Source organism: Drosophila hydei, unplaced genomic scaffold (assembly GCF_003285905.1).
Source record: "Drosophila hydei strain 15085-1641.00,03,60 unplaced genomic scaffold, DhydRS2 tig00000001-arrow-pilon, whole genome shotgun sequence".
Lineage (NCBI taxonomy): Eukaryota > Metazoa > Arthropoda > Insecta > Diptera > Drosophilidae > Drosophila > Drosophila hydei.
The window spans coordinates 1,010,709-1,065,464 of record NW_022045643.1 but is presented as its reverse complement, the minus strand read 5'-3'; the positions used below and the strand labels follow the sequence as shown (position 1 = coordinate 1,065,464).

The 54,756-nt window shown below is 40.1% G+C and overlaps 20 protein-coding genes across 30 annotated transcripts; 12 read left to right on the top strand and 8 right to left on the bottom strand.

The window, feature by feature from the left end:
• Nucleotides 1–5,508: 5,508 nt before the first annotated feature.
• On the top strand, nucleotides 5,509–7,067 carry LOC111595115 (peritrophin-44). Of its 2 annotated transcripts, XM_023308684.2 has the most exons (3): nucleotides 5,509–5,631; nucleotides 5,692–6,756; nucleotides 6,817–7,067. In XM_023308684.2, the coding sequence occupies exons 2-3, from the start codon at nucleotides 6,202–6,204 to the stop codon at nucleotides 7,018–7,020; spliced, it is 759 nt and encodes a 252-aa protein (XP_023164452.1). In that variant the 5' UTR covers nucleotides 5,509–5,631; nucleotides 5,692–6,201; the 3' UTR covers nucleotides 7,021–7,067. The 2 variants fall into 2 exon arrangements, with proteins under 2 accessions (XP_023164452.1, XP_023164451.1); XM_023308683.1 differs by lacking the exon at nucleotides 5,509–5,631 and having other exon boundaries at nucleotides 5,681–6,756.
• A 645-nt stretch (nucleotides 7,068–7,712) lies between these two features.
• LOC111595120 lies at nucleotides 7,713–8,609 on the top strand. Its single transcript, XM_023308690.2, has one exon. It carries the CDS (start codon nucleotides 7,963–7,965, stop codon nucleotides 8,512–8,514), a length of 552 nt encoding a protein of 183 aa, XP_023164458.1. The 5' UTR covers nucleotides 7,713–7,962; the 3' UTR covers nucleotides 8,515–8,609.
• On the top strand, nucleotides 8,603–9,222 carry LOC111595036 (probable serine/threonine-protein kinase roco5). The gene has a single exon (XM_023308562.2). The coding sequence runs from the start codon at nucleotides 8,674–8,676 to the stop codon at nucleotides 9,220–9,222; it is 549 nt and encodes a 182-aa protein (XP_023164330.2). The 5' UTR covers nucleotides 8,603–8,673.
• Nucleotides 9,223–9,394: 172 nt separating this feature from the next.
• Nucleotides 9,395–10,322, top strand: LOC111595037. The gene is made up of 2 exons (XM_023308563.2): nucleotides 9,395–10,012; nucleotides 10,079–10,322. The coding sequence occupies exons 1-2, from the start codon at nucleotides 9,395–9,397 to the stop codon at nucleotides 10,286–10,288; spliced, it is 828 nt and encodes a 275-aa protein (XP_023164331.2). The 3' UTR covers nucleotides 10,289–10,322.
• A 1,523-nt stretch (nucleotides 10,323–11,845) lies between these two features.
• LOC111595038 (probable chitinase 10) lies at nucleotides 11,846–12,722 on the top strand. The gene is made up of 2 exons (XM_023308564.2): nucleotides 11,846–11,852; nucleotides 11,938–12,722. Exons 1-2 carry the CDS (start codon nucleotides 11,846–11,848, stop codon nucleotides 12,720–12,722), a joined length of 792 nt encoding a protein of 263 aa, XP_023164332.2.
• A 107-nt stretch (nucleotides 12,723–12,829) lies between these two features.
• LOC111595122 (BAG family molecular chaperone regulator 2) lies at nucleotides 12,830–15,440 on the top strand. Of its 4 annotated transcripts, none has more exons than XM_023308693.2 (5): nucleotides 12,830–13,171; nucleotides 13,593–14,219; nucleotides 14,671–14,691; nucleotides 14,754–14,896; nucleotides 14,959–15,436. In XM_023308693.2, exons 2-5 carry the CDS (start codon nucleotides 13,969–13,971, stop codon nucleotides 15,333–15,335), a joined length of 792 nt encoding a protein of 263 aa, XP_023164461.1. In that variant the 5' UTR covers nucleotides 12,830–13,171; nucleotides 13,593–13,968; the 3' UTR covers nucleotides 15,336–15,436. The 4 variants fall into 4 exon arrangements, with proteins under 4 accessions (XP_023164461.1, XP_023164460.1, XP_023164462.1 ...); XM_023308692.2 differs by having other exon boundaries at nucleotides 13,590–14,219; XM_023308694.2 differs by lacking the exons at nucleotides 12,830–13,171; nucleotides 13,593–14,219 and adding an exon at nucleotides 13,302–13,541 and having other exon boundaries at nucleotides 14,959–15,440.
• A 32-nt stretch (nucleotides 15,441–15,472) lies between these two features.
• On the bottom strand, nucleotides 15,473–17,225 carry LOC111595121 (major royal jelly protein 2). The gene has a single exon (XM_023308691.2). It carries the CDS (start codon nucleotides 16,656–16,658, stop codon nucleotides 15,615–15,617), a length of 1,044 nt encoding a protein of 347 aa, XP_023164459.2. The 5' UTR covers nucleotides 16,659–17,225; the 3' UTR covers nucleotides 15,473–15,614.
• Nucleotides 17,226–18,027: 802 nt separating this feature from the next.
• LOC111595105 lies at nucleotides 18,028–18,711 on the top strand. The gene is made up of 2 exons (XM_023308670.2): nucleotides 18,028–18,231; nucleotides 18,290–18,711. Exons 1-2 carry the CDS (start codon nucleotides 18,161–18,163, stop codon nucleotides 18,543–18,545), a joined length of 327 nt encoding a protein of 108 aa, XP_023164438.2. The 5' UTR covers nucleotides 18,028–18,160; the 3' UTR covers nucleotides 18,546–18,711.
• Nucleotides 18,712–18,775: 64 nt separating this feature from the next.
• On the top strand, nucleotides 18,776–20,047 carry LOC111595106 (protein midgut expression 1). Its single transcript, XM_023308671.2, has 2 exons — nucleotides 18,776–18,891; nucleotides 19,775–20,047. The coding sequence occupies exons 1-2, from the start codon at nucleotides 18,839–18,841 to the stop codon at nucleotides 19,971–19,973; spliced, it is 252 nt and encodes an 83-aa protein (XP_023164439.2). The 5' UTR covers nucleotides 18,776–18,838; the 3' UTR covers nucleotides 19,974–20,047.
• Nucleotides 20,048–20,914: 867 nt separating this feature from the next.
• LOC111595039 lies at nucleotides 20,915–21,253 on the top strand. The gene has a single exon (XM_023308565.2). It carries the CDS (start codon nucleotides 20,915–20,917, stop codon nucleotides 21,251–21,253), a length of 339 nt encoding a protein of 112 aa, XP_023164333.1.
• A 2,823-nt stretch (nucleotides 21,254–24,076) lies between these two features.
• On the bottom strand, nucleotides 24,077–26,044 carry LOC111595088 (peptide methionine sulfoxide reductase). Of its 5 annotated transcripts, none has more exons than XM_023308644.2 (4): nucleotides 25,936–26,044; nucleotides 24,944–25,137; nucleotides 24,548–24,808; nucleotides 24,077–24,464 (listed from the first exon to the last, which is right to left on the bottom strand). In XM_023308644.2, exons 1-4 carry the CDS (start codon nucleotides 25,984–25,986, stop codon nucleotides 24,230–24,232), a joined length of 741 nt encoding a protein of 246 aa, XP_023164412.1. In that variant the 5' UTR covers nucleotides 25,987–26,044; the 3' UTR covers nucleotides 24,077–24,229. The 5 variants fall into 5 exon arrangements, with proteins under 5 accessions (XP_023164412.1, XP_023164414.1, XP_023164416.1 ...); XM_023308646.2 differs by having other exon boundaries at nucleotides 24,956–25,137; XM_023308648.2 differs by lacking the exon at nucleotides 25,936–26,044 and adding an exon at nucleotides 25,681–25,761 and having other exon boundaries at nucleotides 24,956–25,137.
• A 263-nt stretch (nucleotides 26,045–26,307) lies between these two features.
• Nucleotides 26,308–27,324, bottom strand: LOC111595111 (gonadal protein gdl). 2 transcript variants are annotated; one of them, XM_023308678.2, is made up of 4 exons: nucleotides 27,072–27,320; nucleotides 26,979–27,015; nucleotides 26,633–26,927; nucleotides 26,308–26,570 (listed from the first exon to the last, which is right to left on the bottom strand). In XM_023308678.2, the coding sequence occupies exons 1-4, from the start codon at nucleotides 27,190–27,192 to the stop codon at nucleotides 26,427–26,429; spliced, it is 597 nt and encodes a 198-aa protein (XP_023164446.2). In that variant the 5' UTR covers nucleotides 27,193–27,320; the 3' UTR covers nucleotides 26,308–26,426. The 2 variants fall into 2 exon arrangements, with proteins under 2 accessions (XP_023164446.2, XP_023164447.2); XM_023308679.2 differs by lacking the exon at nucleotides 26,308–26,570 and having other exon boundaries at nucleotides 26,851–26,917; nucleotides 27,072–27,324.
• Nucleotides 27,325–27,522: 198 nt separating this feature from the next.
• On the bottom strand, nucleotides 27,523–28,116 carry LOC111595071 (protein Z600). Its single transcript, XM_023308627.2, has one exon. The coding sequence runs from the start codon at nucleotides 27,822–27,824 to the stop codon at nucleotides 27,558–27,560; it is 267 nt and encodes an 88-aa protein (XP_023164395.1). The 5' UTR covers nucleotides 27,825–28,116; the 3' UTR covers nucleotides 27,523–27,557.
• A 145-nt stretch (nucleotides 28,117–28,261) lies between these two features.
• LOC111595069 lies at nucleotides 28,262–30,211 on the top strand. The gene is made up of 4 exons (XM_023308626.2): nucleotides 28,262–28,747; nucleotides 28,992–29,097; nucleotides 29,538–29,656; nucleotides 29,726–30,211. The coding sequence occupies exons 1-4, from the start codon at nucleotides 28,696–28,698 to the stop codon at nucleotides 29,989–29,991; spliced, it is 543 nt and encodes a 180-aa protein (XP_023164394.1). The 5' UTR covers nucleotides 28,262–28,695; the 3' UTR covers nucleotides 29,992–30,211.
• A 673-nt stretch (nucleotides 30,212–30,884) lies between these two features.
• On the top strand, nucleotides 30,885–31,952 carry LOC111595107 (deubiquitinase OTUD6B). Its single transcript, XM_023308672.2, has one exon. The coding sequence runs from the start codon at nucleotides 30,979–30,981 to the stop codon at nucleotides 31,909–31,911; it is 933 nt and encodes a 310-aa protein (XP_023164440.2). The 5' UTR covers nucleotides 30,885–30,978; the 3' UTR covers nucleotides 31,912–31,952.
• Nucleotides 31,953–32,338: 386 nt separating this feature from the next.
• LOC111595065 (sugar transporter SWEET1) lies at nucleotides 32,339–34,721 on the bottom strand. Its single transcript, XM_023308621.2, has 3 exons — nucleotides 34,363–34,721; nucleotides 32,688–33,093; nucleotides 32,339–32,621 (listed from the first exon to the last, which is right to left on the bottom strand). The coding sequence occupies exons 1-3, from the start codon at nucleotides 34,530–34,532 to the stop codon at nucleotides 32,505–32,507; spliced, it is 693 nt and encodes a 230-aa protein (XP_023164389.1). The 5' UTR covers nucleotides 34,533–34,721; the 3' UTR covers nucleotides 32,339–32,504.
• Nucleotides 34,722–34,854: 133 nt separating this feature from the next.
• Nucleotides 34,855–36,437, bottom strand: LOC111595063 (DDB1- and CUL4-associated factor 13). The gene is made up of 3 exons (XM_023308618.2): nucleotides 36,238–36,437; nucleotides 35,474–36,188; nucleotides 34,855–35,422 (listed from the first exon to the last, which is right to left on the bottom strand). The coding sequence occupies exons 1-3, from the start codon at nucleotides 36,305–36,307 to the stop codon at nucleotides 34,870–34,872; spliced, it is 1,338 nt and encodes a 445-aa protein (XP_023164386.1). The 5' UTR covers nucleotides 36,308–36,437; the 3' UTR covers nucleotides 34,855–34,869.
• Nucleotides 36,438–36,501: 64 nt separating this feature from the next.
• On the bottom strand, nucleotides 36,502–37,349 carry LOC111595067 (tctex1 domain-containing protein 2). Its single transcript, XM_023308624.2, has 2 exons — nucleotides 36,908–37,349; nucleotides 36,502–36,844 (listed from the first exon to the last, which is right to left on the bottom strand). Exons 1-2 carry the CDS (start codon nucleotides 37,218–37,220, stop codon nucleotides 36,585–36,587), a joined length of 573 nt encoding a protein of 190 aa, XP_023164392.2. The 5' UTR covers nucleotides 37,221–37,349; the 3' UTR covers nucleotides 36,502–36,584.
• Nucleotides 37,350–37,568: 219 nt separating this feature from the next.
• LOC111595064 (protein Hook homolog 2) lies at nucleotides 37,569–39,112 on the bottom strand. The gene is made up of 2 exons (XM_023308620.2): nucleotides 38,250–39,112; nucleotides 37,569–38,109 (listed from the first exon to the last, which is right to left on the bottom strand). The coding sequence occupies exons 1-2, from the start codon at nucleotides 38,750–38,752 to the stop codon at nucleotides 37,584–37,586; spliced, it is 1,029 nt and encodes a 342-aa protein (XP_023164388.2). The 5' UTR covers nucleotides 38,753–39,112; the 3' UTR covers nucleotides 37,569–37,583.
• A 1,017-nt stretch (nucleotides 39,113–40,129) lies between these two features.
• On the top strand, nucleotides 40,130–41,830 carry LOC111595066 (mpv17-like protein). 2 transcript variants are annotated; one of them, XM_023308623.2, is made up of 4 exons: nucleotides 40,130–40,384; nucleotides 40,475–40,563; nucleotides 41,201–41,313; nucleotides 41,383–41,830. In XM_023308623.2, exons 1-4 carry the CDS (start codon nucleotides 40,253–40,255, stop codon nucleotides 41,637–41,639), a joined length of 591 nt encoding a protein of 196 aa, XP_023164391.1. In that variant the 5' UTR covers nucleotides 40,130–40,252; the 3' UTR covers nucleotides 41,640–41,830. The 2 variants fall into 2 exon arrangements, with proteins under 2 accessions (XP_023164391.1, XP_023164390.1); XM_023308622.2 differs by having other exon boundaries at nucleotides 40,131–40,384; nucleotides 40,472–40,563.
• Nucleotides 41,831–54,756: the final 12,926 nt, after the last annotated feature.

Below are 54,756 nucleotides of genomic sequence, written 5' to 3'. Positions count from 1 at the left end.
TAACACTTTGCGCTATGGCTGCTGCGACTACGAAGACGACGTCGACTGCAGCGGCGGCTGCGGCTGCGACTGCTGCTGCTGATCTTGTCAACTTGACCAAGTTATTTGAACTATGCGCATGTGCAGCCGATGTCTAGCTGGCCAAGCCAGCCAGTTAGCCAAGCCAAGCCATAGTGAGTTGGCTAGCTTTTGTCATTTGAAGGCTGTTTGCCTGGGCCCGGCTGCAGCGACGTCAGCGTTAGCAGCAGCAGCAGCAGCAGCAGCAACAGCAACAGCAGCAGCAGTGGCATAAAGTGAATGTACTTTCAAACCAAAGATCCGGTTTAAAGCCAGGCACAGATACAGCGATGATGACGACGACGATGGCGACGACGTTTTCACAAATGCTTGTGTAATACATATGGAGAGGCAGAGCCTCAATACACATATGCACACACACACACACACACACACACATGTTTACATATGTACATGTGCACATACATACTTACATATTGAGAGCTTTGGCTACAAATTTCAGATGTATTTGAACAAAGCTAAACCCCATATGTATATCGAATTGTTGGCCAGGCTTACAGGCTAAAACCGGTCGCCTGTTCGTGATTATCGCACGAGAAAATAAAAAAAAAAAAAAAAAAAAAAAAACAAAAATTAAAAAGTCCCCCTGTCCCGGGTACGGGAAAGTCTCAAATAGTGCCTGGTGCCTAGGCAGGCGCAGCGCACAAACCGAGCGTCGTCGTTAGCCCAGATCAATGAGCTTTGATAGCTCGGGCAAGACGCCAGCCGCCCCAGAGATCTTTTAATATTTAATGTACACACACACATGCTCACACAGCTAAGTACATGCAGACGCGAATCATTGAGAATGTGCATTGTTTGCGTGTGTATGTATAATTTCATTTGTGGCTGCAAATACGTGTAGGTATGTGTGTGTGTGTGTGTAATAATTCGTCATGCTGGCCGCATTTGAACCCGCATAGCTGCCAGGCCGAACCGAACCCGAACCCGGCCAGGGGCCCAACACCGCCCCTAAAAAAGCAAATCGAAAACCAAAAACAACAGCAAAAACACATCAAATGGTTTTTGCGCTCTTTGCGTTCCATTCGCTCGCCCTCTCTCTCACTCTAGCAATCTAACTCTCTTTGTGCGCTCGGGCGCGCGCTCTCTTCTCAATTTGCTGATCGTGCGCTGGCGCTTCAAGTGGATTTTACAGTTACATAGTATATATAGCCATGCATAAAAAGAGAGGGCGTGTGGCTGTGTGTGTGCGTGCGAGAGACACACTCTTTGGTTGGCACAAATATTTTTCGCGCAGCGCCCAAGTCTTTTTATTATTATTTTATATTATTTGATTTGTGAATCACAACAAAAAGCCGCAGATATATGGGTGTGTATAAAAGTGTGTGCGTGTGTATTTGTGTATGTTTGTGTCTTTGGGTTTCACTGGAAAACAAGATACATTACGTACGTATAGTATTTGTTGCTGCTGCCGTTGGCTTTGTTGTTGCTGTTGTTATTGTAATTTAGGTGTTGCTGTCGGTGTCTGTTGGTCTGCTACTTACTGCGATTCGCCTGTTGTTTATCTGCAGCAACATTTTAATCTGTACTTCACTTATTTAGCAAAAAACCAAATAAAAACAAAACTTAAATAAATAAAATATAATTTAGATTAGATTTTAGTGCCAAAAAAATAAAGTGATAATTTAATGACTTCCTTGATGATAGTTAGGAAAAAAAAAGAAACAATTTTTTGATCTATAAGAAATTGCTTTTCTTCAATTGTTTGTGCTCAGCTGATATGATTTAGTTCTTAATTATAATTATGATATGAATTTCATATCTGGCGGGCGAACTGCAGCTAATGAGGCCCAAGGAAGGTTCGCAGGACAGAATCGTAAATCAGTTACTTTCGCTTCCTTCCGTCATTAGCTAAACACAGCGGGTCGCAAATGGTTTTCCCAGGAAAAACCTCATTAGCTGGCAAAACATATTGAGGAAGCCATAGATCAAGCCGGCGCGCACAGATAATGCGCCTAGCGCCCACTTAGCTGATAAACCTATCTAGTTTTCATACTTCTTGAGACTTTGTTGCGAGCTCTGAAATTGAAATTGAAATTGAATTTCGTTTCAACAATGCCTTTTGTTGTTTAATGCCTATAATTAGTTGCATTGAAAAACAGCTGTGTTTGCAGCTTTTTCTTTTCTTTCTTTCTTTCCTTTTTTTTTTTTTTTTTGTAATATTTGATGATATTAAAGAATAAAAAGAAAAAACATATGTCAGCCAGCTATAAATATGTTTGTATCTACACATGTTTATCTTCGCTTAGCTACACCTACGATCACGATCGCAAAGGAAAAACTTACCAAACAAAAACAATAATAAAAGACATTGCTTTGGCCTACTAAGCAGAGAGCTTCATAAAGATTCGAGACTTTATCTCAATTTGACACAAAAGAAATTCATAAACAACATTTGAATCTTAGAAATTTGACATAGTTTCGTCATTATCACATTGTGTGCAGTGAGTCTAAAGCCTGTTATTCGCACTAATACCAACACATAATATAATATTAAAAATTGGCATAATATAATATTCAAAATTCTACCCTACTCTTAGGAAACTCTGCCATATACATCTCCTTACCTTGACCTAAACTTATATCGCGCTTCATCTGACCAACTGACATGCTTCCAAAGGGTCTTCGAGCAACCCTGGATGGGGCTAAAATGCGGGTCATGAGTTTGTACGGGCATCATTTATAGATAAAACTCATTATATCATAGAGTAATCAGCTCTCTTCTTCTTCTTCTCTCCATGCCTGGTTTACCATCCGCAGAGCGTGTTTGATCCTCCTTTTTTAACTGTTTACTTTGTGATCTTTTTTTGTTTAACTTTATATAATAATAGACTCAATTACATTTTGAATTTCTTCTTTTTCTTTGTTTATCTAATCTTAACCGATAATCCTATGACAACAATTTTACTAGCAATTTATTAGAGCATTCATCAACTTAGATCTTAGATCTTCAATATTTAAATTATCTGTGGTTAAAAAAAAAATAAAATTTATTATTTAAATATTATTAATTTTTTAACATTTATTCAAATTTAAATATTCTACATTTTACTCCATATATGTCTGTTTGCTAACTATATTTTTTATATAAAAATGCGTATGCATATAGAGTCTATTTAAGCTATTTATCATCTAGATAGTTGGGCATTCCATCTTAGTCCGATATAAACCCGCTTACATTCTGTATATAGGTATATGAGCTTCTTCTATTTATTTGTTATTTCACATCTATCTAGCCATTATTTAAATAGCATTTGCATATACCCTATCTATCATTTAGATAGCGCGGGTTTCGATCTACATCCATTTAACATAGCGATCAGCTCTTGCCGATCTTTTGCCAAAGAAATTCCAGTTAATTTCAAATTCTTCTCTTTGCACGTATTTGTGATATGAAAAGTCAATTCAGCTATTAGATAATAGGGTATTTAATCTTCGTCTACTCTTGCTTATTTATCCGAATTCATTTGATGTTTAGAGTGTAGCTGTTTAGAGTGTATTTAATCTTCGTCTATTTGCCGGACGATTCGTTCTGCTTCCCGATCTTTTGTTAATAAATTCAATAATAAGAAATGACTTCACTATGAACACAATGACATTTTGTATTCGGCTCCCTCAGGACTCGCTCTAAAGTCATAGTCATTGTCAACAGCCAGGTAATCTATATATATAGATATATATATATATGGATATATGATACACACGCACACACACACACACACTCGCACACTTGTTTTCAGTCTTAATATAAATGTCTTGTCCAAGCTGTACAATGAAATTAACACATGCTTGTAAATAAATGTACATGTGTATTGTAAATTAAACATGCAGTTCACTGATCGAGCCATCTATGGCACACAGACACGCCTGGTACCTGTGTGTGTGCGTGTAAACAGATCTCGGTAGACATTTTGCCGACTTCGACTTCGTCGACTTTTACAACTGAGTCCACAAAGCGCATGCATTGATCAGCCTTTTGTGTTGGCTCGATCGTGTCTTTTGTCCGATCTGTCAATGCATTTTATAAAAAGTAAACACACACACAGATATATAGTTATATATATTCATATATCGTTGATCTATTAACAAAATTGGTTGCGTTCGCACTTGTTTCAACAAATATCTCTACACGTGCAATACACACACAAAAGGCCTTACCCCACCCCCCTCATTTTTAATTTCTGTTTGCCTTACAGGTGCACAAAGGTGATAAAGTCAGCCAGAGCCAGCGATCAACTAGTGCCTGGCAGGCAGACACTCTTGTCTTATCGTATTGGCCAAATGCTTGACAATAAATTAGATTTTGTGCAAAATTTAGAATGAAATCAAAAATAAAATAAAGAGAAATGCACCGAGTGGGATGAGCGCGACTAAGCCATACCCTGACCAGCTCCAATAGATCGTATGCTTAAGATCTTGGCAGAGCGCATTCCATTTGTAGATGTGAAAGCTCTTCCATTTAATTCAAGTCTTAGACTTTGTTTACGACAAACTCAGCAAGATTCTCAGCCAGCCTTTCGTACGCTCTGTGCTCATTTACATAACGCTCATATACCTCTTATGCGGCCCACTTGCAGGGTATTGAAAGCCAGCCAGCCACTCGAATGGTATTTGGCCTGCTCCCATGATGGTGCAAAAAAAAGCTATTCACATAATTGTGTGATTTATATCACAGCGAATAGCGGGAACAGCAGGAAAGATCGATCCCAGCTGACCGAATTCCAGATGCTCTTTGGCAGGAGGAAATCGATGTGAACCAATTTATAAAACAATGTGAAGTGAAACTTGAATTTAGCTTTAAAGGTACTAAATATACCTGAACCGGTTCACAGTTTTCTAGGCTCAAGTGCAGTGTGAACCGGTTTAAATCAAGCTGAAGCCTAGCTTAAGGCAGACGAAACTGAAACTTGAACCGTTTCACAGTTTTCTTTAGCAGTTCATGTTCTGCTAAGCTCTAGCTCTAGCAATCGAATTCTATTGAAACACTGAGTAAACCGGTTCGAGCTCAAAATTTTATTTTATTTAAATATAAACCAAGTTAGAAACTTAATGCTTAAAGCTACTTGTTTCCGAATGGCAGCTAAGATTATTTGGCTTAGCTCTGAATATTCTCGAAAATATGGTACAAAATCCCAATTGAACCGGTTCAAAATAGAAATTCAAATTTATAAAAAAAATCTATAAAAACTGAAAGCTTACGTAAAATTAACTTAGACTTGAATCAGTTGAGCTCTTGATATTGTTTAGCTAGCGAAGCTTTCTTGGAGCTTTCAAACCGGTTTGAGCTAGGAGCTTAATTTTACAAATTTATTTTATTTTATTTTACAAATTTATTAACAGCATTTCCCAAAGAGCTGAGACGATTGAGCGCTGAATATTTGTGAAACGCCTGAAGTCTAGGCTGAACCGGTTCAAGTCAGGCTTAAACTAATCAAACCCAATCAAGCGAAATTAATATGAAGACAGAAATCTTTTGCTGTCTTAGAAAAGTGCTGCAAACCATAAACCGAACCGCTGTTAACTATCTTAAGGGCTTAAAGCGCTCACAGAAACGTAATAGCCCTCGAGGCACCTGCACCGAGGTATATTTCATCATATATTGTTTGTCTTTAGATATGTACATATATAAGTTGGGGCACGTTTTGGTCTTCGGGCTACCGACATAAGCAAAATACGGCCAAAACGCTGCGCTGTGTTGAGGTCAATGATTTCTTGGTTTTCACGCTTTTGGCTTTGGCCAGCGAAGACGAAAGCGAAGCAGAGGACAAAAACACTTGCTGGGCATATATTGAATATTAATTAAAAAGAAGAAGAGGAAGAAGAAGCTTGGACTTATGTAAACAACGGAGAGTGTTTCGACTGGAAGAGTCTGTGTGGACCCATCCACCCTCCTCCCTGGCAGATGACATAATATGATATAGATAGCGATTGATTCATGCAATATGATTTCTGATTTCTGATTTGGTGATTTTTGAGGCCATGCTGATAGCAGAGCATTCAATTAGACTAAAACGAAATGCATGTTCGGGCCAAAGTGTGTTTTGGGCATAAAATCGGGGCAATTGCTGCAGGCGCAGTTCAGTTAGTCGAACAGAGTTGAGATCGATCGATCAATCAGAGAAGATGCATAGAACGTGGCTGTATAGCATCGTCGTAGTCTGCAGTTGCCTTGGCTGTGCGTGGGGCGATGTGTTCGAGGAGTGCTCCGAGTCGGAGCCGGAGAGCTTTGTCGCCAGCTGGGAGAGCTGTCAGTCGTATGTCTATTGCGATGGCGACGATTCCATCTTGGGCGATTGTGAGGCGGGACAGTATTTTGATCCGGAGTCGGGCGCTTGTGATGATGCGGCGAATGTCAAGTGCTTTCTGGACGAAGTCGATGAGCCCGACGCCGAGGAGGAGCCCGATGAGCCGGAAACACCGCCCGCCGAACTAGATCCCACGCCGCCCACCATGGAAACGCCCATAGAGGTGGACATTGTGCAGGCGGCGCCCGTTGTCAAACCGAGCTGCCCCAACACCGACGATCCCAGCCAGGTGATCTTCATGGCCAACAACGACTCCTGCACGGACTACTACTTGTGCTACCACGGACACGCCATGCAGATGCAGTGCACCAATGAGCTGCACTTCAATGCCAAGACGGGGCAGTGCGATCTGCCCGAGAATGCCCACTGCGCCGTAAGTCTCGAGCAGCTTTGGCTGCCTCCCGGCGACCGACTAATCGAGTCTCTATTGCAGCTGGATCAGTTTGCCAGCCACAAGTGCCTGCCACACATGACGGACTTCTTTCCGCATCCGGACAAGTGCAGCTACTTCTACTACTGCATCAAGGGCTTCCTGACGCTGCAGCAGTGTCCCTTCTACTACGGCTGGGACATCGAGCGACGCAGCTGCGTCCACCTGAACGTGGCCAAGTGCTACGGCAATGCGCGGCGTGCGTAGCGCCCTAGGCATCTTAGGCAACATAGATACTGAGAACTTTATCTTAAAATGACAAACAATTACACTGTTCCACAGAGATAAACTTGCTGGCACGAACAAGTTTTATGAATGTTCAAGGATTTTCGAAACTTTAACAAATTTTCCAGGTTTTTCAAATTTTTCAACTTTTTGATATATTAGAAATTTTTTGAAATATTCAAAATTTTCAAAATTTGTCCATTTTTTTTTCAAATTTTTCCAATTTTTTTCAAATTTTTAAAATTTAAAAAAAAATTTCAAAAATTTTCCAGATCTAAAAATTTTCGAAATTTTTTCCAAATTTTCGAAATTATCAAAAATTTTTCCAAATTTTCGAAATTATCAAAAAATTTTTTAAATTTTCGAATTATTCAAAAATTTTGAAATTTTTTGTAATTTTTGAAAATTTTTTTGTATATTTTGAAATTTTTTGAAATTGTTGAAATTTTTTTTGCATTTTTGTCCAAAATTTCGAAGTTTTAAACTCAAATGACTGTAGACTTTAGCGAATGCTTTTCGATAAATTGAAAATGTTCTCTTCAAAATTTTTAAATTTTCAAAACTTTCTTCAAAAACTTTTATCAAAACTCGAAAACTCTATGAAAAATCTTTAAGCAACTACTCGAACTAGGCTAGCTGCTGGCTGCATCAGCTTAAAGTTTTGACTTCTATTTTTAGCTTTTTTTTAAATTGACAGCGAAAATCCTCTCAGCATCTTAAAACCTGTTGCGCAGTGTAAGAGACCAAGACGTACATACACATATAGGCTTACATACCGAAACTTTTTAGTTGATAAGCGTTCAGAATTCCATTGATAAGTTGTTGAAACATGACTCGTCTAATTAAATACAACTAATTTAGCCGACAATCGTTGATGGGCCAATATATAAAGGGCTGAGCTGAGCGGTGGAGTTGTCGCACACAATGAGAAAATCTTTAGGCATTGACATCCGTTTGCTGATCGTCGCTGCCGTTGCCCTATGGCTGAGCGGCGACAGCATTTGCCGCATCGCCGCAACGGACGAGTTTCCGGAATGCGACGGCATCGCCAGCGGCAGCTACATTAACAACACTCGCGCCAACTGCAACTACAGCTTGATCTACTGCGATGAGGACAGCTCACAGTTTTGCGACAGGGAGAATTCGTGTGACCTGGAGTACAGCTGTGGCGGGCAGAACTCGAGCACGCTGAACCCGTCGACACCACCAGCAGCGGCGGAAACAACAACGGCCACGGAGAGCAGCAACAGCAGCTCGAGCGGCAGCACTGCAGCGCCAGGGACTGATGTGCGTGGCCTGTGCCGGCGAGGCGTCACTAAGAAATACCTGTATCCAGGTAATTGCAATTACTACTACTACTGCGTGGACGGCTTTCTGATTGTCGAACAGTGTCCCATTGGCTACGCCTTCAACGAGCAGCTCGGCACGTGCAGTGGACGCATTGCAGATCAGCTGCCGCGAACATGTACCAATTAAGACTTTCATTTCTTGCCAGCAATAATTGTCATTTTTTAATTAACAATTACCAATAATAACAATAAAACTGTGAGCTAATCACCTTATCTAAGTACTTGCGCCTATAAAGCAGACGCTGCCAGCTCGGCTGGCTCACAGTTTCGAAACGAATTGATTTTCATGTTGCAGCTTCTATTGGCATTGAGCTGCCTGTTGCCCATGGAGCTGGGGCAGGCGGCGTTTCTCATGGAGTGCGAGGGCGTCATCATAAACCGCATACCCAATCCCAACTTGGAGTGCAGCGAGTATGTCTACTGCAATGGCGACGATTCCTACTACTGCAACGATGACTGCAGCGAGCCAGTGAATTGCTATGGCCAAGAGCAGGAGGAGCAGCAGGAGGAGACGACGACGACGACGACGACGACAACGAAGGCAACGACTGCGACGGAGCTAACGACTCCGTCAGAAGAGCAGCCTACAGCCAGCAGCAGCAACTCGTCCACGGACAGCACCACCACTAGCACCACCACTAGCAGCACCACTGCTGGCAACCTGCAGGCGATCTGCAAGAGCAGCGGTCGCAATGGCGTCTATCCTTATCCAGCCAACGATAACTATTATTATCAGTGCTTGGCCGGCTATCTGCTGCTGCAGCAGTGCCCGCAGCACTTCCATTTCAACGAGGCCCAGGGCCAATGCATTAGCTCAAAGTCTTATCAATTGTAAGAGTAATAAAAACATTCAGTTTTTTGCATGACAAGCGCGCAGCGTAAATGAGTTTCTGATAAGCCTCGCTTTTCTGTTTGGGTTTCACTTTAAAATCGCTTCCCATGGCAACGGCTGCGTTTAGTCTACCCTTGGCTAGCTCTCAGTGCAGAGCGGCATCTTCAGCATCATCATGCCACATCGGTTGCACCTTCTGCTGCTGGCTGCAGTTGCCCTGCCCCGGCTTGCCTCTGCGGACATCTTTGAGGAGTGCAACGACAGCAACAACAACAATTTCATTGCCTCCAACAAGAGCTGCACGCACTTCATCTACTGCAGCGGCGAGGACTCGTTCGAGGGCGAGTGCCCCGAGGAGAATGATTACTTCAACGGCCAGCTGGCCATGTGTGAGCCCATGCTGGACGTGGACTGTCGCACGGGCTTGCCGCTGCAGACGAACGAGGTGCTGCAGATCGCAGTCACCGAATTGCCAGTCACGGACGTGACAGTCACGCAAACAGTGACTGCAGCCTCGACAGCCAGCCAGGTGAGCACGGAAACAGTGACAGACGCCGCGCTGCAGCCCACAACTGCGATCAGTGTGAACAGCCAAAAGGTCGTCACCTTGCTGGCCAGCGAATGCCCAGCTGCCGATAACACCCATCAGATTGTGCTGCTGGCCCACGACAAGTCCTGCACGGAGTACTTCATTTGCTATCACGGCAAGCCTTTGCCCATGACCTGTGCTGCCATGCTGCACTTCAATGTGGCGACGGCCAAGTGCGACAAGGCAGAGGTGGTCAATTGCATGGTGAGTGTGGCAAGACTCCAGCACTGTAGCTACTATAACTACTTCTTCTTCTTCTTCCTCTGTTAGCGCTCCACGATCAACGTGCGCGAGCAGTGCAAGCAGCACACGGTGGACATCTATCCGCACCCGGACAACTGCAATTACTTCTACTATTGCCGCAACGGCTTCCTGATGCTGCAGCAGTGCCCCTTCTTCTACGGCTGGGACTATCAGAAGCGCTCCTGCGTGGCGATGGCCCAGGCCAAATGCTTTGGACGCCAACGTCTCTTGGTCTAATTTTTAAGCTAAACTCATTTAATTTTAATAAACAATTTTTACAACAAATTTCGAGTTAATAATTTCGAGGACAAAGCATTCCAGTTTTGCTTAACTTGGCTGAAAATCTCTTCAGCTCTTATTTTCAATTGAAAGATCATTTGTTCTTTTTAAGCTGATATTTCACATATATATCTATATATATAAGATCTCGATCTTTTTTACGATCAATGTTAGATTTGACATAAAAGATCCAATTTCTTTCCTATATTTCGTGCTCTCATGATACCTATGGAATATCACTTCTCTGCCTATTGAAAGTTCTCGAAATGTACTTCAAATACCCTTACGATAAGATAATTCATAGCTTCCATTAATAAAGATCACTTCCGTTCCTTAGGTAATATCTTTTTATAGAATGATCACTTGTTTTTCTACTCCTTCATGTAAAAAACAAGATAAGGTATTCACAATGAATTTAAGAGAACTTTCGAATACCTTATTTATATAGCATATATATGTACAGCTATTGTTTATGCTTGCCAAGAAGGAATCGAAAGATCACTTTGCTTCTGGAAGAAAGTTCAGCTCTTTTCTATATATATTTATAGCAGTTGCTTAAATATTTGCAATTCATTTAAACTACATTTCTCTTATAGCTATATCAAGCTTGTAGCTACTATTGCTAGGGCAAGATCAGTTCTCTGCTTTTGGTAGATCTTAACGTGAAGCTAAAGCCTTGAACAGCTATGTTCAATTAGTTGACACGAATTTCCTCAGATAAGTTCAATTAGTTCAAAGGAAATTCCCAGCTGGTTTATGTAGCATGTTATTGGGAGATCACTTCAAAGCTCTTGCTAGAAATCTTTGCTTAACTTCAGGTAAAATCACCTGGCATTTCGCCATCGCAGACGCCGTTGAGTTTATCACGGGTTCGTTCAAGGTCGCTCATCCGTATTTTTATCAACGGCAATTGAGTTGAGTCATTGCGTGTAGGAAATTCAGATATTGGAAATGGGACAGCTATCTGTATGTTCTGCTATATAAAGATAAAACCTCGATTGACCGATATGGCAGCTGTCTAACCCAAGGACAATCATGTGTTGTCTTTCTTGCAACAACAGCAACAGCAACAGCAGCAGCAGCAGCAGCAACCGCAGCAGTAACAGCAGCAGCAGCAGCAGCAGCAACACATCAACATAATTAATTGAAGTTTTACTGTAGCAAGACCCAATCGACGGCAGCTAATCTCTAGTTGATATCTGTATTGTATTGCTGTCTTCTCGGATCGACATTTGTAAAATTAATAACGTGCTGCGTCGCAGTGCTTCGCTTCTGTTGGTGCTTTGAATCGATATGTCGATCGATTGTGTGGCAAAAAATAGTGCAGAAATATTTTTGTGCCGGCAGAAAATGTTTTGGTTGAAGGCCTTATCGACACGTTGACACGATATTGAAAAATTTTAATTTTCTGATATTGATGCTATGCGCTCGCAATATATGCCAAGTTCTTGCCGCATTACGAAATTAGAATAAAATTGCGGTCTACAGAAGCCTGACACACATTAAACAAAAGCTATGGAGTGTATCAGCAAAGTATTAGGTTGATCCTGCACCTTCTACTACCACCACTCGAATACCTAAATAAACTTTCCTTACTTTGCCCATAGACAAGTTGCTGTTGCTGTTGCTTCTATCGTGTTTATCGGCAGCGCGCAGGCATTGGAGCATACGCAAGCCCACCAATTCGGTGAGCATAAGACAGAGTTCTGTGGGCATGTGCAGGAATCAGGCGAGTGGCAGCTTTGTGGAGCATCCGGATGACTGTCGAATGTTCTATCTCTGCCAGGATAATGGAGATGCGGTGCTTGCCTCGTGTCCGTCAAATATGTATTACAATAAGCAGAACAAGATTTGTGATACGGCCGACAATGCTAGATGCCAGAATAAGACAAACGAGGATATTGCTGTTAAGCCTGGAAATAATGAGCATAATCTCAATAGCATGATCACAGACGCGGCTAACTATTGTGCCACCTTAACACCGCAGGCGGGCAATGATCACATTGTCTATGTGGGCAGCTCGGCTAGTTGCAATAGCTATTATATTTGTTACTATGGACAGGCGATACTTCAAGAGTGCAGTCAGGAGTTGCATTGGAATGCCGTGACAGCCAAATGTGATCTGCCGGAGAGGGCGAGATGTACCTTGGACGAGGATATAGTGCCTTCGAGGCCACCAAGTGATATTACGAGTGAACTATTGCATTGTCCTGCTTATGGACAGCATCTGTATCCGCATATGCAGCGTTGTGAATTCTTCATATATTGTGTCAAAGGTCATGCTACGTTGCAACAGTGCCCGTTTTACTACTTTTTCGATGTGATAACTAAGACTTGTCAATGGTCACGCACGGCGCTGTGTGTGCGAGATTTGAATTTTCCGCGTCATTAGCTCATAAGTCGATATCGAACACAAAAGGGTGATCGTATTGGTACAGATTAATCGATACTAAGTATCAGACCTGTCTAGTCGATTAATATTGGTCGTGATGTCATGTCATAAAAATACCAGAACATTCGATGGCACGGTCACACTGTTTTTAACCTGGCCACTGTTTACACGAATTTTTTGTTAAAATAAAATAATGTTAAATTGTGCAGCGCATTAAAATAAGAAAAAGAAAATAAATGAGTAATAACACCAAGCAGTAACGAGTTATCTCAAATCAAAGAAACATGGCCTAAACATGTACTTACGAAAACTCAGCATACAAGATTTACGGCAAGCAACAAAGTAAACAGAATCGAAGTTATATTTATTGAAAATATCGCTACGAAGCCAAATCAATACAATAAAATTGAGTAGTTTACTTGGTAACAGTTAACAGCTAACAGCTACAGGTAAATTCTTTTAGCCATTATTCTTCGACGAATTTCAGAGCGCCCTGTCCCCGATGCTGCTGGAAAGTTCTACAAACATCTATTTAGCCATTGAATTGCGACAAACAAATTAATTCAATTCAAAGTCAGTGTTAATTTTAGTTGTTTACTTGTTTGTCTGTGTGTGCTTGTGTGTACGTAAAAATAGTAGAAATATGCTAGAGAATTTGTTAGGAATATTTCGAAAACGTCGACGCTGCGATGAACCGCAGCTGTCCACCCAGCCCAATATGAGTTATGACACCGATAATGATGAAGATGAAGACGACGAGAAATATGCCCACTCACCTGAATGGCCAGGCGCATATATTAGCAACTTGCAAATCGATAGGTAATTAAAACTTACTTAATAAACATTCCCTTTGCTCTCTTCTTGCAGCAGCTGGTGAGTGTATGTGTATGCGTGCGTGCATGTGCGTCTTGCGTGCGTGTGTGTGTGTGGCTATCGTATAAGCAATATAAGAAGCCGAAATAACATCAACAAGAACAACAGCTACAACAACCCACACACACGAAAAAAATAATAAAAAAAAGCTTAATACATTCCAAAAAATAGCCAGAAGGCCAAATTTTGCTGAAAAGGCGCGAACTCTCAAACTGTAACAGCGAGAGAGTCAAAGTGAGAGGGGGAGAGAGAGTGAAGGAAGGCTAGAATATCATCGAACAGCTTTTGAGTTGGTTCCCGGTGCAGTTCGCTCTGGCATTGTAGCCGGGCGACTAAAGCAGTTTTCAGTGGCACACTGGATCAGCCGCAGGATATGGATATTGATGCTCCCATTGCGCTTGGCATGCAGGAGCACCACAACAACGACATCGAGAATCATCACAATAACAGCAACAGCGGAGCATTATCATCGCACGTTTACCATTCGGAATCATCAATGAATTTTGATTATTTGCAAGGTTTGCATGCGGATGCGGCAGCGGCATCCACATCCTTGGGCGTTTCCAGCGGCGGCGGCAACAACTCCTATGGAGGACTGGTCGACGACAGTAGAGCGCTGGACAGGTTGTTATTCCAAACTACATAAAAAAAAAACTACTTCTAGTCAAAACAACAACAACAGCAACCCTCGATTTAAATATTTAAATTTACAAAATTTGATTTTTTATTTTTTGTCGTATTTTGTTGTTATCTACCGTAAATTTTCTCGCTGCTACCTTATGTTTAGTCAGCTTATGTAGAATGTCATAATAATTTATTATTTTTTTTATTTTTATTTGTATGCATATTTGTTAATGCCTTATAATAATATTAATATATATAAGAGTGGTGGTAGACCAAATTTGAATTCGATTGTCGCCCACACAATGACCAATAAGAGCTTTGTGTGAGTGCCTCGATAAGTATCATTAAGTTTCTCTATAAGCTGACAGTCTAGCCATTTAACAACAACTTTGCTTCTCTCTTTTCATATAACCAACAACAAAAACAAAAACATCTAATCAACATTGGGTAGACCTTTCAATGCAAACGAGCGGTAAACCATAAATATAATTATGTGTAAAATTATGTAGATATTAATATTATGTCTATTTATAGATTCGTTACAATACTAGATCAATTGGATATGCGCGTGGAGAAGTTTCGCAAAGATGCGCTGAATTTACAGGAGAAGAAAGACTATCTCCTAATGTCCATGGATCTCATCAAGAGCAACGAATTACTGCAAAACATGAGCGAGGGTAAGTACTTAATTGAGGATTGAGTGGGATCAATAATCACATAATTCATCTTGTGCTTATAGGCGAGCGTGAAGAGATCATTTTGTATATTCAGCGCGTTAGTTCGCGCCTTGCCACTGTGGAACTGAATGTGCGCACCGTGAGGGACGCGTCACAGGAAGATTCGCTTAGTCAGATTAATGCCTTAATTGATATAATGATCAAAATGGGTGATCCAGTTATTGGACGGCAACGTTGTCAGCTGTATTTAAATGCCTGTTGCAGCAGCACAATGGATCCGAATGGACGTATGGGTACGGTGCATGAAGCGGATGTGGGGCCTATCGATAAGAAATTTGAAAGTGCTCTTCTCGGCTGTACGCTTGACGATCAGAAGAACATTAAGAAACGTTTGCAGGCTTTAATGGGTTATCTAAATAAGCAAACTGTTACCAATTAACTTATTACTAGCTACGAATATGCCGCTAATATAAAATTATGTTAATAGGCAATAACGATATAAACCAAAACAAAATTTAAAACAAAATATACACAATATGCTGACACACAAATAAATCGAATCAGAAATAGTTATGCATCATTTAATATTGCTATCGATATTTATTGTCTGACAGGTCAGCAATCGATAATAATCACATTCTCGGACACTAAACAGCTGAGCAAATGCCGTTAGTTTAATTCACTTTTATGATTGATCTAATTTAAATAGAAGTTAGTTTCATATGCCTGGGTAACATATATCCTGCGGCCTTAACACACGATCACTTAGCACCCAGACAGCACCATCTATGCCAAAGAATATTTGCTGTATATTTTTGGAAGTTAAATATATAATCTCATTGCCCTCGGCGGTTAAATTTGCCAACTGTGCACAACGCACAACTGCACCGAATTTGGGCATCACATAGAACAATGCTCCAAAGTAGTCCATGATCATGCTTCGACTGGGTCCCAACAAGTTGCCCAGCCGCGTTAGTTGTATGTGCAGCGAGTTTGAGTTGGAGTTGGATGCGGGTGTGGAGCTCATCAGTTGCAGTCTTTTGCTAGAGCTGTAGAGCACACCATCTTCATCGGAGACGATCAGCTCGCCCTGCAGTCCAAAGGTAAAGTCAATTGGCTTAATGGGAAACACTTGACTCATATTTTCATATTTGTTGCTTTTTAGTTCACGTCGATGCCAGGTTTGCTCGAGTATATCATAGGCCACGATATGCGGTTGACTGTCCGATATAAAAAAGATATGACGTTCCAGTTCGCAGTTGCTTGGCTTGGGTCCCAGCTGTACGACCAGGCTCTGTGTGTCGTTGCTGTCAATGTGCTGGCCACAATCGATGCGTAGCAATTCGGCATTGTTCCTTATCAAATCGAAGACGAACAGCTTGGGTGGACACTCGCTGTTGGGCCAGCCTACGTCCATGACCCACAGACGGCTTAGGCTATCCACCTGGGACCAATGAGCTTGTTGCAAACGCGTGCAGTCCGACTCGGGCTGTCCTCTGCTAGCGTGGACTTCGCTGTTGGGATAGATGGCCGTGCGCATGGGTAAATAGGAGACGGGCCACTGTGCCTCGATCAGTGTAGGAAAATCATTGTGTTCCACGCTTATGCTGAGAAAGACGCGCGCAAAGTGTGTGGACAAGTGACGCACATTGTAGCTGGAGTCGTTGAGACCCGCCTCCGACATTGACCAGCCTGTACAGCAACCCGTTTGAAACAGCACACAGAGTATTAAGTAAAGACGGAGCCGCACTTGTGTGTCCATTGTTTAGCGAGCGGACTGCAACTGGAACTATGCTAAGCAGGCCCGCCCAGAACAACAACTGCTTACGTTGTAAATGGAAATACAAATGCAAATGGCCAAATGGAAATTGGCCAAGTCAAGGCAGTTTAAGAAATTCGTCAAATTTGTCTAGCTCAGCATTTGGCATATCGTGTGTCAGCCGGCCAATTCAATAAGTCAGTTGCGCCGGCAATTTCGACAAATTGCCAATAAAAAACGTCTGTATCCCAATATCAAATTTGTAATAGCTGTATAAATAGATCAGACTCTATATGTTCACCGAGGCAAGAGACAATTTGTAGCCAACATGATCTGATAAAGACGTTTAAGATTAAGCAACTATTTGGCAAGCGAACAACATACTCTAGTCTGATCATCAAATTTGTAGCTTGTTATTTAATTCGAATTCGAAGAAATGTGTTCTTAGTGTAGAGTATTAAGTCATCGGTGCTATGCTGATTGTTAAAACAATGTTGTTTACGTATTTTAAGATACGGAAATTTTTCATGAATTGACACTGACTCATTGCAATTGGCATTATCACTATTCACAGGGTATCTATTAAATTTTTAATTTATTGCAGATAAGCCAGCTGTATATGTATAAATAGGTTTTTATATAATTTATAATTATTTTTAAATTATAATGTCATTTACAGAGTGCAAGCCGAAAGCCTTTAGGCCAGAAGTGAGATATTTATGTATGTTTATATTTAGACTAATTTAAATATCGCTTCGCAATGTCATAAATTAATTTTGTGAGAGTTAAATATATTTTATAATTTATATATTTTCTATATATTTAATTTAACTTCAATAAAACAATAAAACAATCAAATCAAATTCTTAGCTCTATTTTAAAGCACTTAAAAACCTTTTGATTTGCCCATAGAGCAATATATATGTGTTCTTATAAAACAGCTATAAATTCTATCATGATTTGTTATATCTTTGTTATCATAACTCAGGTTGCTATCGAAAAAGCTCTTATCATGTTGCCTTAAGCTTGGAATTTTCAATTGTGCCTAGCTGAAGAACCAGCCAAACACTTTGTGGCATGAGTACTGACCTAATAGCTGTGCTTTTTTCATAGCTATTATAGACTGCACCTGATTTATATGAGCCTCGTATCTAATCGACAGCAATTTGAATTACACTTCAAAGTTTTTGACGCTCATTAGACCACTTGTGCTGCATATTTACACAATTACACAAATAATATATGTGTGTGCATAGCAATCTCTAAATAGAATATTTCAATGTTTATGTACTCATCTACCAATCTATTACGTCTTATCGGCCATGGCTGAATCGAATTAATCATCGCAATTGGTTTGTTGTATTTCCAAAAGTTTTGTCATTTTGATAAAAAGTTTTTCTATGCCACATTAATCAGACGAAATTTTCAAAAATGTAATTTACAAATTTCTGGTACTCCTCGTTTTTTGGATATTTATTTCCTAAATAGCAATTGCTATAACTGCAATGTGCCTGCGGCGTTGTATTCTGGATACATCGTTTCTGCTGGCACGAAGTTTTGGTTTTTTTTGCATTGAGTGAGCTGAACTCCATCCGGAACTCAAATATCATAATCAAACCGATTTGTATTTACAGAATTGTCGAGGGACTCGTTGTGCTGGTTTTTAGTCCAGTGATCTGGTTATTGGTTATCCTCTGTACAACTGGGAGCCTGGCCATATTCGGCCTAACAAAGTTCCTGCGTACGGCCAGTAGCCCGTCTTTCATATTCTTAGATGACGCTGCCAATTTAACGGTTCGCGAATATACCGTCCACAAAGGTTTGGGTGCAACCAACCTCACAAGTTCACGAATAACGAGTTCTACCGCATCGGGAAGCTTTTTCCATTAGGCTGGGCACTGATTAACCGATACCTGCTTATCAGCCAACTCTGTGTGTGTTTCAGTTTATTGTGCCCCGATATGATTAAAGCTTTTCACGCCTGACGCCTACAACTTGACTTGTGAGCGCTGTGCATTTCAGTTGTTATTTTGTTTTGGCTCTCAACGGATCGTTCAAATCGGTTTATATATACATCTATATTTAATATATAACCAAATACAAAATATCCATATAGATTTATATATAGATATATATATATATCGTTTGTCAGGAGAGTTACGTGAACAGAAAACTAATTGAAAATGTGCAACGCTCCCTGCGAATGCCTCAAGTGCCCTGGCAAGGTAGTTTGCTGGTAAGTTTTTCAAATAAATATAAATATTTCGCAATTGTGACTCAGGTGTCAGCTATAATAGGATAGGTGTGAAATCGGTATAGTTGCTCATGTGATAAAAATAATGTATATATGGATGTTTTATTATAAGTATTTAGATCTTTGTTCTCATGAAGCTGGAGATATTTGAAATTTCAAATATATACTCTAGGGTAGATCTTGACATTCTATATGGCAAATCGAGCCATAGAAAGTCAGCAGTAAGCTACCCAATTAGGGCTATAGCTATCAAGCTTCAAGCTGTTAGCAAATCGGTCTAAGCCTATATGGCTAGCAGCTTATTTTAGCCCTCTATATTATTTAATTAAAATTTAGCATAAAGACCTTTCCTCTAGGCATAACATAGCTTATATAGTGGTATAGGTAGAATTTTTAAATTTTGTAAGTAGTTTAATATGACAATATGACAAACCTAGATTATTAAATTATCAAGTTTTGCAGGTGAAATGCTCTAGAGATACTATATAAGATATGAAGAGTTTTGTATGTCATATAATCAAAGTTGAGTTATAGCTTGAAATAGCTAAACAGATAAATTGCTTAGATGTTGTCTATCAAGCCTTGCTAACATATTTTTAAGTAATATATTTATATAAGCATATCTCTAAGTTATATATTTTCTCTCTTTAGATTCATGGCAAATCGGAAAACAGATTCTTTCATATATTTAGCTGTCCATGAACTTTACCTGATTTAAACACATTTAACATGGTATTTTTGCATACAGTAGATCGAATAGTATATGGGATCTATAGACAGGCTTTAGTTAAAGAATTGCTGAAATGTTGCCAACTTATAAAAAGCTGAACCCAATCAATTTCAAATCTGTTTCTTTCTCCCTTAGCTGCTGCTCATGCGCTTGCAAAATGTTAATGAGCATCATTTGCTCGTTCCTCGTGCTGCTGGTGATAATTGGACTGATCGTCTACTTCACTGTCTACTACAACAAGGATAACGACAATAACAACCAACAGAAGCAGCTGGAGAGAATGTTGCCAGTTGTTAAGCGAAGCATACGGGACTTCTTCAATAAGGAATACTAATGTTAATAGTAAAGAAAATAAGCTCAAAGAATTTATAATATAAGCTAAAATAGTTAACGAATAAACAACGACAACGACAACGCCAACATCGAAAGCTTCATTTACTTCACTTATTATGGACATAATCTAATCACTCTCATATTATTGGTTTCCCGCCTTATCAGCCAGATTGCTGCGTTTGTTTGGGCCAAAATAGCTCGTATGGCCCATTTATATGGCGTTTCTTTTACTAGGGCTTTGGGCTTGGACTTGCGTTGCTATAACACGCTATATGATTCATAGGAAATGACATATTTTGTGAGGAAAAACCATTAAGCAATGCCAGCAATTTGTCAAGGCGTATTAGACCCAGGTAATACCCTAGAGAGAGATCAAAATACTGAATTCACAGCTTTAGTATGGGTAAATTTTAGGCTAATTTATGGTAAGATCCATACGAATTTTGGTATATAGCTACTCCGAATCAGCATTTATAATACTTCTAAAATTCATAGGGTTTGCTGAATTGCAAGTACTTCAAAACGCAAAAGGAATTAGGTAATGCCTGGATATGTGAGTCTATGTGAGAGAAGAGGGGATTTCTTGAGAGGAAGGGAGAAAGATGCATCATCATATTTTTGAGGGTATACCTAGAGTTAGAGAGAAGGAGGGAGAGAGCGAGAGACGACACGCTGGTATGCCCTCAGCTGTAAGCGGAAATTCCTAAAGAAAGAGAAGAAGAGGGAGATAGAAAGGGCGAGATGACCCGCTGACTTACCCTCATCTGTGAGCAGCTGTTGGGTAAACAAATTTTCCCTTTGTCTAGGCTGAGCTGGTCAGGTAGTCGAAAAGGGAAAAGAATCGAGGGTTGCAAATGAATTTTAGCTGCAACTACGTCTCGCCCCGTCGTGGAATCAATCACAGTTCAGTTTTCGCCAGCGAAGCGTCAGGTTCTTGCAGCCATGTCCAGCTCCAATGCCACGTTATATTACACTGCCATCGACGATATGTTCAAGGACTTGCTGCTGGACACCAGCACGGAGCAGCAGGTGACAGAGAATGAGGCGCCATTGACAGCGACACCGAAGCGCATGGTGCGCATACGCAAACAGAATTTGTTTGCCAAGGAAATGGAGGAGGACTTCGTCATCTGTCGCCGTCTGCCCGAGGCCAGCAATCTGTCGCCCAGCACGCAGGAGCTGCGCAAGGAGCGTCAGGGCGAGGAGCTGCTGCGTCTGCGTCGTCAGCGCTGGGAGGCCGAGCAGAAGAAACCCATGCGACGCCTCACAATGAGAATTTGAGTGATGATTCCATTGAATGACTGCTGATGTGATCGATAACAAGCAATCGATGTGCCAATCGATTGCAGTGCTTCCGTGTTTTATGCTATAGTTTTTAAGATTTAGTTAACTAAGTTCCGCTAAGTATGCAATTGGTGATTTAATACAAAAACCTTACAAAAAACTTTAAAACTGAAAGCTTGCGAAAGCTTTCGATTATAACGCAATGCACTGAGAGAAAATGGGGGCAAGAAACTGCGCTAAAAGCCGACAAATCGGAGAGCTTTGTTGCATGAAAGCGTACTGAAAGCAGAAGCATATAATGATATCTTATATAGTATAACTATATCATATTATGAGCTCTTGCATATATATATCATATCATATATTCTATGGCAAGCTCAATTGACGGCAATTTGGGGCAAGTGCTTGGAGCATTGCTCCCCGGTTTGCTGATTAACCTTAGATTCATCTAGCCTTGATAAGATTAGATGATAAGAGTTGGCAGTAAAAGAAAAAAAAGAAAAGAAGACGTTGCCTCTTGGCCTTGAAGTACGTTTACCTGAGTTCTGCACGGATCTGCGAATCTTTCTAAATCCCTTTTATGACAGGACTAAAAAGAGAGTCAAGTTTAAGCCTTCATTTAGCTGTGCCAAGTCTTCGGATTAGCTTTATTTGCGACAATCTTTATCTTTCAGTAGTTTTCAGATTAGCTTCACTTCAAATCTTGATCTTACGGCTTCTATTTTGGGCAATCCTTGAATCAGTTCACTGCACCAGCTCAAAATGAAATTTTATCAGCTGCGTGACTTTCACAATTTTTTTTTATAGATTTTATACGCGCGCTAATCTGTGAGTTAGTTCGATTTGTTTATGAGCACAAATAAAACTTATATAAAAATCATATCACGCAAATAATTAAATTTTATGCAAATCATTTCGATTGCAGCCAAGACGGAAACCCCATTGACCCCTATCAGCGGCACGATTCGGGCTGGCTGCCCCATGCACAGCCTCCCCTACCACATAACAATCTACAATCTATGCCACAACTAAGGCACACATATATATATATATATATATATATATATATATGTATATATGTAAGTCTTACCTCGTATCTCGTGTCGAGGCGGAACTCAGCGGAAAACCTTATAACACAAATTTTTGTAAAAATCCCTGGCATCGAACCGCCGCTTAGATTTGACTGAAATTTGGTATATAGCTAGTCGGAACCTGGATCCATGACATGTCCAAAATTTGTGCATCTTGCAGCATTAGAACTGCCCGAAATGGCAAAAGTTTATAGCTCGCAGCTGCCTGCACCGATTTTGTTGATTCCTTAAAAATCAGATACTTCCCGGCTAACACTATAAGTGTACCAAATTGTGGCTAAATCCATGTGGCACAACATATCGAAATCATTTAACGAAATACATTTTAAATCGTGCCATTTGTTGTAAACAAAAAACATTTCAGAGTTTCGCTGGGAATTCGCTTTTGACTTTATCATCAATGAGACACGCGGCCGGTCGAAGCGCCAGACAGATCCATATATAGAGAGCAAGAGAGTGCTCGCCGAAGGGGAGGGCGAGATGGGCAGCTAGAGTGATGTGAGTGTGTGTGTGTGTGTAACGAGAGCGTCGACTTGACACACTCATAGACATGTGTGTAAGCTCTTTCTGGCTGGGTCCGGGTCCGGGTGTCTGCGGGGCTCGCAATGCCACGGCGTGTGTCGCGACTTGTTTGATGAACTTGATCAATGGCTGATCAGACTTTTCTCTGAATGATATTGCTCGTATCTAGTATTAGTATACAAATATAGGATTTTGATAAGTGTTTCAGGCATAGATGCAGTGCATATATAAGGCTGTATATATCTTATTAAATAAATATATATATATAATATATAATATATAATAGGTTTATATATATATATATTATAGGTTTAAATTACATATAGTTGAAATATTTGCTATATCTCACATATAGCGTAATAGATATATCTCTTTTTATCAAGTTACTTATATATACAAGCCCTTATTAGAACCCTGTCAGCACTTATTAAGGTCATATTCCAATGACGAGCCTTAAAGAGATATAGTAAATCTCTAGCAAAGATATATATATCTTCTTAAAGAGAAAAGTGTCAATAAAGTTAGGTTATTAGCATCTATCTATATGAATCCAATTCTTCTTTATGGGTTTAGTGTATCAGTTTATGGAGTAGAACGTCATACATGGCTGATATTATATAGGATGTATAGCCATGCCGATAAGCCTGTAGGCATCGTTAAGAACTAGCTCGTATATCTTATATAATTTGAAAGTGCAATATTTCAGCTATGTAAAGATGCCATAAAATTAGTTACGTCTGATCTTTATAGATCTAGCAAAGATCCAGCTCTAGTCTGGCACTCTAATGGCTATCTATCTTTATATTTAGCACAACTGAAAAGTGCCCTAAAAGTTACATTTACGATTCCAGGCGTAGACCCTCTGTGCGGCTGCAATAGTGGCCTAATCTAATTACCGATGACAATTCAGATTTGTAGCTTTTGATATATATTATATATCATAAATTGCTGGTCATTTGATTCACATTTATGAACATGAATAGCAGATTCGTGAGTGGAATGTTTACTACAAATCGATGAATAAGCGTTTTTATTAGATCTAGGCTGCTGATATATAGTCAGCTACCCCTATTAAATTACAATCATTTGACTTCTTGTCTAAGACCACATGTTGCTCCAGATATCATATTACGATATTGAATTTCAGCTGGGATATCAGATCTTACGTTGAGTAATCAAAGGACGGGCATAAAATCATTTATATATTTATTATTATCAATATATTTGTCTAGGTACTAAGTAATACGCGTTTTGCTGCACACAAAACTGGAAAACAGGATATTCAAGGACATTGTTTACAGTTATTAGCATATGAACCCCCTTAAGTATACGATTTACGCTTAACATCTATGTAACCCGGTCAGCAGTAGAGACCCTGACCCTCGTTCTGCTCAATATGGTAGTTGCAATATTGTCGCTGAGTGGGCGTCAGTCCGAGGGTTTCCACCTCCGTTTTGAATTGTTCAATGCCGCCCACGCCGGCGAGATAGCCGTTCAGCTTGGTGGCCACGTAGCTGGACTGCAGCAGTTCTGGGTTTAGATTGAGCGATGCAGCCAGATCCTTGTGTCCTTGCAGTCTGTACTTTTGATGGTAGCTGTAAGCACAAATATATATATATATATATATATATTAGTATATATATATATATATGGATAGAATGTAGCTCAATAAACTTACGACTCAGCTGCATAAAAGTTCTCCTTGGGCGCAATGCTCGTGGTGATCACCTCAGGCAGGCGACGCTCCTGCTCCTCCAGCTTGGAGGCTTCCGCAATTTGCTTCTGTTCATCATCATGGTAGAGTATCAATGAGGCATACTGCCGCTTCATGGGCTTGGTTAGGCCATACTCATGATTGTTCCAGAATAGATGCAGCAGCTCCTTGAAGCTAATCACCGATGGATCATAGTCAATTTCCAGCACTTCCGTGTGATCACCCCTGCATAAAGTTGAGCGGTTAGTAAGCGATAAGCGTTATCAAGAGGCAAAGCAGAGTCATAGATAGATTGTAAAGGGGAGAGAGAGAGGGATAGATATTTGTTAGCCCAATTTATGCCTCATTTATAGTGCTTACATTTTACGGTACGTTGGCAATTCGGAGCTGCCGCCGGCATAGCCCACAGTGGTGCGCAGCACTCCACGCGTTGCTCCATACAGCGACTCGGCGCCCCAGAAGCAGCCCATGCCAAAGGTTGCAGTTGCATGACTCACATTCAGACGATGTACAGGAGAAAGATTCAGCTCCTTTTGTTCATTGCGCACAGTACTCTGTTGGAAGGAGACAAAAACAAAAAGACATTTGATGAGTTAGAGTTTCAAGGGTTCAATGCACTGCAAACAGCCAGAGCACCAGAAACAGGAAGGTGAGGCCGTAGCCAAAGCCAGGCAGACAGCGCATCATACACAAACGTCGAGAAATTGTTTCACAAACTTTCAGCACGTCGCCTTTTGAAGTTCTTTAGCACAAACTGCGCTACGTCGACAACTGAAATAACTGTGTTCACGCTCTTTTCATTTCAACTGCTCTTTGATATGTATTCGCAGCTCTCTCAGGCGCGCTGCTCAGCTGTTTGAGAGAGACCAGCAACAGAGCCGAGCGCAGCTGTTTGCTGGCTGCAGCTGTGACGTCACAGATGCGTCGCTGCAGCGCTGACTCAAGGTCAATGTTAATGTAGGCAGTGAAAATAGTTAAAGCAAATAAAATCGAAAGTTACGAGCAGCACGATTTGTAATTTGCACAATATATTCCAATTTCACAGCAACGAGCCCAAATTTAATAGTAATTATTGCCTAAAATCCCTTTATACTTGCTTTAAAATTACGAAACAGACGCGCAAACATTTTTTGGCTGTTGTTAAATCTTTGCAAGTTGTGCGGCAACTAAAGCTGGCCAAAACAAAGCAAAGCAATGTGAGAATAGAAGCTTAAAAATTGCTGTACTGGCCTTGGCAAAAGTTCAAAGCACTCGGAAATTAAATTGTATTTAAATTCAATTCATTGCGCGCCTCATCATGAAATTTTGACTTATTACACTTGAAAAACACTTTGTACATCCCGCTAGCTTACCAAATCCTTGAGTTCAGGAGTGGAAACATCTTTGGTGATGGTTAGCGACATGTTTGTTTTACAAAGAAATTTTGTAGTGCTTTGCTTAAAGAAATGCGAGCAACTGTTGTCTTACAGCGGGATGCCACTCAATTTATACGCAAACGACGAAGCGCACTTAATACTAATTTGATAACATGCTACACACATACCCAAAGAGAGGAGGAGTGAGTGTGAGTGAGAGCAGATGAGCAAGTGGTAAAAGTGTTGCTGGCAACAATCACACATGTTGTTAAGCGAGACGAGTGTGCGCTCGGTACAAAAGCTTTCACATACTTGTTGCAAAGCTTGACTAGCATGAGCTTTCAATAAAAAAAAACTTGTACAGTGTCTAATAAATATTTAGCTACACATAATTTTATTGATGTATATAAATAGTATTTTGTTATTGGTAACAAGCCAATTAATGAATTTGGCTGCAGTCTTTTAATTGATAAAGTTTAGACTGTTTGTTATTTGTTCGGCTCGAATTTCAGTAGACTCAGGCGTAATATGAAATCTAATAAAAACATTTGAATTTTGATTTCCTTGGGATTCTGTGTGTTGTAAAACCCAGGAACTCCTGCTTTTTGCAGCATAGATTGTTGGTCGTGAACCTAAATGATAATAAAATGGCATTAGCTTGTATTAAGAGAGTAAAAATATTCTTGCAACTTGCCTTCTGATCCAGTACTTCAATTATTTTCTTGTCTGTTTCCAATAGTTTTTTCGTATGTTTAATTTTCATAAGTCCAAGTATGTGCTGCAGTTCTTCTGGATCTTTGATCTTGACAAGCCAATCAGCAACCTCGATTTCATATTCATTCTCTACTTGCGCACGCATCTGTATTAAATGCTTTTCCGTTACATGTTGCAGTTCCATTAATGCTTTTACTATATCGAAAATGCTTTCATTCAAAACACAATTTGCCAGCTCGGTGAGCAGATCGTAGGATATTCGTGTCTGCAGGGTCCTGATTTAAAATTATTTAAGTCTTTAACAGTTGACATTTGAATTTACTCACTCTGGCAGCTCGGAATGCATTTCTTTAAGCTGATCCACTAATATAAGTATATAAATTAACATTTTTCATAAAATGTAAAAACAAAAAACTTACTTAGGAAGTAGATTTTGCGTTGCAAAAACTCTGGTGTATGATGCTGCTGCAGGCTTGCTGTCTCATTGAACGATTCGCTGCTGTTTGAGTTTGTTTCATTTCCCATTGGAACGTCTTCCATTATTATTTTCGCTAAAGCTTATTATTATAAATGCAGTTTAAAGAACCAATTCATCTAGCTGTATGCAATAGGAAGTCAATTATCACAGCCAAACAGATGTTCGGCCAGGGCTGCATCAGCTTGAATGTGACCATAGTCATTTGTCAATTCAACGTATGCCAAATTTAAATTCACATACATTTAGAATGAGTGTATATTTAAATTTAATGTTAAACATGGACAAAATTAACTTATCTGATCTCATATTGAAATAAAGCGCGAACAATTATAAAAAAGGAATGTATTTGTTTATGATTTAGGAAAAATATTGATTTGAAATCAAAGGTGATTAATACTAGTGATTACATCCGTACAAATTAATTATGTTAAAAATTAAGTGATTTGCGTGCTTTAACAAAATGCTTGTCCATCTCATAGCTATAGACCCGATTTAGTTTGACTTTCCGTCGCTTCTTCAATTCCGTTAAAAATCCGACGGCGCCAGAACAGGGTGTAGCAGGTACATGCGGCTTCTTAACGTCCTCCGAGTAACATTCACGTTTTCCGTTATCACGCTGCGGCTGTTTTGGAGTTTCTACAATTTTCAGGCTGTTTAGCCGCTGTAAAATTAGACTTGTTTCAATGCTGGCCATCCTTGAACGTTAGATTTTTTTGCGTAGATTCGCTGACTCTGTCTAAGCGCTGTTGACGGATGCTGCCTTGCAACTAGTTTCCCAAATACCTTATCCTGACTTTTATATACGGTAAACGTGCACGCAAATTTAATAGGGCCTGTCATAAAGTTGTGCAAATTTTCAGAGAACTATCGATGCAGCTGCCTATGATTAGTGTAGGTAACAGTAATGGACACGGCGTATTATTTTATGATTTCCGATGAAAAAATCTCAGTTTAATGAGTTTAAAAGCAAGCAGGTAACAATTTAAATCCAACATCTGCCGTGTACACACTGGCAGCAGCGCACCATATGTTTTCAAAATTCAAGTGCACGTGTGTGTGCGTGTGCGCCTCTCAGTGTTTGTGTGAGTGCGAGAGCTAGTGTGAGCAGCTATTGCATTGTGGGGGGACTCATTAGATTTCTGTTACGCGAACGGTGAGGCAGTCGGTAACCCTTCAGCATTCAATTGGCAATAGTAATAATTCAGCATTGGCCATTAATGCAAACAATTGATTTAGACAATAGTAAATCAATAGCAATAGAAATAGCGATAACAACAACAACAAAGCGCATACATCGATTGATATAAAAGTCAAAGCTAACTGTGAATATTGTGTAATTGCTTGAACGAGAAGATGAATTTGAAATGAGACAGCAGAACGAAGAAAAACAAAAACAACTGCAAAGAGAACAGCTTGTCAACAGTTGGATTTAAATAAATTTTTGAATCATATGATTTTCAAAAACAAAGAGCACATAGACGTAAAAATAAACAAAAACTGAAAGCAAAGGATATATTGGACAGTATAAAGTAACAATAATAAAAAATTATTTTCATAAAATTGACATGTACACAGTAAATAAGGGACCTAGCAAAATTGTTGCTAAAACGCGACGCGGTAAGTTACATTTAAACAAATATATGTAAATGGTGTAAAAAGTACAATAAACCTTACGCGAAAGACGACCGCCTGCAAAAGTGTTGCTGTTATGTCACAACATGCCGCAGCCGCTGCCGACAGAAGCAGCGCTGCCAAGCTCCCGCAGTGCGCTCTCTCAGGCGTTTGCTTTCGCTCTTTGTTTTGTAATTTTTGCCGGTAAACCAAATTTGCATTCAAACAATAACAAACAAAACGCCCACAGGTCTGCCACAAAACTTTGAAAAGTTCGAGAGCATTAAGGAGAGCGGCAAGAAACATGGCAGCATCAGCCAGAGTTTTGATCTCAACAGTCCCGAGAAGAACAAGAAGTAAGTGAACTACGTGTGCGTGTGTGTGTGGCTTATGCAAACGATGTTTGCTGCACTTAGGCTTATCTCAGATCATTCGTTTTATCTCAAAAGAAAAAAGAATATAAATCGTATAGGTCGACCTTTGTATATAACAGAACCATGTTAATTAAGTAACCAGAACAGCCAGTCTAGCTGACAACACGTGGGTTTGTTTCGGTTATCGCCAGCAGCGGCGCATCGACTTGTCTGCCATTTTCTGCCCGTTACGTCACAGAAAGTGCTCTGACGAAAGATTTTCCATTATTACGAGATTTATTTTCGTAGTCCACATGTGCGTGACGTATGTTTGCATAAGTACTCAATCTGAATATGTGCAGTTTGTTATTCTTACGTTAATGCAAGTGCCTGTGGATCTTATTCTTATGCTAATGTAACGTACTTCTATTTGAATCTATTAGCATACCGCGCCCGGTATTTCAACAGAGCTTCGCTTCGAAACGCATTGCTCCCACAAAGCTCATTGAGGATGAGGTGATAACGCCGCAACATGAGGAGATAATACGCTACATTAACGACTGTAAGTGACACAATTTAAATATACAGTTTGTTGTTCATTCTGAATTTCAATGTATCTTGAAACTTGCAGCGTGGAATATTTTGGTTGCGCAGAACCCGTATGATTCCAGCACTGTGAAGCACGATGGCAAGGCCGATGCCAACAATAACAGCGCATCAACTTTGGCCACACCCAGTCCTGTGGATAGCATTATAGCCAATACACCTGTGGCGGCATCGGCTGCGCCGGCTGTTTGGGTAGAGCCGCCAAGTCCAGCACTGAACGACTTTAAGCCATTCGATTTGGAGTCTTGGTGGGGACGTCGCTTGTTCCACAACATTACCAAAAGCCTATAGACTGATTGGCCGCTGGGGTACTATAATTTAGTAGTCGGTGCTTCCGTTTCTATTATTTTTACATCTACTTTCGACTGGAAATCAAATTCACATTAGCTACAAAGATTAATATAGCAGTTAAGTGATCACCTTTGCAATTCTAGACTAGCCGTTGGAAACGGCCTTTCGATAAGTCTTGCAGTTTTTTTTGTCCTTTTAAGTATACAAATATAAATTTAAAGATCGTATCTGTTGTTGGTCGTGTAAATAATTCGATACAAAAGTCATTGTATGATTCTTTCATATATAAACTAAGGTTGATTCTTTAAGTTTTTGTTTTACAACATACGTACATATATATATTCGTAAGAGATAAACATGTTAATAGTCTTCTCTGGTCACTAAGCAGCTTTCAATTTAAAAGTCTACAGCATGTTCAACGAAAAGCTTTTAGGATCTTTTTATTTTTACATTTTGAGCTCACACCTGACACTTGCCGAGCAAAATATGTTATACGTTTAGGTATATAATATGCAAACCATTTTAATGTTAAATGTATATCATTTTAGTTACTAGAAAACAATATATTCCTAGTATATTCAAATAAGGCAAATTAATATTGTGGGCATGAACTTTGATCTAAGAGTGCTTTCAAATATGGGAGTAATGAGCACAAAATACTAGTATACCTAAAATTGTTTATATTGAAATAATTTCTATAATTAAAATAGATGCATAAGCATATGCAATTTGAAAATCCGTTAAACCTTTTAGCTGTTTATTAACATGGAGAAGAACTGCTCAATTTGAAAGTTTAGTCTGCTAAGTACTTCATTTAAATGTATCCATTACGTACGTAAGTGGTAACAGTGATACTTCGATAACAGTACAGCATTGCTATACGATTGGCATTGCTGCGTTAACATTGAGCATTTTGCGCCATCGTTAACAGTACAGCTGAGCGCCATCGATCACATCTATAAGATAATTTATTAAAATTTTAACAAAATGTCGTGCGTAGAAGCCATTAATGAATTGGAGGCGCGACTTGGCGAGGCCTCTTTAGAGGATGTCGCTAGTCGTCATCGTCGCGAGCGCAAGGAGCTGCAAGCCAAATTGCAGGCAATGAAGAAAAATGCCCCAAAGAACAACAAAAACAAACGCAAAGAATTTCTCGAGGAGATGGCCCGTCTAGAAGGAGAACTGGAACAGCGTCACAAAGTTGAGCTCCAAGATGCTACTGCGGCAGAAGCTGCATCACCAGCTGCAATTGAGCCCGCAGTGGAAAAATTGTCAACAGCAGCCCCAGCTGCAGACAGTGACAATGAAGAGTCCGATGTAGTGCATCCAACGCACCAACGTGTGTCGAAGGCCCAAAAGCGCCGGAACAAAAAGGAAAAGGAGGCACGCGAACGGGAGGAGGAAATCCGGGTGGAACTGCAAAACGCCGCCAATCAGCCGTCGCCCAAGCAAATTGAACTGCAACAAATCACAGCCAAGCTGAAAGACCGCCAGCTGGCGCTCCACATGATACCCTCAGATGGCGATTGTCTCTACAATGCGATACGACATCAGCTGCAGCTGAATGCGATGCCCAGCCACAGTGTCCAGGAGCTGCGAACCGAGACGGGCAACTATGTGCGCGCCCATAAAGATGATCTCATTTGCTATATGACCCATCCGGATACAGGAGATCTACTCAATGACGAGCAATTCGAATCCTACTGCCGGGACATAGTCAAAACCCATGCCTGGGGCGGACACATCGAGCTCAAGGCGCTCTCCTCGTTACTACGCGTGCCCATTGAGGTAATCCAGGCCGAGGGCTCCTCCACGCTGCTGGGCTTGGAGGAGTTTGGCGGGGCGCCTCTCGTCGTTTGCTATCATCGTCACATTTACCAACTAGGCGCCCATTACAACTCCACAATTCCAGTGGAGTAGGAGCATAACTAGAAGCTGAGCATACAAATGAAATAAAATGTAAATGATTTGTAACTCGTTTATTGAATTAATATATTGACTATATATAGATATATATAGATATATATATACTATATATATACTAATTATAAATATGCAATTGGAAGATTTGAATTATTGTCAAAATTTGCAAATAGTTTCATATGCTTTGTACAAATGTTATTTATTTGAAAATAACAAAAAAATTAGTTAAGGCGTAATATACAAGATAATTAATAGGCATTTCAAATATCTATATATATATAGATCTGATCCAGTTATTGTTAGCTTATATTCATAATACGAACTGTATTCAGAAATTCACAATTCGCGCTTGAAATTGAATATGTACAACAATTGAATTTGTAAATAAGCTTAGCTAATTATTATTAGCTAATTATTATTATTATTAGATGGAACCCTGCCTGATTATTGTTTAGTCAAAATTGTACTAGAAGCGTTTGATCTCGAAATTGGAATAATTAGATAAGCTGAAATTTCTAGATGATGTCAGAGGTGTCAATATTTAATGTCTTTCTTAATTCGTTGAGTTAAGGTACTTGTACGTGAGTTGTTTACTTTTCCTTCTTCTTCTCGGACTTGGCAGTGGGCTTCTTGGCCGGTGTACTGGGATAGATGATAAACATGAACAGCTGGATACCGCCCAAGATCCACAGGAACAAGTTCTGATACTACAAAATGAGAAAAGATATGAAGTGAGAAGAGGACTTGACTCGATTGTAAGCCAAAGCACTTACCACCATGACATGATTGCGTATGGACACCGCATACAAGGTCCAGGCTGTTGCAACTAGCTGTCCGGCAAAAATAATGGGAAAGGGCATGCCCTCCGTGCTCTTCTTCTTGATAATGTTGGGCAAATTGAGTAGCGGCGAGCCAACCAGCCAAACGAGTATCGATGTGATTAGCATGCCCAGACGGAACTCAATTTGCTTGGGATCCTCGAAGTTCGCATAGGCTATGCAGGCCATCAGGAACAGTGCGGCGTAGCCAATCTTGATCCAGATCTTTGATTTGTTCTCACTCGAAGCGTAGTAATAAAAGCCAACCATGAAAATCGAATTGATAGCGAAGCCTATGACATTGACATTTATCATTGGCTGATCGCCCATAATTTGCCCCAGTTTCAAGCTAAGAACAGTACTATGGGAAGATTGAAGAGGGAAAATCAATAGAGATAAATGTTTGATTAGCTAAAAAAGAACCTATAAATATTTATAACTATTCTAGTCGCCCCATTAGAATTTCACAATACTAATCTATGTTTCACCTAGGTAATTGATAGCACAAGTGCATATCAAATCATAGTATATATATTCATGCTGGCTTATTGATAAGAGTTAAGTTAGAAATCTTTCAACTAACAATTTACAGTGGAAACTCCAAAAATAACAATTTAACTTAAAGCTACAATTTTTAAAAATATTAAATAAAATTACAAAAATCAATATATATAACTTAATGAAAAATTGAACATTCTTAAAAATGATGATATATCCATCAATATCCATCCAGTTTTACTCGTCAAAACACAGAATGTGTTCGGCTTAGGCAAGCTATGCTGTACTGTTTTATTAATATTATAAAAGTAGTAATATTATAAAAGTAAGTTAATTCACTAAATAAACTAATCTGACTACTTTATCATAAATTCTAAATCTTTATAGCTAACCTAAGCAAAGCTGGTTCAACACGTGAATGACCCATGTTTAGAGGGCACTTCCTACGCCCACTTATCCACTCTCTAAAAAAAACACAACACAGGCAGGAACACGCAACTGTTGCATCTAGCGGAAATTCTCGCGTGTCGTTTGGCACTTGGCCCCATTTTGCATTTGCATTTTCAATTTCATTAAGGAAAAGCAGCACGTGGTGTAGGCGAGGCGAGGTCGACAATTGCGCCTAACTGGGCTTGTCCAGCTCACTGATTAGTTAAGCTGCTGGCTATAGACAATCATAGACGACTCTCCCAAGTGGCGTCCATCGCATATTAAGAAGCGCTTATATATTACACTCATGTATATGAAGATAAGATGTACGTGCTGTAGGCTTAAAGCGATAAGAATTTAGTATGTGTCCAACTAGAACTGTTTCAAAATGTTGACAAATTCTAATTGGGTAATTAGAGGGGAGAGTTTGTTTTATGTAACCGTCAATTGTCATTGACCGATCTATCGAACTATATATGAGCAGCTTTTTGATTTAGCCTTGAACCACCCACATATCTTACTTATTTTCTAGCCCATTTGGCAGCGTCATGGCGACAATTCAAAAAATTTAATCAATTTTACAGACAGCTGCAATTGTTATTTGGTTTCCTATTTGTCTAAGTGGTATTGCGTTTGTTTGTGTTTAGTGAGGCGTAAAATTGCACTATTTGGTTTATGATTTTTTCAGATTTGTAGCACTTACAGCACTATGCCGCCCAAAAATGGTCCAATTGGATAAATATCGCTGCTTCCCTTTTTGCGAATATCATTTAAAAGTGCTATGCCGGACAGAAATTGTAGTGTAGTTACTGTGCCGGCTATTTTGCCGATGGTTTCACTATGTGGGGCCAACAAGTCGCTAAGTGCATCCATTTTGCTTAGCGCAGCTGTGTGTTTATGTTCTAAGGAAAACTTGTTTTACGCACAGGCACTGGCAGGGGCAGGTTTATAAACAAATATGCGAAATAACGAAAAAGAAATAAAAATCTAACGACCAAACAAAACGGACTGCCGCTGCCGTAACAACTGACTACAAATGACTTCGTAAATCGGAGATGACAACCTTTTATAAACAGAAACAGGCTAAATAATCGCACACTGTTATCGGCATCGCTGGCCCACAAAGTATATATCGATTAAACGTACTTTGCAATTTGAATTCCATATTTGTATATTGTACGTAATCACTAGAAACCTAAACCTAACATTATTATATATCTTCGCGGAGCACATGCTTTTGCTTTTCGTTGACAAAGGGCACCTTGCCCTTCTTGGAGTGTTTGCGCACATTGGCCTCCTTGACCAACTCCTTGTCCTTGACCATACGCATTTTCCGCTGTGCATTCATCACATGACGCGGCACCTGTCGATGACGCGCAATCCGCTTAATTTGTGGATGAGCTGCGTACTTCTCCTTGAGAGCTTCCTGATAGTTGAAGTTAGTACGTTCGCGTGGACGTATGACGCCCAGCTTCTCGGACGCATTGGCTTTCCACATGCGCACGTTCATTTCATCCGAGCCGGAGAAAATATAACGATTGTCTAGTGACCACGCAACGCAAACCACATGCTGCATGCGTTTGGTGTGATAAATGTCGCGGGAGTGACTTTGATGTGCATGATAGATGCGCATCGTCTTATCATAACTAGCCGAAACGAACTCCTTGCCCGTAGGCGCGTAGTCCACATCTGTGACAGCCGAGACGTGATCGAAGTGAACCTTAAGAGGCGTCTGCAGTTTACGTGTATCGAAACTGTAGAGACTGAAAGGCGACTGTTAGCATGAATCTTTTCTAGAAGTTGAATCTGCTTACTTGCAATCTTCGTTGGCTACTGTAAAGTTGAAGGCTTCCATGGGATTCCACGCAAGTTTGTTGCTCTTCATGGTCAGCACAACTTTGCGCAGCGGCTGCGCTTCTCGCTGATCGTACAAAATAATGCTGCGGTCACTGGCACAGCAGGCAAGCACATTTGTCTCAACTGGATTGTAGGAAATGGTGTGAAGCGTGTCTACACCCCATTTCAAAGTCTTGATGGGATCGTTGTGCTGTTCATCCCAAATTGCGCATACCTCGCCGCAGGTGGCGAAGCTGTTGTCCTTACGATTGTGTGAAATGCCATGCAAAATGTGACGACTCAATATTGTGTTAACCGGCTCCTCCTCCTCGCCTACATCAGGCGCCTCTGCGTTCCACACCTTAATCGTTTTATCATCGCCCACAGTGAAGAAACGTTGACCATTCCGAGCATAGGCAATGCCCCGCACAAAGCCATCGTGGGCTACAAAGCTGCGCAGGCTGATGCGATTTGCCAGATCCCAAATACGAACCTCACCATCGTAGGCGCCGGTGGCCAGCGTGGACAGCAGCTTGGGATGTTTGCCAAAGCAGGCGACGCCATCGCGATGACCGCTCAAGTTGCACACAAATGGTTTGGCAAACACACGATCCAGTTTGGTAGCATTCAAAGCGCGTACATATTCCCTAGGCCCCTCCATAGGATGCAGTGCCGGATCATAATTTCGTGGAACTGCAATTTTTTGCTATTTAATGTACTCAACAGTTGACAAATATCTTACCTTTATGATGTTGCAGTTTGGTTTCCCGGACATAGTTGTCCGGGTTGCGGCTTATCATTTTCACCTTCATTTTGTGATTAGCAGCAATATTATTTAAACAATTATCTTAATTTTTTAAAAAATTACTAACAAAACTAACTGAAACATGTGCGCATTTATTTTAATTAGGTATGGTCAACCATTTATCGATAGTATCGATAAGAATGGCAGCCAATTCACAGCTGTTCTGTGCTGCTGGCTTGCGCATAATATATCGATATACATTACCACAGTTGTTATTGCGCGCACTTCCAAAAGTATTTGAATAATGCAACAGGTGCTAATGTGCTATGTGCAACTAATTTAATTCAATACTGATAACAACCAAATACCACGACGATACACACAAAAGTGCCCATATCAATGGTTTTGCATATATAATCATCAGAAAGCGTATCCCAAACAGCGCGAAAGCCATGAAAAAAACCAGCACCTGTCTGCTGATATATGCTGACTTGAATTACGTGCTTGTAACGGTGTTGCAGGCAAGAGCCTTTCATTTTTAAGTTTATTCCATCGGCTACATCGCGCGCCAATTTTGCGGCAGAGTCCATTTGATATGTTTTACCTGAGTATTGAATAAAAATAAATAGATTTCATTTCAAACATATATTCCTTGCTTACTACGTACCTTTTAGTTTTTCATATAGGCACCGCTCGACCATTAATCCTATGAATTGCGTTGGGAACTTGCAACCGAAAGCGGGTCCCATATCGTATGCATTATAAACGGTCACATCGGTGGCCGGAAGTACTTCCGAATGCTTGTCATCCGAATCAGAATCGGAGTCAATTATAGGGCGCAGAGCACTTCCTCCATCGGAGCTGACAGTTTCGTTGCCTTTTTTATCTGCCGTGCGAAGGCTGATGGAAGTATGAGGTTTCTGCCCTGCTTTTTGCCGAGCAACAACACCTTTCGGGGGCTTCTTATCCAACAACGGCATTTTGCTTTAGTTTCTGTAAAAATTCCAATAAATTACTGCCCTCCTTCCTCAGTGTTGATCCATTCTGAGGAACTACACAACGATCACTGAGCTCAAATCTCAGATTGTGCATGAAAGGTTGCTCGGTTTGATAGTTTCGTTTTTTGTAGCTCAATTTTTACTGTTTCTAAAAAATATTCAAAGAATTAAAGAAGTCCATTAGAAATATTCTGTTAAAACGTTTACAATTTTTTAAATTTTTATTATTTTCCATTTTCTTGCTTAACTTAACTATTTTTTTGTAATGTTTCTATAGACTTTCCAAAAACATTTAAGTCAAAATTGAAAAGTACGAAAAAAAAAATTCGAAATTTCTAACCATTTTCAAGGCTTTTGACGCTTTCGATGGCTTCGACGCTTTTGCTTTGCCACTTCCACTTGCGATGTGCTGTTGGTGGCATTGGACTCTTGGCTACTTGGAAACTCCAGCTCCTGCTGCTGCATCTCCTCCTCCTGCTGCTGCAGCTCCAGCAATCGCCGCTGACAGCAACAGTTGCGCAGCGAATGCATAAAGAACTCAAAATTTTGATTGAAATTATGCAAGTCCTGCGGATCTATGCGACATCCTCTGGAGCAGCCATCAATGGTCTGTTGAGCATACATAATGCATTCGCTGGCAAAGCCTAAAGTCTCCTTGAGCATGAAAACCTGCTGCTTCTTCTTCTGCCGCAGGTCCAAGTAACGTGTGTAGAGATCATTCAAGCGTCGATGCTCGTTGCGATAGTCGCTACAAATGGAATCATATTTGCCACGCAACACCTCCAAATCGCACCTGAGCATCTTTATGACTTTATCCTTCTTGGCCAGCTGCCGATGGGCTTGTCGATGCGACGACTTCAGTTCATCATAGCTGCAAAGAGATTAGGGTAAAACGATCAATTTTAGGTGAAGTCTGGAGGCTTGCAATTCTCAAATGGTTACAGCTAGAGCGAAGACTAGACTGATCGAATTAGGAGAGCATTCAACGTGCTCTATAGCCAACCCTCTTACCGCTGTTGCATCAGCATTGGACTAATGGAGTCATAGAGTTCGCTCTTGGAGCCAAGTCGCATGCTTCTTAGCAGTCGCGATTCCGACTCACTTTCGCTGCAGGAATCGGTGTCGACGCCGCGCAGCAGCTGCACGAGTCGCTCATTGCGTTGCTTTTCGGTGTCCAGCGAGAAGTTGAGCTCGTGTATGCGCTCCGTTTGACGCTCCAAGGCCATGCGCAGCTTGAACTCCTGCTGCTGATCCTCATAGATCGTGTGCTCCAACTCGCTCACCTTATCGAGTATTAGCTCTACCGTTTGCCTATACGGCTCTCGTCTATCAGTGAGCTGGGCTACGGCCTGACTGAGATGCTCTCTCTGCGGTTGCTCGCTGTCGTCGCTCGCTATTGGCGTCGACACGCGTGTGTCTTCGTTCTCTGTGGGCGTATTGCTGGTCTGCTTCTTGGAGCCCAGGCTAAGTCGTAGACTGTGGCTCAGACTTCTGGCCAACGCACCAAAGTTCATTCTCGCTATGTGAAGTGTTCGAGTGTTGTTGCTGTCGTTGTTGGATGTTGTGTTGTGCTGTTAGCATTGACTGCGTTGTCGTCGCTTGCTTTTGTGTTGTAGCTGTTTGCATTTCTAACCAGCGCTATCTCTCTCACTCTCTCTCTCCCTCCTGTGTCTCCGTCTCTCGCCATATGCTTAGGCCAACTTTTTAAATTGGTTTCAGTTTTTAGCACCTCTCACCCAACAAACAGTTCCTTTTGGCACTCAATCAAAGTTTTGCTGCAGTCGCTTGTTAGTCGTGCGTGAATTGCCGTTAGCACAAGGCACAAGCAAAGGCAAAGGCAAAGGCAAATTCGTTGGCAGTAGGGGTACAGGGTCAGGGTGTACAGTTAGTAAATACACTTATTGCATTTTTATGGTTAAAAGTTTTTTTTTGTATGTGCCTCAATGTGTGTCCTTGATTGAAATGGCAAAGGCATGAGCCGACGCGCTGATTGATGAAGTTTGTAATAAAAGGAAGCGGAATTGAATGAGAGGTACGATTGGGCATAGGAAAAAATACAAAAGAGTATTTGATCTCAAATACATAGAGCTTTTTTATACATTTCAGAAAAAGCTTTATTTAACAATATTAGAATTTTTTCCTTATTTATGGTCTAAGATATTTTATAATTTCAAAGAAGAAAATCTTAAACAAAAACAAATTATACTATATTATGTTTATAATCTAACGAATTGCAAATTTTTTGACAGAATTTGACTATCTGTAATTTTCTTGTACTTCTTATTCTATTTTTGACGATCTTACGGAAAAACTTCTTAAAAAACAGTTTCTTTTTAAGCTTAGAGTAAAAAGTTATCTATAACTTGATTTCTGCTTTTAAATGTTTATCCTTAACAATCTTTAATTTTTATCTGCCTTATCTACTGTACAGGTGTTTCCATTTATACGCCTCTGTTGCCATAGCCATCACTATTTAGTTTTATAAGCAGACTTCAGAAATAAATGACAGTTTTAATGAACAAATCTTATCTGTGGAAACATATGCACAGATAGTGAAATATTTGCTTGCCTTGTAATTTGCAGTATTGCACTATTGTTTTATAGCTATCATAAAAAAGGAACTAAAAGCCAACGAATTGATTTCCACAAAACCTAATTTTCATTTATTGATCTCTATATATATTTCATTATTGCTGCAGCTGTAGCGTACCTATAGAGCTTATCAAGCATAACCGGAAAATTTAATATCCCAATTGCGCTCTCTCATGCTCACTCGCTCTCACGCCATTATGCTGATAAGCCAAGCCAGTCGTTGCGCTCTCTTCATTTGGCATAGCTTTTGTAACAGCTGAGCCGAGGCAATGAGCTTCATTCTGCTGCGAAGCTTTGACAGCGCTGGCAGCTGTCTCTCTTGCAAGGGCAAGGCGTAGAATTGTAACTGTTTATTAAATATATATAAATCATAATTTGAACTTGCTGTTGTTGTTGCGGCGCTTTCATTATTTGTCCAGACAATGTCACGCCTCATTGCCGGCGCCCGCAGCGTATTCAGACGCCATCCCTTTGTGGCCAACAGCGCCATCTATGGCAGTCTCTATGTGGCTGCCGAGTTCTCACAGCAATATGTCTCGAAGCGCTGGCTGGCGGTGAGTGGCTATGCATATGCATATGCATATGAATATATGCATTTAATTGCAGCAGGGGCTAATTTGATTTATGAATGTGTCTTGCAGCAGCCGGAGCAGCGTGAGGATATTGATTATGCAACTGTAGGACGCTATGCTGTAATGGGCACCACACTCTATGCCCCATCGTTATACGCTTGGTTCGTGTGCCCCACTCCACTAATGTATACGAAAACCGAACTAACACAAACACATGCACATACATAATAACATTAACATACCATTGTATGGGTGCTAGGCATCTCAATTGACATACACACTCGCACATTCATTCTTGCAACGGTAAATGTCGCATGTTTTTGTTTTGTCGCTTCTTTCATTTCTTTTATCAACTTGTTTACAATTTACAATTTATCCAGCACGTGTATGGCCGTCGAAGAGCACATGCACACACACTGTCACAGTTGCTCTCTCTCTGTTTTTATCATTCTCACTCTCTCTCTTAAGCAGCACCGGCAAGAGCGCAAAGCTTTTGTGCATAAAGCTCCAAGCTAGCACGCTACGCACCATCAAATGAGGCATATGTGCACGTTAATCCACAATATATGTAAGTGTCGGATAAAAGCCACACACACACACCAAGCACAAACTACAAGTACAATACAAACACAAAGCGCCGATGTTCACGTATATATATATGTATATATATGGTACAAAGTAACACTTAAACAGAGCACTCTATTAACATAATTGCTTGTCATTTCACACTGTATATATTATTCTCTGTGTTTCGCTTTTGCTTCAATAATTAGTTTTATATATATATATATATCTTAGGTACAAATGGCTGGATGGCACTTTTCCTGGTACACTGAAGACTACTATTTTGAAAAAATTGGTACTGGATCAGTTTGTATTGACGCCCTATTGTCTGACGTTGTTTTTTACGGGTAAGAATTAGCCTTTAAAACTATATGAAAACTATTTGTTAATATGTTCGTTTTCTTCTGTTATTCTAGGCATGTCTCTGATGGAGGGCGCCGAGCATCCTTTTGAGGAGCTGCGCGAGAAATTTGTGCCTACGTTTTTACGATCCTGCATCTTCTGGCTGCCGGCACAGGCTTTGAATTTTATGTTTATAGCGCCACGATTTCGCATTATCTATATGGGCATATGCGGCATGATTTGGGTAAACATTCTGTGCTACATAAAGCGACAGAGTCCGACCACAACAGCAACACTAACAACAACAGCGACGACAATCAAGCAAGAGTAACAACAGCAATGTCTAGGCGTGATTGGATTAGATAGTAGCTTAACACACATTCATAAGCACATATATGTATATGGTTATATTTTGATATATATATATGTATATTTGATATAGTGCGAAGATGCTTTGCCAAATAAATACATTCCAAATGCAATATATACACACACGCGCATACTTATGCATATACAATCGTACAAATGTATTATTTGACCTGGGCAACACAGTGCGTATGATTGATGTTGTTATAAAAGGAAACCCATCAATTACTACTTATACATATGTATGTATGCTGACTGACTGTCTGTCTGCCTGTGTGTGTGGGCTGCGTGAGCAAACGTGTTTAATTGTGTGCGTATGTGCGTAAATGTTTCATCAATATTTGGTGCACAAACAACATGAGAAGCGATGCTAACTATTCAGTGTGTTGGCATCGAGTAGAATAGGAGAATATAATATAATATAATATTAGATATGTGTAAGTAAGTTAGCCACAAAAATAATGTCCTAATGCATTTACCAGCTAGAGATGACACTTTAAAACTATCGTAGCCTGAGCTGGGGCAGAGCCAAGGGCAACCTGAAGAAATGCCGAAGGGGTGTTAAAATGAAATTGGAGAATCACAAATGTTTTATTATTAAATAAATTATTAAAACAAACAACGGTGGCTTGAAGAGCATATACAAATATGGGAAAATGAATAGAAATTATAAATATAATTGAATATAAATATAATATATATATTTTATTTAATTTTATATACATATATTTAATTATTTGCCACAGCAGCTCTTTCATGATTATTTCAGAAGTTTCGCTTCCCTTTGTTTCGCTCCTCACTCACTCTATCTTTCTCCCTCTTCCTTTATCTATCTCTCTCTATCTCTCAAGATTTTAAAGTTATATAGTGTACATATTAGCGACAGTTGCTAAACATACCTCGTGTGTATTTCTATATATGTAATGAACTTCTTATACCAAACTCTTATACTGTCAAACTGCCAAGCTCTTATACTGTTTTCGAATACCTAATTCATACCTAAGCATAGTCCTCTCTTTAATCGCGCTTCAGCCAAATGCGCAATCGATAGTTCAACTATGGTCCATCTCTAGGAGCGCTGGAGCTTCGTCTATCGCCTGAGCAGCTAAACTAATTAGACGTTGCGTGCTTTATGCCTGTCTCATATATTCCCCCAATTGCTCCCTGTGTCCATGTGCGTCTGTTTAACTTATTGCTGTCTATTTAAATTGCAATTTGTCAATAGGCATCTCTGTGTGTGTGAACACTATTTCCCCCACACTCACGCCGCACGCCTTCTCCAACCTCTCTATCTGTATCGCCCCATCTTTCTACTTGCTCGGCTTAAGGCTGGGCATACAATTAAACTTCTTGTACAGTCATTAACAGCACATAACTTGGGCCAGCCTCTCGTCGCGGACCAAAACTTGGCAGACGCGCGCGCCTAAACAGCTTCACAAAAACAATAACACCAGCAGTAGCTGTGGGAGGGGAGGGGGGACGTCGGCTGGCAGTGGGCGAGAAGGTATGTCTAAGCCATTGCGGCTGCCCGTCTACTTTGGTCTCCTTTGGGTGCGCTTCCTGCGCCCCTCGCTTTCACTTTGACGCAGAAAACGTTCGCTGGTTCGCTTTTTATTTACATCCGCTTGTTTGTTCAAAGCGGAAAATTAATTCCATCTTGGCTTGTTTCCGTTTATCTTGGAAAACGTATTCCTTCTCTCTATGTCCTCGGCAGCCCGTTGCGCTTTGTGCTTTGTTGCTTTACTTTTATTTTCGTTTTTCCTTTTTGGGCTTCGCGAACCAGCGAAAATCTGCTGACCAACTGAAATTGCCTGACACGCCCCCGCTCGCCCCTGCCCTTTCCGAATTCGTCGTCTATTTATGTACTTCATCTACTTTTAAGTCGCAGCATTAGGGTATTATATTGTCATAAGGTTTATTGGACGTAATAATAGCTAAATGGATATCTTTAAAATTTTTTTTTTTTTTGTGTTTTCTTACATTTTTCAGATTTTCAAATTAGGCTTAAGTCGAAATAATATTTTATTTTATATCTACTTAAGTGTAAGGACTATGCAGCTGCACAATTTACATTTTAAAAACTTTGCTTTTAGATATATATATATTTATATTTATATATATATATACGTATATATATTTGTTGAGGCATAAAAAAGTTTTTGAGCAAAGTTTTTGCTTGATTGTTTTAATGAAGTCCGTTAAACAATTATAATAAAAAATAAATGTTTAAGTTTACTTAGAGCTAAGTTAACTTTACTTAAGCAAGCATTTGTCTAGAAATATTTTTTTGCTATGTTTTGAATACCCTGTAAATAGAAAATGAGTTAGAAGCAAGTGCAGCATTTGCTCTCTGGCGTATAAAAGTATAGAAGACTTGCATAATATTCTAATAGGCTTTTATCTAAGCAAGTTCAACTGAAAATGCTCAGTAATTTCTTATGCTCAACAGCAGATACCCTACATACATAGCTTTATAGTTGCCTTCTAGTCAAGTTTTTGCTTAAGACTTTAAGACTTTTTTAGTCTCTTCTCTATATAAATTATTATATATATAATTCAATTCTATAATTATAAGCTGAGATTTTTGTACTGCAAATATTTAGAGAAAGCTTATGCTCAAAGGCATATACTCTACATATACCCTACACAAATAGCTAAATAGTTGACTTCTTTTGCTATAAGTCTTAAGATTGTTTTTCTATATAAAATCGATATTTCTCACCTTTTTTAAAATAATTACAGAGCATCTATGAGTCAAGCATGCCCTATAGCAATATTAATTTTTTTTTTTTTTTTTTTTTGTTATATATATAGTCAATTCCTTCACCGTGTTGCCTTTGTGTCCGCTGCTGGTAAACTAGCTCGAGTCGAGGGCCGCCCTCCGAACACGTATATTAAATTAAAAATTAATTTAGAAAAAACAAACAGAGTTATGCAATGTGTAGCGTCGGCTGGCTGCATAAGAAGCTAATACTTACTAATGCTGCTTCATTTGATTCAATTACCGGAAGCATTCACCCAGCTGCGAATCAGTTCTCGCCAGGCAGCCAGCTGCTGCCGTGGCAGATGCTGCTGCTGCTGCTGCTGCTGCTGCTGCTGCTGCTGTTGCTGCCTCTACTTCTGATGCTCTGTTTATCTTGTGCGAGGGAACTTGTTGTAATTACCAAGACCAAGACAAATAGAAAATGGCGCAAAAACGAGAAATTAATCAGCGACGCGCTCACGATGGAGGCGTTGATGGCGTTGATGGCGTGTGGGCGTGGCACACACAGATTTGATGGAACTGGACGTAATGTGAAGCGCTTGGCAAATATGTATGTATGCCGGGACTGGTCGGTGGCCAGTGTTTGCCCAGTTTGATGATGGCCATGACGGCACTTTCACACGCGCACACGCTGCCGCATTATAATTTTAAAAAATACCCAGTGGCCAGAGAGCAGCAGTCAGAGGCGCAGTCACACCAGCGCGCCCAGCAGCCCGATGGCCCGCCCGTTGCGGCACATTTGTTCGCCGGCATGTGAAAATTGATTGCTGTTGTTCATAGCTGCGGGATATGGCCAAAGTTTTTAAGTTCCTCAAGCCGTGCCGCGTCGTCTCCTCCTCCCAGTTGCCCAGTTCCGTTCTGAATTTCCCCACTTGTTGTTGTTGTTTTTGCTGCCGAAAAGCTGAAAACAATGCGCATTCCGCTTGCGGCTCTGCTGCGCCTCGAATGAACTTTTTTTCACATTTTTTTTTTATTATTAAGAAAGTTTTATATAGTATAAGTATTTTTTTTATACTCCGTGCTGGCTGGTCTTTACTTGGGGTTGGAGTATATTTACATTTGGCAGTTGGTTGCGTTAAGCGGCTTGCGTTGCCATGGAGCCCCACCCCGCCCCCGCACACGCTCTTCAGGCTGGTCAAAAAACTGCTGTGTTGACTGCTGCCGTTGAAATTCTTAATACTCTGTTACCTTGCAGACAATTTGATGGGCCAATGGGCGTAACAAGTGTGCGTGTGTGTGTGTGTGTCGGGCTGTGTATTCATAATTAAAGAAAAGACAGCGAAAACAGGAAAAAAAAAACAACAGCAAAAGAATGAAAAGCAAATAAAAGCGGATAACTGTTGGCATGACACCTATTAAAGCACCTGGCGCCAGTTGGCAACGCCAATTGGAAATGCATTCAAGTGGGCACCTTACAAATTGTTAAACAGAAAGAAAAACATAAAACATAAAACATAAATTATATAGAGTGAGAGTGGGAGCGGCAGCATTTCAAAATATATTGTATATTAACTAATTTAACGGGAATTAAATGTGTGAGAATTGTGAGAGGGAATGGGAGAGGAGACACTGCTGATGAAATGTGAGAGAAGGGAAGGCATAGAGATAGATAGAAAGGGAGAGAAAGAGATAGAGAGAGAGAGAGGGAGAGGGATAGGGAGAGAGGACTGAAAGAAAGAGTTAAAGAGAAGGGCAGAAGCGAAAGAAAGAGACAAAAGAAGATAAATAGTCTAAAAATAAGACATAAATATGTAGTATATGGATATGTTAATAGAAGAAGAAGAAAGACTGAAAAGAAAAGAAAGAGAGGGAAAGAAAGTTAGATGTTTAAATAGATAGATATAAATTTATATTGACAGAGAGAGAGAGAGAGTCAGCAAGGGTAAGGATGAGGAGATACAGAGAAATAGAGTTAGAGAGATAAATTAAGAGAGAGAGAGAAAGAGGTAGAGAGAGACACAGGGAGAGATACAGAGATAGTATAGATACAGAGTGAGAGGGCTAGCTGAATGGATAGGTATAGATATCTATCTAGACAGATATAGATATATATATATATATATAGATATAGATGTAGACAGTTAGTTAGATATATAGACAACAGATAAGTGGAAGGAATAAACTTAGATTAAAAATAAAGTTGTAAAAAGGCATGTGGATATCGATTAGAAACTGAATATTTTGGATTCTATATACACATACATATATACATAGACATCGAAAGAGACAAGAGTTTATCCTTGGCTGCGTCTGCTTCTCCATATTAAATTGCCACTAAATGTTATTAAGTTTTTCTGCAATTGAAGGCCTTGAAGATGGCATGACACGAGGTTCCTGCGTACACTATGTGCTGCAAATGAGCTGCTGAAGGGAGCCAGACTTTCGCTCGAGCAACTGATGCCAATTGGAGTAGGCCATGGCGGTGGCACGCAAGCTCGCATTATTTTTATGGCACGGCTGGGGCAGAGGCAAGGGCAGGGGCTAGCTTGGTCGGCAGTTTTTGAGCTGATCTGCAATGGCATAAAATGCCATCAAATTTGTTCACGCACACGCACAAAGCAAACACCTGCTGTCAAGCCCATCAAAAGCGCACGTAAATAAATAAAAAATAAAAATAATGATAATAAAAAAAGGTAGCCAAAGCGAACGGCTGCTGTTTGTTTGTTGTTTGCTGTTGGTCTGGCGAGGAAGTTTGTCTCCTGTTTGACTTTTGCCTTTATGTGCATGCAAACGCATAATCAGGCGTAAGCAAATGGCAGCACACGCCCACACACACCCACACACACACACGGAACAGCCAAGACACGCACATCCTTCGTATATCCTGCGCTGCTTACATTTAATTTCACCTTCAGCTCTTTTCTGGCTCCCCCTTTGCTCCTTCCCGCTCTCTTTGGCTTCTTTTTTGGCGAGTTTCCCGCCAAGACGCCGTTGTCGCCGTCGCCATCGCCTTTTGCTTTTTTGTTGTCGTCTGTGCAGTTGACAGGAAAAAATTAGTTGGCTACGAAAACTTTTGGCCTCGACCAAACGACACAACAGACGACCATTCTCCGTCTCTCTCTCCTTGTGTGTGTGTGTGTGTCTGCGTGTGTGTGTGAGCATCCTTCTTTTGGCCTGGCAGTTGTAAAATGCTGTGCCGAAAAACCATAAACAGGTGTTGCTACCTATGTATGTTATTGCTATACCCAGCAAGCAGCGTCAAGGTTAAAGGGGTATAATAAAGCTGCGTAGCAAAAACTGAGAAAGCTATGCGGATGCTGTAAAATGAATCACCGTGTTTACCCGAAGATGTTATCTGTTTAGCCTTTAAATTGCATAAGCAGTTAATAATGTAGTTTTTGCACTTAGAGAGTCAAAGTTGAACGTTATAAAGTGAGAAACACAGACAGAGAGGAAGATAGAGAGAGGCAGAGGCAATGGAGGAGAAAGAAAGGCTAAAAGAGAGAGAGAGGGAGACACATAGAGAGATAGAGAGAGAGAGAGACATAGAGAGATAGATAGAGAGAGAGAGAGAGAGAGAGAGAGAGAGAGAGAGAGAGAGAGAGAGAGAGAGAGAGAGAGAGAGAGAGAGAGAGAGAGAGAGACAGAGACAGAGACAGAGACAGAGACAGAGACAGAGACAGAGACAGAGACAGAGACAGAGACAGAGACAGAGACAGAGACAGAGACAGAGACAGAGACAGAGACAGAGACAGAGACAGAGAGAAGAAGAAATGAGCAGAGAGAGAGGACGAAAGAGATAGATTAATTGATAGAGAGAGAAAGAGCATAAGAGAAGGCAAGAGTGAGAAGACCAGAGTTAGAGGGCCAGAGAGCTAGACAGAAAGAGAAAGAGATAACGAAAGAGAATAAAATAAAGAGCCAAAGATTGAGGTTAAGGAGAAGGAAAAAAGACGTAGAAGGAGAAAGAAAGGAAGAAGAAAGGAAAATGTGAGGGAATGAAAGACAGAGTGAAAAGCGAGTTCAATCAGCTGTTCTAAAGTTCAAAGATACATAGAGAATTAAAGCATGTAGGGTACACATAAAGTTATGAGAATCTCCTAGGAAGGTCCTTCTTTAAAGTTGCTGAACAGGCAATCAGGAGATAATACATGCTTATAAGCAGTTATAAAAGAGAGGTTGTCCCTTACAAGTGCATGAGAATCGCATAGCAAGGCGATATAGAATACTTAGGCAACTCAAAGTAAGCAATGAAAAGTGTATAGTTATCATAAAAGTCATTGTAGATGGTTGACTGCAGTCTATAGCCTACAAATACTGATACTAATACAGGGTATCCTTGTAGCTGAGCATGCCACGCCCAGTTGCTTGTTATTGTTGCTGTTGTCGCTGCGTGTGGCCAGCCGCACAATATGTTGCGTTCTACTCGTAGCGTGTTCTCTTTTTTGTGGGCCCCTATGTCTGTTTTGTACATAATCCGCTGGCCAAAAGCCTTTTGCCTTCGTTTTAATATGGTCCTGGGCTGCGCTGGGCTGGGTCTATGCTGGGTCTGTAGCTATATGGTAACAGTTCGCTGGCAAGTTCGAACGAACGTTCGTTCGTTCGTTCGTTCGTTTGCACAAAAGTTATTAAACTTAATGCAGTTTAATTGACCTTTTTCGCAAAAGTTTGCGACGCCTGCCGTTGGCAGCAACAGCTGAAGCAGCAGGGGCAATTCTCGCAGGTCCTGGCTGCAGCTTGCCGGCTGCTTTCTGTTGGTTGCTCGGCATCCTGCCAGCAGGTACTGAAGTCGACCGAACATTTTCTTCGTATTGCTGTGCACATTATTACTTTTAATTACGGCTTAAACTTATTGACTGGAAATTTTAATATGTTATTTATTTACAATTAACGCCCCAAGTATCCAAGTATCCTTCGTGTACAACTGGGCGTATGATTTATGCGATTTGCCAACACACACGCACACTCTAAATACTATTTTTGCCCGGCCGTGCGCCGGGTGTGAAAAGTGCGCATTTTGCAACAGTTGCCACTACTAAATTGGCCAAGAGGGTGTTCGTTGGGGCATAACTCCAACACTCTATCAGATGGCATTTAGCTGGAAATTGAATTGCGAATGAAATTATTTATGGGGCTTTTGTTGATGCGACAGCTTTCTGGCCACTCGCTGGTTACGGACACGGGATTGACACATCCAGCGCCGGTCAGTAAACTATTATCAGCTAGCAGCTGTCGCTAAATGTTTCCAAATTACCCCAATTCTATAAAAGCTGCTAGCTATGAATTACAATTAAAGCCGTTATGACAGCCCTCTATAAACTGTAATTAAAATAAAGGTGAGTAAGAGTAAATTGGTAATTTTCATAATTATTATTTCAAATTATTTCAAAAGATATCAAATGTTGTACCAAATTAACAATTATAGACTTCAAAATCAGTTAAGTGTTTCAAATCAAGCGTTTGCTCAGTTATCGAGTGTTTATCGAACATCATTTAAGGAGTTATCGAATGATGTAGTAACTAACACTTAGCGAGTCATATAATTTTTGATATATACTAAACCATTTCAAGCATTTACGCAGTTATCGACTACTTATCGGTTATTGTTATCGAATATTGTATGAAGCAATATTTATTGATGCATTTTATGTTGGGTATATTCAACAAACAACATAAATTTATTGGTTTATCTAAGATTAATCGAATTGATATCGATTTATATAATGTATCGAGTTTAGCAAATCGAATCAGAAAGCACACGTAAACTATCCTTAATGGGATTAAAGGAGATAACAATTAATCAATCATCAATTATTCGTTCCATTTAAGTTCATTTTACGTATACGTAATATTCATGAAGATTTGCCAATCTACCGACAACTTATCGTATAGTTATCGAATGATGTGTTATATTTATCGAGTATAAAATTAAGGGCTATCTTATAGACATTCATCTGGTCTGTCTACTGCAGCACTATCGCAGCCTCATTTTCTTCACAAAAGATCACGCTGCGTATACGTAACATTTTTAATGGCAATGCCAAGCTGAAATGCTTTCAAGTTTGAGCTCCTTTATGCAAGTGCTTCGACTGGCATTTCCTTTAGTTTTTACCCTTGTCAGCGTGCTGCAGCACTGCCCGGAACAGAGCCGAGCTGAGAATATTCCTCTATCGCATACATATTTTAATTTGTTAATTACTTAAGCTGGCGCTGCAGCAGGCGGCAGTAAATTCATAAACCAAATAGCTGCAGCTGCGAAGTAATCAGCATATAGAGCCCAAGACTCAACCTAGCAGACGCAGCAGCGACGGCGACTATGAAGTAAAAATACAAAAAAAACTGTTGCCTACGTTAAGGCGCACGCAGCTCCCCCTCTGGAAGACATCAGAAACATATTAGCAGGCAAGTCGAGTTAAACAGCGAGCGGGCAGACTGAGAGAGAAAAAAAGATACGCACACACGCATCGCCGTTCAACAGGGACGTTTGCCATATGGCGAGGGGCCCTAACTCATTAATGGGGCGGGCTTTTTTCTTCCTTTTATCCCTAAATACTTATTAAGTTGGATTTTACTTAACATTAATATATTTAAAAAATTGTATTATATTTATATTTACATTGGGTACATGTTTGAGAATTATGGAATATTAAATTAAAATATATATTTATATAATCATTTTATAGAATTTTTGGTTTGTGAACCAAGTCTAGGAAACTTTGAACTGTACATAAATATTTTGGGGTTATTTGGAATACTATTTAGAGAGATTTTTATATGCGAATAGCTTTCTTCATTCCCATCTATATTCTTATTGATCAAATGGTATTTCATTTAAATTTTATTTCAATTAAATTTTTAAGAGTTCTTAAATCCAAATTTGTAACTTTGAAAATATTTTAGAAATATCAAATTGATCCTTTTATTATTATTTTTTTTTAATTTTATCCTCTTTTTTCGTACCTCTTATTTTTTATATTTTAGTTTTTTCCTCTTACCTCTTACCTCTTACCTCTTACCTCTTACCTCTTACCTCTTACCTCTTACCTCTTACCTCTTACCTCTTACCTCTTACCTCTTACCTCTTACCTCTTACCTCTTACCTCTTACCTCTTACCTCTTACCTCTTACCTCTTACCTCTTACCTCCTACCTCTTACTTCTAACTATCTCTTATTTCTTATTTATCTTATATATTTATCTAAAGCTTCAGCTACAAGTTTTAAGAACTATTCTATAAGCACTTCAGCTCTTCTGCTCCTCTGGATCTTCTTGTTTACTTATTCCTACTCACATATATGCCCTTTTTTACGCTCATCCTCTCCTGTACATGCCGTTCTTCTTATATGCGCTTTGCACATAAGCGCTTAATGAGTATAAATGAGCTTGATTGCATATTTCAAGGCATGTGTGTGCGTGTGTGAGCTGTTATTTAATAGCCTGCATATGGCGTTGTAAAAGTTTTCATTACACAAACAGCAACAGCAACGGCAACAACAACAAGTCAACGAGATGAGGCAATTTACAAGCTGCAACTTATTGGCCTGACTTTTAAGCACAGTTAACACGCGGCGTATGCGTAATGCAGGCAGTCAGGCTGTCAGGCAGGCAGTCAGACAGCCTCTGGCGGCTGCAGTCCCCAATTGAATACAGTTGCTCGTAAAATGCTTAAGCACCTGTACAGGTAAAATGAACGACAGCTACGTCAAGAGCCAAAGTCTGAGGCAGAGCTGCACTTAACGCTAATTTTTCGCTAAACTGTCGAATGATTTTTGAGTGCAGCTGACTAAGAAAAAAGCGTAGCTTAAATACCCTCTGCACAGAGTTAATATGATTTGGCAACAAGCATTGATGAATATCGTTAAATTCGTGAACAAGTTTCAGTGCTCTTGAGTGGTGCTTAGTCAAGTGCGCCTGCTACTAGTTTGTCGCCTTTGGATGGCTGGAAATCGCATTGTGGCCAAGATCAGCTTAGTGTAATCGGCTTCGTTTAGCTGGCTAGTGTATTTAATCTTCGTCGGGCATATGCCACAGTTATGGGGCGCCGCAAACGCAGCTCAAACTCACGCCCTTTTTGCCTAGCAATTTTTGGCTAAAATTTCATCTGCGGTTGATTTTGATTGTGAAAGGATTTGCCAAATTGCTGTTTGCAACGGTGCGGCAAAAAATCAAAGGGATTTTACAATACCCAATACATTGCTTGCCATGTGTACATGTGTGTGTGTGGGGGGTGGGGGGTGGGGCAGTGTGTGGTTGTTGTGGCCTGAGTGCTGCGTTGTGGGTGTGCGGCTTGTGGTTCCTGTGTCGGCGTCGTCTCACAATGGGCCACAAAACTCCTCCAATTTGCAGTTGCCCGCTCTCCGCACCCCTCGCCCCCACCCGCCATTGCCTGCCCCTCGCCGCCTCTCGCACTGGCAATGCGTTTAAACAACAGTTTAACAGCAGTTTGCCTGCCTTTTGTTATTGGCGAGGCTTTCGCTTCTGCATTTTGCCTTTGCTCATCGATAAAAAGAGTTTTTCCCTCTTCCTCCACTTTCCTCTCTCTCTCTCTCTCACTCTGCCTGCCTCTCTTTTACCCTCCGCGATTTATGGAAATTGTGCAATATTTTTGAATGGGGCTGTGGGCTGAGCGCTCACTTGGAATGCTTTTTTTCTGCACTTTGTTTTGTTTTCAGTTTCTGTTTCTGTTTATTTGGTACTAGCTTTGAATGTCTTTTTGCGCCCGAATATTCTGGCTTAAATATTTGCAATTTATTTAATAACTTTTGAGGCAATATATTGTATATCATCAAATTAAGAGATAATGTTTGAGCTTTTAATCTTATATACGAGAGCAAGGAGAGCTAGTTGGAAGAGAGACGAGGCAGGAGAAAGGATATATGAGAGAAGGCAGTTGAGACAGACGCAGACATGAAGAGAAGAGAGATGAGAGAAGAGTTGCTTTTTGAGCAGAAAGAGGAGAGTGAGAGAGAGAGAGAGAGAAAAAGAAAGAAAATAGAGAAATACCAAGAGCGAAGAGAAATGGAAAAAGCAATAATAATAAAAATAAGAAGAAAGAAGGAAGAAAAGGAAGGGAAAGAAGGGAAGGAAGGGAAGGGAATGTGGAGATAGAAAATAAATAAGAAAAAAATAATAAAATAAAAGACAGCGAAAATAAAGAAAAATAACATGAGAACATAAGCCAGAAGAAAGGGGAGCCGAGTAGAGTGTAAATCAAGCTTATTAAGCTCACACAGCTTTTCTTTGGAATGTCGAAGCAGCCTATGAGCTCTTGCCCATTAAAATTACTCATTATCTATTTAACTTACCATAAATATTTTGCCCATGCTGAGAGATATGTATGTATTTTAATCAATTTAAATAGTTTTCATAATCTGCGATTAAAATTTCAATATCCATGCGTCGCAACTTCGTCTGGCCGTTGGCCATGGCGTATACTTAATAAGTCGCTTTTGTTGCCTCTTTTCATTCATGGACTTTATTAAATCTGCGCCTCGTTTCTGTTTTTGCTTTTGTTTTTGTTTTTATTAATATTTGTTTGTTTGCCACGCCCACAGCATTGTGGGCGCAGCGGCAGTTAGTTATTAATTTTTAATGCGTGCGCATTTCCATGTAATTATGAGCAGCAAATACTTTGGCCCTCGCTGCCCCCCATCGCAGCGTCCACTCAACGCTCCAGCTATTTGTTTGGCCTTTGGCACTGAATTGTGCAAAAAAATGGAAACGATAACGTTATTGGCTGCATTCCTTTTGTCCCTCCCCCTGCTGCCTGCCGTGCTCAAAGACAAAGGCGCTTTTTAATAAATATGTATGCACAGAGCAGTTTACCAGGAGGCAAGAAACTGAGATACTATGAAATTCCATTTAGTTTAAACTTCTCTCATAATGGCATTTTTCTTGAGTGAGTTATAAAAAGCGCTGTTTAAGACTCTTCAAGTTGGGAATTGGTACATAGAGCTTAACGTAGCTATTCAATACGTTTATCGAAACGAGAGCTGAGCTTGAGTCTTGTTTGTTATCGATTTCTGTGCTTGCTTTATTGCTTCACTATAATAGCATATGGGGTTTATATAGTCATTTGGTTCATGTATACGCTGCTAGCTGAAGGGCAAAATCAGCTGTTTAAGATTGTACTTTTGTTATCGATTAATTAGGTTTGTTTTATATATATTTATATATATTTAGTTTTATATATATTTAGTATATCTATTGATAAGAAAGCTACAAATTATCAGAGTGGCTTAAGTGTAACTATAAATTTCGATTAATTTTGTTATCGATAATTTTTTTATATATCGATTCTTAAAGATACGATATAATACATTGTACTTTTATTATCAGTAAGCTGGTAACTCGATTAATAATTCTTTTGTTATCGATTA

Bases quoted from the DNA above. Each gene is read 5' to 3' on its own strand.
- LOC111595115 (XM_023308684.2), top strand. From the start codon at position 6,202: ATGCATAGAACGTGGCTGTATAGCATCGTCGTAGTCTGCAGTTGCCTT. The intron at 6,757-6,816 runs GTAAGTCTCGAG...TCTCTATTGCAG, and splicing joins CCGAGAATGCCCACTGCGCC to CTGGATCAGTTTGCCAGCCA.
- LOC111595120 (XM_023308690.2), top strand. From the start codon at position 7,963: ATGAGAAAATCTTTAGGCATTGACATCCGTTTGCTGATCGTCGCTGCC.
- LOC111595036 (XM_023308562.2), top strand. From the start codon at position 8,674: ATGTTGCAGCTTCTATTGGCATTGAGCTGCCTGTTGCCCATGGAGCTG.
- LOC111595037 (XM_023308563.2), top strand. From the start codon at position 9,395: ATGCCACATCGGTTGCACCTTCTGCTGCTGGCTGCAGTTGCCCTGCCC. The intron at 10,013-10,078 runs GTGAGTGTGGCA...TTCCTCTGTTAG, and splicing joins CAGAGGTGGTCAATTGCATG to CGCTCCACGATCAACGTGCG.
- LOC111595122 (XM_023308693.2), top strand. From the start codon at position 13,969: ATGGATATTGATGCTCCCATTGCGCTTGGCATGCAGGAGCACCACAAC. The intron at 14,692-14,753 runs GTAAACCATAAA...GTCTATTTATAG, and splicing joins CCTTTCAATGCAAACGAGCG to ATTCGTTACAATACTAGATC. The intron at 14,897-14,958 runs GTAAGTACTTAA...TTGTGCTTATAG, and splicing joins ACTGCAAAACATGAGCGAGG to GCGAGCGTGAAGAGATCATT.
- LOC111595121 (XM_023308691.2), bottom strand. From the start codon at position 16,658: ATGGACACACAAGTGCGGCTCCGTCTTTACTTAATACTCTGTGTGCTG.
- LOC111595105 (XM_023308670.2), top strand. From the start codon at position 18,161: ATGTGCCTGCGGCGTTGTATTCTGGATACATCGTTTCTGCTGGCACGA. The intron at 18,232-18,289 runs GTGAGCTGAACT...TTGTATTTACAG, and splicing joins TTTGGTTTTTTTTGCATTGA to AATTGTCGAGGGACTCGTTG.
- LOC111595106 (XM_023308671.2), top strand. From the start codon at position 18,839: ATGTGCAACGCTCCCTGCGAATGCCTCAAGTGCCCTGGCAAGGTAGTT. The intron at 18,892-19,774 runs GTAAGTTTTTCA...TTTCTCCCTTAG, and splicing joins CCTGGCAAGGTAGTTTGCTG to CTGCTGCTCATGCGCTTGCA.
- LOC111595039 (XM_023308565.2), top strand. From the start codon at position 20,915: ATGTCCAGCTCCAATGCCACGTTATATTACACTGCCATCGACGATATG.
- LOC111595088 (XM_023308644.2), bottom strand. From the start codon at position 25,986: ATGTCGCTAACCATCACCAAAGATGTTTCCACTCCTGAACTCAAGGAT. The intron at 25,138-25,935 runs GTAAGCTAGCGG...TCCTTCCAACAG, and splicing joins CTCCTGAACTCAAGGATTTG to AGTACTGTGCGCAATGAACA. The intron at 24,809-24,943 runs GTAAGCACTATA...AACTTTATGCAG, and splicing joins TTGCCAACGTACCGTAAAAT to GGGTGATCACACGGAAGTGC.
- LOC111595111 (XM_023308678.2), bottom strand. From the start codon at position 27,192: ATGGAAGACGTTCCAATGGGAAATGAAACAAACTCAAACAGCAGCGAA. The intron at 27,016-27,071 runs GTAAGTTTTTTG...TACTTATATTAG, and splicing joins ACGCAAAATCTACTTCCTAA to TGGATCAGCTTAAAGAAATG. The intron at 26,571-26,632 runs GCAAGTTGCAAG...ATTATCATTTAG, and splicing joins TTGAAGTACTGGATCAGAAG to GTTCACGACCAACAATCTAT.
- LOC111595071 (XM_023308627.2), bottom strand. From the start codon at position 27,824: ATGGCCAGCATTGAAACAAGTCTAATTTTACAGCGGCTAAACAGCCTG.
- LOC111595069 (XM_023308626.2), top strand. From the start codon at position 28,696: ATGTACACAGTAAATAAGGGACCTAGCAAAATTGTTGCTAAAACGCGA. The intron at 28,748-28,991 runs GTAAGTTACATT...AAACGCCCACAG, and splicing joins TGTTGCTAAAACGCGACGCG to GTCTGCCACAAAACTTTGAA. The intron at 29,657-29,725 runs GTAAGTGACACA...TGAAACTTGCAG, and splicing joins AATACGCTACATTAACGACT to CGTGGAATATTTTGGTTGCG.
- LOC111595107 (XM_023308672.2), top strand. From the start codon at position 30,979: ATGTCGTGCGTAGAAGCCATTAATGAATTGGAGGCGCGACTTGGCGAG.
- LOC111595065 (XM_023308621.2), bottom strand. From the start codon at position 34,532: ATGGATGCACTTAGCGACTTGTTGGCCCCACATAGTGAAACCATCGGC. The intron at 33,094-34,362 runs GTAAGTGCTACA...ATCTTCCCATAG, and splicing joins TTTTTGGGCGGCATAGTGCT to TACTGTTCTTAGCTTGAAAC. The intron at 32,622-32,687 runs GTAAGTGCTTTG...CTCATTTTGTAG, and splicing joins TACGCAATCATGTCATGGTG to TATCAGAACTTGTTCCTGTG.
- LOC111595063 (XM_023308618.2), bottom strand. From the start codon at position 36,307: ATGAAGGTGAAAATGATAAGCCGCAACCCGGACAACTATGTCCGGGAA. The intron at 36,189-36,237 runs GTAAGATATTTG...AAAAAATTGCAG, and splicing joins CAAACTGCAACATCATAAAG to TTCCACGAAATTATGATCCG. The intron at 35,423-35,473 runs GTAAGCAGATTC...GTCGCCTTTCAG, and splicing joins GTAGCCAACGAAGATTGCAA to TCTCTACAGTTTCGATACAC.
- LOC111595067 (XM_023308624.2), bottom strand. From the start codon at position 37,220: ATGCCGTTGTTGGATAAGAAGCCCCCGAAAGGTGTTGTTGCTCGGCAA. The intron at 36,845-36,907 runs GTACGTAGTAAG...TTCAATACTCAG, and splicing joins CCTATATGAAAAACTAAAAG to GTAAAACATATCAAATGGAC.
- LOC111595064 (XM_023308620.2), bottom strand. From the start codon at position 38,752: ATGAACTTTGGTGCGTTGGCCAGAAGTCTGAGCCACAGTCTACGACTT. The intron at 38,110-38,249 runs GTAAGAGGGTTG...ATCTCTTTGCAG, and splicing joins CCAATGCTGATGCAACAGCG to CTATGATGAACTGAAGTCGT.
- LOC111595066 (XM_023308622.2), top strand. From the start codon at position 40,253: ATGTCACGCCTCATTGCCGGCGCCCGCAGCGTATTCAGACGCCATCCC. The intron at 40,385-40,471 runs GTGAGTGGCTAT...TGTGTCTTGCAG, and splicing joins TCTCGAAGCGCTGGCTGGCG to CAGCCGGAGCAGCGTGAGGA. The intron at 40,564-41,200 runs GTTCGTGTGCCC...TATATATCTTAG, and splicing joins GCCCCATCGTTATACGCTTG to GTACAAATGGCTGGATGGCA.